The sequence below is a fragment of the Sander lucioperca genome, chromosome 5 (assembly GCF_008315115.2).
Source record: "Sander lucioperca isolate FBNREF2018 chromosome 5, SLUC_FBN_1.2, whole genome shotgun sequence".
NCBI classification, from domain to species: domain Eukaryota; kingdom Metazoa; phylum Chordata; class Actinopteri; order Perciformes; family Percidae; genus Sander; species Sander lucioperca.
The window spans coordinates 11,426,841-11,489,887 of record NC_050177.1 but is presented as its reverse complement, the minus strand read 5'-3'; the positions used below and the strand labels follow the sequence as shown (position 1 = coordinate 11,489,887).

Below are 63,047 nucleotides of genomic sequence, written 5' to 3'. Positions count from 1 at the left end.
TGTAGTGGCGTCTGCGAACTGCAGAAACTTGACGGACTTGTGACTGGAGGTGCAGCTGTTGGTGTACAGGGAGAAGAGCAGAGGGGAAAGGACACAGCCTTGAAGGGAACCAGTGATGATGGTCACAGAGTCATAGACGTGTTTCCCCAGCTTCATGTGCTGCTTCCTGTCAGACAGGAAGTCTGTGATCCACCTGCAGGTGGAGGCACATGGGGGGGGGAGTGTCAGACAGGGAGGTGATAGGTTCATGTTGTGAGTTGTATGTTTTGTTTTTGTTTTGTTATAAAAAAAAATAAAAGCGTTAATCATAAAAAAGCGTTACTAAATGTAACGTGAATATAATTTTAATACATTAACTCGTCGGTTAGTCTCACTTTGCTAGACCTTCCTCCACAGTGCTGCGAAGGAGGGTCTGGCTAGTCCACACAGCATTCCGGGACGGGAGAAAAACATGCTCTGGTTTATTGGCATTTCTTTAAACCAATCACAATCATCATGGGTGGTGCTAAGCACCTGGAAAAGCTGCAGTGCCGCTGCAAAATAGCCTCTGGAAGGAACTTGTTTTGGTGGACATGTGTACGTTCAAAAGTTGTTTTAGTCGTGCAACAGAAAACTCAGATTGGACAGATAGTCTAGTTAGCTGTCTGGATTTACCCTGCAGAGATCTGAGGAGCAGTTAACCATAGTCCTCATAAATCCACCGGAGTTTAAAATTCCATCACAAACAAAATGAAAGGTAATGGACATCCGCCTGAAAAGAGTGAAATCCGGCAAAATTTCTGACGGCAACGGAGCATTCCCGGAAGTGGAACGTCGTGGATATAGGCTACTCGTCGGTTAACAGATACATAAGACAATGGTGGTTCACAACTCACCTCCCACGATCCTACGCAACTTCACAACGGCATCAAAAAATGTCTGTGTTTCGATTGGGAGACCCCTATGGAGACCACTAATGCATCTTGGCCTGCTCTCCAATCATCACTTACAGAATTCAAATAACTTTTCAGCTTTGTTCACTGAGTTGTAACTCTAATGTCCACTAGATAACATTCAATCTCAATGGGGTTTAAGAAGAAGAAACATTATTTGTCACATAAAATCCTACATTACAATCAACATTCTATATATATATATATTGAATGTTATGTTTTACATATATATATTTTATATTTTTATTTAACTTTTTGTTAAAGGACAACACTCCATCCTTTATTACACAGGTTGGTCAAGGACCACAAAGTGTTTTAACCGGAGAAGCGCTTGATCTCAACTTTTTTTCTGGTCGTACCACAGTCTTATCCTTTTATATTTTAATTTTGATTGTCCTGTAATGTTCCATATCCCATTTCTTTAGGTTTAATATACATTTCAATGTTTATACTTACTTACGTATCTCTCATTTTGCATTCATGTATGCATTCATAATCATATTTATATTTGTCTCTTTTCATTGAATTACTTTATGCCTTTGAGAATTGTGCTTTCAACATGTTGGCAAAATCACTTCATAAAGTTTTTTCTACTTTTTATTATTAATATTAATATTAATATTAATCCAGTAATATACTAAAGTTATCATCTTTATCAACAGCAGCATCAACAGCTTTTCAGCAATTGCATAATTTTGCCAGGAGATGGCAACATTGTCCAAGCTATGGCTATGCTTCATAGTTTACAGAACAAAGATTGGTGTGCAATGGTGTGTGTGTGTATGTGTGTGTGTGTGTGTGTGTGTGTGTGTGTGTGTGTGTGTGTGTGTGTATGTGCCTGTATTAACTACTTGTATTAATCACATTGTGGTGACAAATATGTCTTCACAATGTTAACTATTAGATTAGCTTATCCATAGCATGCACTGTCAATCAAATTGTGGTGGTAAGGTGTTACAATTCACTCAGGTGTGTTCTTGTAAATAAGAGGGTTCATGGATAATACATATACTGAAACATGCCATTTTTTTGTCCTTTTCCATGTACCCCCTGGCAACTACAGTATAACTCTTGACGTACTACCCCTGGTTGGGAGTCACTGTTTCAGACAATAATTCACATCTAACTTTGTGGCAACAGTTTGGTGAAGACCCTTTATTTTTTTTAAATCACAAAATGATCCTGCATAAAGCCAGGTCCATGAACATGGGATATTGGTATGGAGGAACCTGACTGGCCTGCACAGAGCCCTGACATCAACCTCAAACAACTTTGGGTTGAACCAGAACATAGACTGTGAGCCAGGCCATGTTGCTTCACATCTTTGCCCAACCTCATTGCCCAACCTCACTGCCCAACCTCACTGCGCAACCTCACGCTTGTGGCAAAATAGGAGGAAATCCCTGCAGCCATGTTTCAAAATCTTATAGACAGTCTTCACAGAAGAGTGTTGTAGCTACAAATGAATGCCCATGTTTTGAAAAAAGCTGTTCAACAGACATAAAGGAATGTAATGTTTGGGTACCGCATAATCTTGGCCATGTCATGTCAACACATTCTCACTCCCAACTCGTCACTCATCGTGTTTTTAATAGTCTGGGTACCCTGGGTACTTTGGCATCATTTTTCAATGTGCAGGGTATTGTTCGGTTTAGGCAACCAAACTACTTGGTTAGGTTTAGGAAAAGATTGTGGTTTGGGTTAAAATAAGTACGTTATTTGATGTAATTTTAAAACAAGTCAACGTTAACTTTTGGTTTCACACAGGACAATGAAAGCGGCCTCCTGGGTGAAAGTCCTGTGTTTGTTTTGACCCACCCACCCTGAGGGTCACTGACCAAGCTGTCATATTTGATGAGTTGGGAGTGAGAACGAGTTGGTCATATAGATAGAATAGATAGACACGGAAAAAAGGAACAAGGGGAGAAGAGGCAAAAGCCCCAGAGTTGGGTCCTTTCTTTCTGTTGTTCTTTTGATTTTCTTGATGTGAGCTAACCACTCAGCCATTGTTCTGACCCACGTGATAAAGGGTGCTTTTTAATTGTGAGTACAGTATTCATTAGTATTAGCCATCCCTGTTTGCAATATCTGTTATTTCAGAATGGAAGTATAATTGTGTTGATCCTGAAAATATATTTTAATACCTATATAACTACCAATATTCACTTATTTTGACAGCTTGGTTTAAATCGTATGACTAAAACATTGTTAAATGTTTCATTAGGCCTACATACACGTTTGAGTTATTGTCAAAAGTAAACTGTACGGCCTATTTTAGGTTTGACATCTAACTGGATGCTTTCTGTCAACCATTCAGCACATCACATTAAGCGTTGATTCCAATTAACACATTTTAAAAACAAAGGCATAGAAAGTTAACAACCTAATTAGAAGAACAATGCATTATATACATTTGTTCCCAAAATCAACAAATCCCACACAAAACAACATACTTTTCCAGTATACTGCATGGAAAGTTTCACTCACAGAACAGAACTAATTTCCAAGCTGTGTATATGACCCTGACACGAATTTCACTGCCCAAAAGCCATCAGTCCCCACCCGGGTCTCGGTCATGGTACAACAGTAAATGTAGATAAAGATGAACAATAAATCAACCACACAAAACTAAAACCCAGAGATAAACATAAATGCACACCCAAAACATTAACATAACATTAATAAAACACACTTTAACTAGGACAGAAACGGTTTAGAACATATATTGTTTTTCCCATGAGCCTTTGCATCGCTTCAGCGCAGAACAGTTCATGTGACCCCACCCCTCCCATACAGAAACATAAGATCCTTAGTTGTATCTGCTTAATATGATCTGTGCACTGCATACTTAAGCTGATTATTACAAACAACTAATATGATTTAATAATGAATCTGTTTTTTAACAAAACATGAAAGAATAAGTAGTGACCACTAAAAAGTTTAATTACAACTAAATCTGTGTTTACAGGGATTGTCTTTCTTTCTTTTAGTTGTTGTTAGTCTGAAAGGCAGCATCATGGTCAAATGCTCCAGGGCACAGTCTTAACAAAAGCCTCAAGTTCTCCAAGGTGATCATGATGCAACAGCCCTGATGGCAGGAAGTTTCCAGTGTGAGCCTAGAGGACAGGTGTGGAGGCAGGCTGGAGACACTTTGAACTCTAGAGGGAGTTTGTTAGTTTGTTAGACCGCTTCTAAGTGGGAAGAGCCTGAGGTGTAAGTCGGTCAGGCCTGAGGCACCTGCACTTCACCACATGTGTTCCTACTAAATCAGCTCCCAAAAGGCCCTCTGGAGAGGTCTAAAGTGTTTCATAAACTAACAACCATCTAACAACAATTTGTTTTTAATTAAACAGAGCCTAAGAGGCAGATCAGCTGACTAATAAACATCTCTTTGACTGAAAAATAACAATAACACCAAATTAAATATCATATGGCCCAATGCTTTGCCAAATCAGGCATGTTGAATTGTTTATTTGGATCAGTTGCAAACGTGTAACTTTAATTCCCTTATCCAAATGCAGAGTTCCCTAAGAATAATGTGACATGTAGGGTCAAATAATAGAAAAATAAATGTACATGGGCCAAAATCATTTAACAGTTTTTTATGCATGTGAGGGATCATTGTGTAAAACACATATTACCATACACACATAATAGTAATATATTGTTTTCACATTTACAGATTCTATTTTTTACACAGTTAAATCTTACTGGCCAGATATATTTCAATATATATATATATATATATATATTAGGGCTGTCAGCATTAACGCGTTAATCGCGATGCGATTAAGGGCCGAGCATAATGCGTACATTTTTTTTAATCGCATTAATCGCATGTCGCCATTTATTAATTTATTTTCACTTCACTCAGTTTCGCGTCGTGCCTAACAGGCTACTATTTTGACACTTTGCCGCACTTTGCCATACTTCCTCATAACACATCCTGCTGCTGCAGGCTGCAGGCATGATGGAGAAAGACAGCAGCAAGACAATTCTGAATGGCGCTTTTTATTTTCCAACACTCCCAGACGGGTCGAAAGCCATATGCACATTGTGTAAAGCCGAATTAAAATATCACCGAAGCACGTCAAGCTTGAGCTACCACCTACGAGCTAAGCATAGTAGTACAGTTACTGTGACTCAGGTTGATGCTAGCGGGCTCAGGCAAAGCACTATTTTGGAGAGTGCTACTTGCCCACCTGCGGATGAAACCAAATCCCAAAAAATTACTACCGCTCTTGCAAAATGGTTGGCAACTAACTGCAGACCTGTCAGCATCGTAGAAGACTCTGGTCTTAAAAACTACGGTTGGCATGTTCTGACCCGTCTTATACATTGCCGTCGAGGGGGACAGTAGTTTCACGCGTACACAGCCTGTACGACACGGAGAAAGCAGCCAAATTGGAACTGCTGCAAAGTGATGCAAGGTGATCACTGGACGTCAGTGAGTAGTCAAAATTATTTAGGAGTTACTGCACACTATATTGATTTATTTATTTATTTATTTACTGTAAACAAAAGAAAAATGTGTGACTAGATTCACACATTTTTCTTTTGTTTACAGTAAATAAATAAATAAATAATAAACAAATATAAATCTTAAAATCAAGTTCATAAAGTCACTTTCTTTGCATTCATTTGATTCCCAATCAAGATACACTGGTAATAATTGATTTCCATTGTTAATATGTACTTAAAAACAGTTCTGCAATGCAAAATAATAGAATTTTAATCATGTGATAAAACATGCGATTAATCGCGATTAACTATAGAAATTCAGTGATTTATTGCGATTAAAAAAAATTAACCGTTTGACAGCCCTAAAAAACAATATATATATATATATATATATATATATATATATATATATATATATATATATATATATATATATATATATATTAGTGCTGTCAAAATAACGCGTTAATTTAAAATAACGGTATGTAACAATCTGCAGCTGCCGTCGGAGAAACAACACAGACGGTGCGTTCCATGAAACTGGTAAACTACAGCCTCGTGGTGCATTTGAAGTTATTGTAAATGTCCTTTTCCCATCTGGTGGTTGTTTTTGTCGTTCAACAGCAATTTACTAGTGAAATAAGTTATTGTTATTGTTATACATTATTATTAAATCATTTAATTTTGACCATATGGCCTTAGCAATAAACAAGCCGTTCTTTAATGTCACCAACTGTTGTTCAGTACCCTTTTTTTTTTCTTTTCTTTTTTTACTTTCTTAAAAAGTATCGGTTAATTATGTATGCGATTAATTTTGATTAATTAATCACAGAGTATGTAATTAATTAGATTACATTTTTTAATCGATTGTAGGAAGCAATTAGGTAGCAATTAAGAAGTCATTATTTCCTGGTACGTTGAATCATACGCTAACATTGACTGATACATTCTGAAATGTGTACTGCATAATTGTGAAAAAGTAGAATGAAAAAGAATGAAAATGAAAATGAAAAAGAGCAAGACAAAAGTGCAAATTTCAGATACATATATTGATACAGTACATATTATATAAATGGACAAATGTATTTGTTTAAGTTATTCAAGCATTTAACGTGGAGGTTCTTGACCTTGGGAACCAGACAGTATACAGTGACAACGATATAAACCCTTTGATAGATCATTTTATGAGCCAATTACATTTAAACATAGCTTCCGCATTACAGGTTTTGGATAATTGTGCACCATCCACAGACATTTCTTGTGCTTGACAGTTGAGTATCGGTGATGCATCAGGCATTTTCTTTGCCAAACTACAGTAATACTACAGTAGAACAACAAAAGGAGTTCTTAATAAATGAAGATAGATACTTAACAGCCTGATCATAATGGCAAAAAAAGCCTTGCCATCATATTATTTTAGGGTTTCAGAATGATTTTGGTATCCCTTTCCCCATTATATTCTTTTTTGTATTCTTCTCTGGTTTTAGTAAGATAATATAACATTTTGGAATAAAAATACAAAAGAGCAGTCCAAAACTGGAGGCCAGAATAGCAAATATCTCCACAGCAACACTGAACTTCCCAGGAGAGCTGACATACGCTGGGATAAAAGTGATCCATACTGCGCAGAATATCAGCATGCTAAAGGTGATAAATTTGGCTTCATTGAAGTTATCAGGCAGTTTTCGAGCCAGAAAAGCAAGAATGAAACATAACATGGCCAGAAGTCCTATGTACCCAAGTACAGCCCAAAAACCTACAGCTGAGCCCAGAGCGCATTCTAAGATGATTTTGTCCTTAGATTCATCAAAATTCTTAAATGGAAAAGGAGGAGAAATTGTTAACCAGAGGATACATATGATAACTTGTATGAGAGTGAAACCCACGACACTGAGTTTCTGCTGTGTAGGCCCAAACCATTTCATGACATTACTACCTGGAAGTGTGGCCCTGAAGGCCATCAACACCACTATAGTTTTCCCCAGAACACAAGAGATACAGAGGACAAAGGTGATGCCGAATGCTGTGTGTCGCAGCTTGCAGGACCACTCAGAGGGCCGGCCTATGAAGGTCAGAGAACACAGGAAACACAGAGTCAAAGAGAAGAGCAGCAGGAAGCTCAGCTCAGAGTTGTTGGCCCTGACAATAGGAGTTTTCCTGTATCTGAAGAAAATGAATGCCACAACAGCAGTGATGCATGTTCCAAATAAGGATGCTGCAGTGAGCAGCGCTCCCATAATCTCTTCATATGATAGAAACTCTGCCACCTTCTTCACACAAGCATCTCTTCTCTCATTTGACCAGAACTCAGGGTGGCATCGCACACAGGTGATGGAATCTGATAAAAAATAATATTAAAGCAGTTATTAGAGTTGCTCAATACATTTGTCTTTTGTTTTGTCTCTATGTTAAATGTTTGCAATGCATCAAAACAGACACTACATAATTACCAGATAATAAATAGCCTTATGACAGTTCTACATGTTCAGCATGGTATCATTATAGATGATTTGGATTTTACAAGATACAGTAAGGTATTACTTATTATTTTTGTTTGTTTTGTTTTACTTCTTAATAACTAACCATTATAAATATAGATATTCAAATATCAATTTTCAGGGCTGCTGCACAAACACATTTTCATCCACTCTCAATGCAATTATTGCAGTTTCAGAGAGAGAGATGTCAAAACCTCAGAAGCTGAGTCCAAAACTATCTGCATGCTCAGATACCACTGAATAAATACTGTAGGCCTTTCATGTAATTTGAGTGAGCTGACCGAATTACCTTTTTTATGACCTTTTACCAATATTACTACACCTGTAATGTTGCTCATTTCTCCCTCTGCACATCTTATACAGTCATAGCAGCAAACAGGCTTTCCTTTCTGGAGAACCTTGCGAGTTCCTGGAGGACATTTCTCACTGCAAACTGACAAAGGCACCTGCATGAACAAAACAACTATGAGAAAATATATAGGTATTCACAAGGTGTTGTCTTTGCAAACCTCTATTATTTATGTATTGCATGAAAACCAATCATTATGATACAATAATGATAACTAATAACTAATACAAATGTAGCAATTGACATAAACTGTTAACAATTACAGTGATCACATTGTAATTTACCTGTTGTGAGTTCTGTGCCCAAATGAAAGACTTATTTTGCAGATTCAGCTGTTTGTCTGCAGGTAAAGATGCATCATAAAGACCAACTGTGACAAAGTCCACAATGCCATGTTCTGTTGGCTGCCAGTTTATAATTTCATACTTTGCTGCTGGGTCTCCATTCTCATTAAAGTAAACTTCATCTCCTTCCTTAGTTTTGAACTTAAGCTTTTTTATGTGCTGTAAAATCTAAGAAGACATGTATCCATATGTATCATTATCTGACAAAGATGTAGGCCTATTGGCTCAATAGCATGATAAACAGATGACAATCATTTATCTTTCAGAAATTGAACAATTTTCCTTGTTAATGTGACTTACTTTAAAATCTATATGAAATGTTGGTGTTCAACTCACCGTAAATGGATCTAGCTGCACCTTGTTGTTACAGGTTTTGTTACAGCTGAGAATATTATGAAGTGCGTGGGCCACAGCATACACTCCTTTATAGACATTGTTAAAGATAGGCATGAGCGACATATCAGTGAAGCTGTTTTGCACTCCAGTCAGATCTTCATGGCCAGTACATTCTCTCTGATTCCCTACTAAAGACGTTGACTGTTTGAACTTACAGTTAAATAATGTCTCCCAAAACTCTGGAAACATTTCATTACTAGATGAATTGAGCGGCTTCACATCCAACATGAACTCTCTCATACCACTGACATGTGCTTTGGGGATGGACATGCCTATGGCACCATCTAGAATGTGATTAATATCCATGGCTGCAATTTGGAAATCAAAGATCCAACTCTCACTGCCTACCCACTGATACCCAGTCAGGTTATGGTCGGATAAGTGGTGTATTAGCACATCCATATCCTTATGGGAGAGGAAAGCGACAATGACCTTGGAAGTGGATGCCTTGATAATGTCAATGATCTTTTGTATTTTGTCTGGTGGATCTGTTCTAAAGAAAGATACAGAGTACTCCAGACAGATGCCCAGATGCTGGGCTGTTTCAGTGAATATAGCCATGCCATTGTTGCCATAATCATCATTTGTTCTAATAGCTCCAACCCAAGTCCAACCAAAGTGCCACACCAACTGGGCCAGAGCTCTGCTCTGGTAGTAATCACTGGGTATTGTCCTGAGAAAGGATGGGTACTTGGTTTTATCACTTAGACAAGCACAGGTAGCAAAGTGGCTGATCTAAAAGAAAAAAAGAAAGAAAGAGATTCTAAGATAGAATAGCAAAATATGAAACATTTGTACAGCAAATACAATTATTTTAAATCCCCTTTTGCTATGACCAGCTGAATTGAATAATAATAATAATAATAATATTTTTTCACAAATATAATTTCATTTTTTCCAATCTTACCCACCATTGGGATATGAAAGGGTCCAATGACAGTAGCTATAGCCATGCAAGGAGAGGAAGAGGTCTCTCCCATAATGGCCTGCAATTGGGCAGTTCTAGTACACGGTGCCTCGGAGAGTGCAGACAATATCTCATTACCATTAGCCAAGGCCAGTGCAACCCTCACACTTCTGGCAATTGAGGCACAGGAATCATAGATCTTATATCCCAAAGAGATACCAGGCAATAGTTCTGTGCTGTTATTAATCCCCTCTATGGCAAAGAGCATAGCCTGGGCAAACTGCCAACCTCTGAAATTCAAACTGGATGCAGACAGTTATAATAATAAATAATAGTTGAAATGTGTCAATTACATAGAAACAATAACATAGTAAATTAAAGTATTTGATCGTATTAAAAGAAAAAAAAAAAAGGAATATTTGTTACTTTAAAAGTTTGACTTTCTTCTTTATACATTTTAAATCTAAATAAATTCATAGTGTATAATTTACCTTGTGCATTCCAGTGGCAGGGGTTTGTGCCTGTAGGTGTCCTGTCTGTCTTTCCAGCTGGTGTGGAAAGAGAAGATTCCCCCCAACATAATGTCCCCATTCTTAAATAGCTGGGGGTTCTCAGGATCCCCTCTCTGCCTGCACACCGGCTCCTCAGCCTGAGAGAAAGATGCCACCAGCAACAGTTGTAAGAGTGCCCAACCCTGCTCTGGCCACCTCTGTGTGGATGGCATACTGTCTAGAGCTAAACCACTGGGTGGCATCACATGTACTGTAATGTAAATTCAAAACTTGCTCTGGTATTTGTACATTTTGAAGCAGCATGGGAAATAATGCTAGAACAGTGATGTTTTATGTCTGTAGGGGGGGAGGAGGTGTCCAAACAGCAAAAGGGTTTTGGGCCTTTGCAAACATGGCAGGTTAAAAATCAAATCTCGAACCTTCTCTCCACCAATGTTACAGGCATATTTCCAAGTTTCCTTTCAAAGCCATTGCCATATGCTCCAATGATATCTTGATCAATGGTTATACAGGACAGTGCTTTGGTACTGCTGGATCTCAGTGCAGCTTTTGACACTGTGGCCCATAAAATTCTAATTAACATACTTAGGCAGTGGGCTTGTATCTCTTGGTCAGCCCTGCAGTGGTTCTCCTTTTATCTTTCTGATGGAAGTTTGTCAGTTGCTGTTGGCAACTAAACCTCCTAATCTGATCTTATCTGTTTAGTGGTGTTCCCCAAGGTTCAGTCCTTGGTCAGATCCTGTTTGCCTTTCACATGCATCCCCTTAAACAGACAATATGACACTTTAAAGGTATCTACAGATGATATCCATCTATGTGTCATTTAAGCTTTAAAAAATGTAGCAAAATTGCCCATGCTTTGCCCTTCTCCATCCATCCACCAGATGCACTCAGACCATCCTGCCTGTCCCAGTCACCTGACTCTCACTTCTATCTGCTCACCTGTCTCCACTTTCCCTCATCAGCCCTCCAGTATATTTTCTGGCCAGTGCCTTGCTTTCCAGCCATATGTACCTGAAACTGAACCTGTACATGTTCCTGAAACTGTATCTGACTGTTCGTGCCTGCCTGCTTGTCTGCGTGTACCTCTTGCCTGCCCCATTCCTGTTCACCTTCTTCAGTTCCTTCTGTTTGAGCTAGCTACCCATGCCAGTACACTTTTGTATTTTAATTTTGTAACACAATCACTGAAGTCTTCATATCTCCTTGGACTATCTGCATTTAGGTCCTTACCTTGTTGCCTTGTACTCACTTGCGTGACAGGACAATCTGGCCAAAAATGGACTAAGAAGAATATATATATATATATATATATATATATATATATATATATATATATATATATATATATATATATATATATATATATATATATATATATATATATATTAGTTCTGTCAAACGATTAAAATATTTAGTCATTATTAATGTCATAGTTAACTCACAATTAATCGTAATTAATCACACATTTTTTTCTATTCTAAATGTCCCTTGATTTCTTTTTGTCCAATTATTTTTTCTCATTTTAATGCTCTTATCAACATGGAAAAGTGGATTGGCTTGGCTTTGACGAGGGAGCGGAGAATTCGCATCAGCTGTGTGCTTGGCCATCAAGTGGTATTTCAGACTGGACGTGCTGCGATGATAGCTCAGTTCACAACGACAAAACACACAGATCGCTTTGGTCTTGTCAATGGAACCATTTGGCAACTTTTTAAAAGTAAGCTTTCCATTCAGAATCTTATTGGCATCCATTTCGGCGTCTCGCGCTCGCCATCCACTCAAAACATTACGTTAGCCTACTACTCTTTGGCCGGCTCGCAAACCCAAACAAGTGTGTGCGGCGTGCCTGTTGTTTTGTTTCCGGTCTAACGTTAGTAGTTGTTGCAACAGCATGTGAAAAAAACTACAAAGTTTGCTATGCCAAAAAGAACGTTAATCTCGCGATAAAAAAATTTACGCCGTTAAAATGGGTTTGCGTTAACGCCGTTAATAACGCGTTCAACTGACAGCACTAATATATATTTTCCAAATTAGCTGAGGTTCTCCACAATCTTTCCATGAACCCCGTGGCAACTGCAGTAGTACCCTACAATGTACTAGTAGCTAGTACCCCTGGTAGCAATCACTTTCCTTTAGACAATAATATACTTCCAACTTTGTGGCATCAGTTTGGTGAAGGCCATTCCTTCTTTTAACATGACAATGTGGTCCAGGTCTATGATAATGGGAGGTTGGCATTGTTGAATATGAGTGGCCTGCACATAGTCCTGTTCTCAACCCCCTCAGAAAACGTTGGTTTCAACTTTTGGTTTGGTTGTAAAACAGAGCCAGGCCATATCGCCCAACATCAGTGACCAACCGTTCTAATAAATCTGACTGAATGGGAGGAAATCCCTGCAGTCAAGTCTTCACAGAAGAGTGTTGTAGCTACATAACGTGCCCATGGTGTTGGAGTGATATGTTCAACAGTTATACAGGAGTGTAAAGTTTTGGGTAAACATAACTTTGGCCATGTCATGCAGATAGATAGATAAATTGTGGTTTGGATTAAAATAAGTACGTTATTTTACGTTATTTTAAAATAAGTCAACGTTAACTTTTTGTTTCACACAGGACACTGAAAGCGGTCTCCTGGGTGAAAGTCCTGTGTTTGTTTTCATCCACCCTGAGGGCCACTGACCAAGCTGTCATATTTGATTAGTTGGAAGTGAGAACAAGTTGGTCATGTAGATAGAATAGATAGACACGGAAAAAAGGAACAAGGGGAGAAGAGGAAAGGCCACAGTGTCGGATCCTTTCTTTCAAAAAACAGTATATTTTATTTCAGAATGGAAGTAAAATTGTGTAGATCCAGAAAAGATATGTTATTACTAATAGTCACCTTCTTTGATCGCTTGGTTCAGATCACTTGACTAAAACATTGTAAAATGTTTCATAACATATATTTGCAAGTTATTATCAAAACTAAACTGTATTATCTATTTTAGGAATTGATCTGACATCTAATGGGTTGTTTTCTGTCAACCATTCAGCACATCACATGAAGAGTTGATTTCCATTGCCACATTTTAAAAACAAAGGCATAGAAACTTTTATTTAATGTCTTTCTTTCTTTAATGCATTATTGATTTTGTTAAGTTTAAAAGGCAGCATCATGGTCAAATGCTCCAGGGCACAGTCTTGAGGGGATCATGATGCAACAGCCCTGATGGGAAGTTTACAGTGTGGGCTGAGAAGACAGGTGTGGAGGCACATTGGAGACACTTTGAACTCTAGAGGGAGTTTTTTAGTTCGTTAGAGTGGGAAGAGTGGGAAGAGCCTGAGGATTAGGTCGGTATGCATGATGCACATGCACTTCACCACATGTGCTCCTACTAAATCAGCCCCCAAAAGACACAACCTCTGGAGAGGTCTAAAGTGTTTCATAAACTAACAAGAATCTAACAACAATTTGTTTTTAATTAAAGAGGTCCTAAGAGGTATACCAGCTGACTATTAAACATATCTTTGACTGAAAAATAACAATAACACCAAATTAAATGTCACATGGTAAATCAGGCGTGTTGAAATGTTTATTTTGATCCATAAGAATGGAGAATGTGACATGTAGAGTCAAAATAATAATAAGAAAAATAAATGTACACGTGCAAAAATCAGGTACCTTTATTTTACTGTATGGATGCGGTGGATGATTGTGTAAAACACATATTACCATACACACATAGTAGTAATATATTGTTTTCACATTTACAGATTTTATCATTTACACGGTTAAATCTCACTGGCCAGTACAGATATATTCGGGGAAACAAATCAGCTCGCATTAGTAAAATTAAGATGTCTGATCACTGTTTGTGTCTGTGTTTGCAATTGCATTGTTTCAAATGTCAATTGTCGGCCTTAAAATTACAGCAGTTTAAGCTGTATTTTAATGAGCCTCGGGAGTATACCTCATGTACTTTTGAGTTTGTATTACTGTACCATGCTTACACTTACTGCTTTAACAAAAATGCAAAAAACATAAAACACAAACATGTTGCTGTTACTTTTGCATGTTAGCATGCTTACATTTAGGGGTTCATCAGTGCCACTTGTTAGACATTTACATTTTTTTCCAACTGCTTACAAACGTTTTCAAAACTATGTCTCCTTTTTTCAAAACTCTACACACAATTCCCAAAACTGCACACCCAAAATGCAAAATGCCTCACATATCCTTCAAAATGAAACACTGCATTCAAAATACCATAAACACATCTCAAAATGAAGCATTTGCATCAAACGGCAAACACTTTTTTCATAATAGTAAATCTTTGGATATACCATGTACACACTGTTAATGTGTAAATCTACACCTCTCTTGTCTTTCATAGGCCTATATCTACATTTACAATGTTGTAGAGTGAAAGTAATCTGCTGAAAGTGGTTGAAAAGTGCACTGTAAAAAACAATGTAATGTTGTAATTGTCAAAACAGGTAATCTGACCTTTGACCTCTGTATAGGCCTATACTAAAGCAGTGATTGGTTAGTGTTCAGTTATGACATAATGTGTTTGCACATGTGAGGAGTGTGTGTGTGCCCTGGTAAATAAGTGTAGCATTTTGATTGGTTGTGTTTAGAAAAGGAAAGCAAGTCACTTCCTGTTAGATTTTTGTGTCTTAGGTAGAGAATTGTGTGTTGTGTTTTGAAAAAAGTGTTTTATGCAATTGAAAAAAAGGCTGAGAAATAGCTTATGGTTTTGGAGATTTGCTGTGTAATTTTGCAAAAATCGCAAAAATTGTGTGACATGAAAAGATTTTGTGTGTAAGCAGTTGAAAAAAACTGTAATATATTGTAATTGTGAAAACTGGAAAAGGACTGAGCATCAGCCAACAAAGTATAGAAATTTCTATAGCTCACTGAGATTCTCTGAATTAGTCTGTGTTGTTAAAATCTGTTCATCTTTATCTTAAATGAATTGTAGGGTTCTAGATACATAGAGTCACAGACTATGCCTAAAGAATTTTATTGTGTTTATCTTTAATTAAGAATTCATGAACTCTGATACATTGAATCATATGCTAACATTGACAAATACATTTTGAAATGTGTACTACACAACAATTTTGTTATGTACTGTAATATAAAACTACTATTGAATTCATTTTTTTTATGGCTGTGAAAAGCAAGAAAAAAAGAATGCATATTTCATGCAATATTTTAATTGTATTTCCGTTTTGTTGATACTGTACATATTGTACAAATGGAAAAAAATGTATTATTTAAGTACAAGCATTTAACATGTAGGTTCCTGACCTTGGGATCCAGACAGTAGGCCTATACAGTGACAAAAATATAAACCTTGAAAAGGTTGATCATTTTATGAGCCCATTACATGAGCTTTACATTAGCTTCCGCATTACAGGGTTTTTTTTTATTAAAGGGGTGATTGAATGCAAAACCGATTTTACCTTGTCATAGTTGAATAATGACAGTTTAGTGGGTAACTAGGACATATATAGAACCTCAAAATCCCATTGACACCTCTTTCCTCTGCAAATCTCACAATTTGAAACTGCCTCTGAAAACGGGCAAATCTCAGCGAGCATCCTCCTCATTTGGCTCTAGTCTCTATCTTTGTCACGCCCAAACATTTACATAGGCTACACCACTGACCTGAGGTCAGCGTAGTCTTCTGAATAGGTCGCGCAGATCTCAGAAATTGTATACATTGTTCATCTGCTATTTTACCACTAAATTCACTTCTGAGACTTTTTTATGCGAGAAATCAACTATGTAGAGGTCAAATATGGGCCGTTTTACGAAAATTGATGTCTAATTGCAAATTTTGTCCGACTGTGTGTCGGAGTTCAGCGGCCGGTGCTGCCTGTGTTGCTGCCTCGCCGTCCGGCCTGCCTTCCTTCACAGACCCCGGCCTGCTGTGAGGTAGATGGAGCTCCATCCGCTGGCAGCCCACGGCACTCCATACTCATGAAAAGTCACCGTTTTTTGGGTTAATGGACTACCAAACGCCGCTGCCCTGACAGAGCTCTAGGGCCTGCAGCTCCCCTCTTCCTGCTAAATGGCATGTGTGTGTGAGAGTGAGAGCGCAGTCAGCAAGCTTGTTACGCCAGCAATCTCTTACCACAGGTTCCAGTTAATCTTATAATGTGTGTAATTATAATGTGTTGAGTTATTTACAAACAATCGGGGAAATAAACGCCTCTTGTCCGCGAGTCTCATTGATAGAGCCTGTGGCTGGATGGAGCTCTATCAATGAGAGCAAGCTAGCCTCCTCTTAGAATTCCTCTGAAATTCCCAAAAATGCATTCAATTGAAATCGGACACCATTGTTAGCTTTAAAAGACCTTGGGGTAGATGTTATATAAGTGGCGTGACGAAATTCAAACTGTAAATATACTCTAATTACGCCGAAAATTAAGCTAACTAGCTGCGATCTGTACACATAGGATTGAAGGGACAGTCGCAGCTAACGAAAACCCTAATGTTCACAAAAATGCATTAAATTGAAATCGGACACCATTGTTAGCTTTATAAGACCTTGGGGTAAATGTTATATAAGTGGCGTGATGAAACTCAAACTGTAAATATACTCTAATTACGCCAAAAATTAAGCTAACTAGCTGCGATGTGTACACAAAGGATTGAAGGGACAGTAGCAGCTAACGAAACCCCTAGCTAATGTTAACAAAAATGCATTAAATTGAAATCGGACACTAGTGTTAGCTTTATAAGACCTTGGGTTAGATGTTATATAAGTGCCGTGATGAAATTCAAACTGTAAATATAGCTACTCTAGTTATGCCGGCAGCTGGCAGCCAGCCAGCTCCGCGAAGCTCCATGGAGCTCCACGGAGCCCCGAGTATTCCAGTAGTCCAGTACCCAGGGAAACGGTGACTTTCACTGGGTATGGAGGTTGCCGCTTTCTCGTCAGACTGTGTGGAGCTCCTAGCTAAAGTCCGACACGTCTTACCAAATTTGCAATTAGCCATCAATTTTCATAAAACGGCCCATATTTGAGCTTTATATAGTTGATTTCTCGCTTAAAAAAGTCTCAGAAGTGAATTTAATAACGAAATAGCCCGACAAACAATGTATAACTTTGCAGTGTCTGAAATATGAGACCTGCTGTCTTGTCTCCAATGTGTTTCTATGGGGTTCGCTCAAACCAATCAGCGCGCAGCTCATCTAAATATTCATGAGCATACCATATTTGGAAGAAAAGCTCTCTGGGCTCTTCAAATATATATATATATATATATATATATATATATATATATATATATATATATATATATATATATTCACAGGGTAGTTAAGGGCCTAATAAAATAGCATTCGGGCAATTTTCAGCCCAACCAATGTTACATACCCTATTAGGAGACCTTAAGGAACAGTGTAAAATACCCTATATAATCATTCTATCACCCCTTTAAAAACTGTGTGCCACCTGCAGACATTGCTTGTGCTTGACAGCCTCAATGGTGGGGAGTGGAGATCGGTGATGCATCAGGCATTTTTAATTAAGATAGATGTCTACTTGACAGTCTGCTTAACAAATGATTATAATGGCATAAAAAGCCTTTGCCGCCATATTATTTTAGGGTTTCATAATTATTTTGGTACCCCCTTCCCCATTATATTCTTTTTTGTATTCTTCTCTGGTTTCAGTAAGATAATATAACATTTTGGAATGAAAATACAAAAGAGCAGTCCAAAACTGGAGGCCAGAATAGCAAATATCTCTACAGCAACACTGAACTTCCCAGGAGAGCTGACATACGCTGGGATAAAAGTGATCCATACTGCGCAGAATATCAGCATGCTAAAGGTGATGAATTTGGCTTCATTAAAATTATCAGGCAGTTTCCGGGCCAGAAAAGCAAGAATGAAACATAACATGGCCAGAAGTCCTATGTACCCAAGTACAGCCCAAAAACCAACAGCTGAGCCCAGAGCACACTCTAAGATGATTTTGTCCTTGAATATCTTAAGATTCTTAAATGGAAAAGGAGGAGAAATTGTTAACCAGAGGATACATATGATAACTTGTATAACAGTGAAGCCCACAACACTGAGTTTCTGCTGTGCAGGCCCAAACCATTTCATGACATTACTACCTGGAAGTGTGGCCCTGAAGGCCATCAACACCACTATAGTTTTCCCCAGAACACAAGAGATACAGAGGACAAAGGTGATGCCGAATGCTGTGTGTCGCAGCATGCAGGACCACTCAGAGGGCCGGCCTATGAACGTCAGAGAACACAGGAAACACAGAGTGAGGGCGAAAAGAAGCAGGAAGCTCAGCTCAGAGTTGTTGGCCCTGACAATAGGAGTTTTCCTGTATCTGAAGAAAATGAATGCTACAACAGCAGTGATGCATGTTCCAACTAAGGATGCGGCAGTGAGCAGCGATCCCATAATCTCTTCATATGATAGAAACTCTGCCTCCTTCTTCACACAAGCGTCTCTTCTCTCATTTGACCAGAACTCAGGGTGACATCGCACACATGTGATAGAATCTGAAACAGCAGTTATTAGACTTTCTCAGTACATTTGTCTTTTGTTTTGTCTCAACCTTACATCTTTTCTTTGCATATAAGACTGATAAGATTGCATTGTTTCGTCATAAATGATTTGGATTTCATAAAGACTGGTGGCCCCAGAAATATTTCATAGTTCCATAGTTTTATGAGCCATAACTACATTTTAAGGAATTCTATAAAGTTGTAATATATAGGCTAGTTGAAAACTAGGAAAATATGAGATTTAAGGGGTCACAGACTTTGGTTTCTGATTTTACAGTTAATGTTAATAAACTGATGTGCATAATCTAATACTGGTACAGTTAACATTTTGAGTCCCACAACAATCCTGTTTTAATGTCTTATGTGTCTGTATATATACATGTTAGGTGATTAATTGTTCTTCAATAGGCTAGTTGTCATTTTCCTTAAAACAGACAAATATATAGCTTTATTTTGAATATTGCTTATTATGCAACTCTTGATGGGGGACCAGCGATTGTATAAGGATGGCCATGTATTTTGAGTGAGCTGACCCTTTAATGATCATTTTTATAACTTTCAACAGATAAATTACTGTACCTGTAATGTTGCTTATTTCTCCTTCTGCGCATGTTAAACAGTCATAGCAGCAGACAGGCTTTCCTTTCTGGAGAACCTTGCGAGTTCCTGGAGGACATTTCTCACTGCAAACTGACAAAGGCACCTGCATGAAAAAAAAAAAAAAACAATTATAAGGAAAATGTATGGGCATTCACTTTGACAAGGTGTTGGCTTTGCAAGCCAAGCATTATTATATAATAACTATAGCTAATAACTTATTGAAAGTTTTAATTTGAAATTTACAGTAATTAACAGTTACAGTGATACCATTGCAGCTTACCTGTTGTGAGTTCTGTGCCCAAATTACAGACTTATTTTGCAGATTCAGCTGTTTGTCTGCAGGTAAAGACGCATCATAAAGACCAACTGTGACAAAGTCCACAATACCATGTTCTGTTGGCTGCCAGTTTATAATTTCATACTTTGCTGCTGGGTCTCCATTCTCATTAAAGTAAACCTCATCTCCTTCCTTAGTTTTGAACTGAATCATTTTTATGTGCTGTAAAATCTAAGAAGATATGTATCCATATGTATTATTATCTGACAAACATGTTGTAGCCCTATTGGCTAACAGCATGATAGACTGACTGCAACTATTTTATTTCACATTTTAAAATGTTTTCCTTGTTAATGTAACTTACTGTAAAAACTATCATTTAAGTAGTTTGTTTTCAACTCACCGTAAATGGATCTAGCTGCACCTTGTTGTTACAGGTTTTGTTACAGCTGAGAATATTATGAAGTGCGTGGGCCACAGCATACACTCCTTTATAGACATTGTAAAAGATAGGCATGAGCGACATATCAATGAAGCTGTTTTGCACTCCAGTCAGATCTTCATGGCCAGTACATTCTCTCTGATTCCCTGCTGAAGATTTTGACTGTTTGAACTTACAGCTAAATAATGTCTCCCAAAACTCTGAAAACATTTCATTACTAGATGAATTAAGTGGCTTCACATCCAACATGAACTCTCTCATACCACTGACATGTGCTTTGGGGATGGACAGGCCTATGGCACCATCTAGAATGTGATTCTTATCCATCACTGCAGTGTGGGAATCAGAGATCCAGGCCTCAGTGCCTACCCACTGGTACCCAGTCAAGTTGTGGTTAGACATCTCAGATATTATTATATCAATATCCATGTGGGAGAGAAAAGTGACTATCACCTTGGAAGTGGAAGCCTTGATGATGTCAATTATCTTTTGTATTTTGTCAGGTGGATCTGTTCTAAAGAAAGATACAGAGTACTCCAGACAGATGCCCAGATGCTGGGCAGTTTCTGTGAATATAGCCATGCCATTATTGCCATAATCCTCATTTGATCTAATAGCTCCAACCCAAGTCCAACCAAAGTGCCACACCAACTGGGCCAGGGCTCTGCTCTGGTAGTAATCACTGGGTATTGTTCTGAGAAAGGATGGGTACTTGATTTTATCGCTCAGACAAGCACAGGTAGCAAAGTGACTGATCTAAAAGAAAGAAGAAATTATATCACAATATGAAGATAGAAAAGTAAAACGTTTTCACAGCACACTGTCATTCTTTTAAAATCCCTTTTTTTCTATGACCATGTGGAATAATTACAATACATATATTTGTACATATAAGCTTTTATTTTCTCCATTCTTACCCACCATTGGGATGTGAAAGGGTCCGATGACAGTAGCTACAGCCATGCAAGGAGAGGAAGAGGTCTCTCCCATAATGGCCTGCACTTGTGCAGGTCTGGTACATGGTGCCTCGAAGGGTGCAGATAATATCTGATTACCATTGGCCAAGGCCAGTGCAACCCTCACACTTCTGGCAATGGAGCCACAGACATCATAGATCTTATAGCCCAGAGAGATACCAGGCAGTATGTCTGTGCTGTTATTAATCTCCTCTATGGCAAAGAGCATAGCCTGGGCATACTGTAAATCTCTGAAATTGAAACTTGATGTGGACAGTTATAAATAGTTGGAATTGCAAAGAATATATTGTGAAACAGTAGCACAGCAAATAAAAAAATGAACACACAATAGGGACTATTTCTCATTGTTATACACAGCTTGATAACTTCTTTGTATCTGTACCCCATTCCACTTAAATATTTCAAATCTAAATAGATTTATATGTAAAACATTTACCTGGTGCATTCCAGTGGCAGGGGTTTGTGCCTGTAGGTGTCCTGTCTGTTTATCCAGCTGCTGTGGAAAGAGAAGATTCCCCCCAACATAATGTCCCCATTCTTAAATAGCTGGGGGTTCTCAGGATCTCCTCTCTGCCTGCACACCGGCTCCTCAGCCTGAGAGAAAGATGCCACCAGCAACAGCTGTAAGAGTGCCCAACCCTGCTCTGGCCACCTTTGTGTGGACGTCATACTGTCTAAGAAAGCTAAATCACTGGGTGGCATCACATTCATGTAAATCATAAGCTTTCACTGGTATTTATATATTTTTGCAGCATAACATATAATAATGGAACTATGATACAGTAGCAGGCGGGGCTAGAGGAAGGTGGTGCCCAAACAGAAAAAAATATTTTTTGGGCCTTAGCAGCCTGGTATCACCAAGTGGCATATGAATAGCACGCCAATTTCTGAAGTCATTTTGATTGTCATCACAAAAACTTTTTTATTTTCACGTGTTATTTCATGCCATTTAGTCGTGTGTGTCATCTCAAAACGTACAATATGTAATGTTCTGCCTTTAGGGTTCTCTCAATCAAAACAATGGATGTACAGACTTTTGATGACGTGAACATGAAGTTGCATGGGATTATGGGAGTTGTTGTCCTTATTGTTAAACACCATTGCCGAATAAAATGTATCTGTTCACGGACAAGTTTATCTACTAAAGTTGTATTCTCGTTTCGTACGAAAAAATGAATTAACACTAGTTCAGTTGTGGATTTATCGTTCTGGAATTATTGCGCAATGTCTCTGAAAAGACAGTTGCAGGCTGGATTTCAAAGCTTCGGAAATACGATCACACTGAGGACCTCTTTGGAAAGGCTCAAACAGTTGTTAGCTTTCATGCTAAACAATCAGAATGACGCTAGCTTGAAGTGATGCAGAGATATTGAACATTGCATAACTTAATTTATGGATTCATCATTATGGATTCTATTTCGTATAGGCTTCGCCCTTTGGCCGCCTACGTGACCGCGGCACGGAACAACATCGCTCTGCTGTCCTATGCTGTCTCCGCCATGACCGCCAAGCCTTTGGCTCTCCTCTGGAGCTAGCGACATCTGGCTGCACATGTCACAGTAGAACATCTGCCTGTACAGGTCACAGCTCCCAGCCAACAACAGACGTGAGCTCTTGGACGGCCCCATAGCCCCTGGTGAGTTGTTTGGACCACACCTTTAAGCAGCCACGAGCCAAGTAGTGGAAAGGATGCGGAAACGTTCGGCCAGCCTCGGTCACAACATTGGCACCAAGATGCCAGCTCGGGGCACATCCCTGCTGCGGCCGCACCTCCCCAAGCCCTGGCTCCTGCGTACCACCTTCTCCCCCTGCAGCGCTATCCCCTGCCAACCGTCAAACCGACACGGCCATAAGGCCCGGCGGGCAGCAGCCACCTGGTCCAATCCACCCCTGAGCCGCCTCACACGTCGGCTAGGAGAGTGAGTGACTTATGCGCGCTGTCGGTCTCACCGTCCTGCCTCTCTATTAGAGAGGACAGAAGCACGGCTACTTTACAGCCAAATCCCTCATTCATGCCGAAAGTCATAATGAACTCTTTTCGGACAAAAATTTCTTCCTTTGAGGGTTCTCCTGCTACCTCATAACAGAGAAGCGGAATAAGCGTCTCACTGAGTCTGCCCAGTGCGCACGTTATCTCAGTATGTTTAACGCACGGCAGACATCAGGTGGACACAGCAGCTGTTCGTTCACTATAGAGAACACTCACAAGGCGCAGCTCTTTCGAAACAGCGGCTGTGTGAGGTTATCACCCACGCCTATAGTGGACAGGGAGTGGCATCTGGGCACACTCCACAAGAACATTATCAGCACCCATAGCCCTCCTCAGAGGTATGACAGTGGCCGACATCTGTGCAGCGGCGTCGTGGGCATCTCTGTGCCTTTTTTCATCCGCTTTGATTGCGCAATGTGTTTCCATGATTCACTCAGTCTTATCCGCAGGATAACGGCAGGAGATGCGCTCTTAGATCTAGTATACCATCGTCTCCATCCTCCTGCACCTGCAGTGCCTGTGAGGAATGCACTTTGCATTAATTAATGATGATATTAATCTTTAATCATGGAGCACCTTCAAAATCCATGCGGCAGGGCCTCAGAACGTTAAGCAGGCCAGTCATGGAGATATCAGGTTTTTAAGAAAACAATATACATTTTGATACGTAAAAAACCTGTACAATGTGAGTAGGAAGAGGAGCTAGTCTATGCTATCTGTTTGTGGATTTTGGTGTCACAAGTGGCATTGACTACATCAGCTTCGCCCTAAACCCAATAGCAACAGCTCTTAGAGGACGAAGCCTATACGAAATAGAATGATAGTTACGTATTGTAACTCCAGACTCTATGAGTATAGGCATAGCCCTTCACTAACATTGGCTGAAGAAAAATGCTGATATTGGGAGCACATCTCTGGTTGCGCAGCTGTAATATACAGTAACTGCAACGTAAGAGAGGCCCATGCAGGGCACAAGGGAGCAAAAGAAATCTTTACAACAGCGCATGCCCAAGGGATAAACCCAATAGCAACAGCTTTTAGGGGGCTATGCCAATACTCATAGAATCTGGAGTTACAATACGTAACTATTGTTTGTTATATGAAGAAACTAGTTCCAGGCTGGATTAAAAAACTTCTGGATTACGATCACACGGAAGACCTCATTGAAACAGTGCATCTCTTTGCTTCTAAACAAAAAGTAAAGAAAGTCTCTAGCTGCATTGATACGGAGATATTAAACATGACACAAAACGTGTTTGTGTAGTAGTCCTCAGGGGCTTAAAAGTGGCGTGCTATTTATACGTCTTCCCATGAGGTCACGTTGACCTGAACATATTTCAAATATCTTAATTACCCACGACAAGGAGGTTTTGTTTTTGGTTTGGTTTTCCTTTTGTTTGTTGGTCTGTTTTTGTTTTTGTCAGCAGAAAAACAATTGGTACAATTTTAATAAAACTTTGTGTAAGGGTGTAGCATGGGCCCTGGAAGATCCCATTACATTTTGGAGCAGATTCAAATCTGGGATACACAAATAATTTTTCACTTTCATTAACATTGTAAGATGGGTAGTTGTGCTGCATTCTGGTGTCGGAATAATCACCATTCTATAGCTCATGCCTTGGCGGAGGTCTGTGCTCTTCAAGCGCCCTTCAGACTTTGAGTACAAGCGCAGTTATACTACAGTATAACAGATACACAGAGGACCAACTGGCTTGATCCTAACTAGCACTGTGTGTGGGAAGCTGCACGACTGGTGTGCATAAGCCAACAAAATATAGAAATGTGTGTAGCTAACGGACATTTTCTGAATGAGCCTCTCTCTCGTGTTAGAAGATCATAGGCCTACGAGTTTAAATTATGTTTAATTAAGAATGTATGATTTACTGATATGTTAAATCATACACTGAATCAATGATCCATTCTGAAATGATTAAGTCTCTGTAATGTGTACTGCTTTTCACTGTTTTTCTGTTTACTGTGTATGTATGTACGTTTTTTTTACTGTAATGTGTACTACTACGGAGTTAATGAATATTTTCTCATGGCTGTGAAAAGCAACACAAAAAGAGTGCACGTTTCATGCAATATTTTTATTTTATTTCTGTTTTGTTGATACATATAGTTTAAATGCAAAAATGTATTATTTTAAAATATTCATGTTGCAGTGGGAATAGATCCACAGAGGTACAAATATAAACAGTTGAAAAGGTTGAGCCCAGTACATTGGAAAACATTGCTGCATGACAGGTTTTGTTTGTATTTATCTGTATTTAATCAATTAAATCCATTTTCAAGTCATCTTAGTCACTGATGTACAGACATCATAAGGATATTTTTGTGAAGCCTTTACTTCATGAACAATTGACAGTGTGACCTGAAAAGTTTCCACAGAAATGAATATATCTTGAGTATAAACTAATTGTGGAATTAGAAAAAAATTATAAAATAAATCTGCTGTGATTAACAAATTAATCAAAGTGTTCTTGGAGTCACTTTACACAACATATGTTTCCTTGTATTGTTCTCAGGCTTTAATAAAATGATGTAGCACTTGGGCAAAAAAATACAAAAGAGCATTCCATAACTTGAAGCTAGAATGGCAAATATCTCCACAGCCACAGTGAACTTCCCAGGAGAGCTGGCATATGCTGGGATAAAGGTGATCCAGACTGCACAGAATATCAACATGCTAAAAGTGATAAATTTGGCTTCATTGAAATTATCAGGCAGCTTTCGAGCCAGAAAAGCCAGCACAAAACATAACATAGCTAAGAGCCCAATGTATCCTAACACAGCCCAGAACCCTAGAGGTGACCCCAGGGCACACTCAAGAATAATTGTCTCTTCATAATGTTTCATATTTCTGAAGGGAAATGGAGGGTTGCTTGTCAGCCAAAGTGTGCAAATTAAAACCTGTATAAGAGTGAAAGTCAGAACACTGAGTCTCTGCTGTGTAGGCCCAAACCATTTCATCACATTGCTGCCTGGAAGTGTCGCTTTAAAGGCCATTAATACAACTATTGTTCTTCCCAGAACACAAGAGATACAGAGGACAAAGGTGATGCCGAATGCTGTGTGTCGCAGCATGCAGGACCACTCCGAGGGCCGGCCTATGAAGGTCAGAGAACACAGGAAACACAGAGTCAAGGAGAAGAGCAGCAGGAAGCTCAGCTCAGAGTTGTTGGCCCTAACAATCGGAGTCTGTCTGTAGTGGAAAAATATCAGGGCAATAGTCATCGCCAGGCAAGCACCGAAGACAGAAAAGGTGACCAACAGTGTACCCATCAATTCCCTGTAGGTGAGGAATTCAATAGCTTTCAAGTCACAGTTATTCCTCTCTTCATTGGGCTTGTACTCGGGATGGCATTTGTCACATTTCACTGCATCTGAAAGCATAAATATGTTTAGGCTGTACAGCACACACATCTTCAGATAGACCAGTAAAGTGCTGGCAGTGATTTTGCCCAACAGAAACACGATGAGTGCTAGAGTAAAGGCTAGGAATCCTGCTGTCTCACTTGTACTATTGCTGAACTCCCCGTCAGCACAGGTAATGCAATCAAAACAGCAGATAGGCTTGCCCTTGACAAAAGCCCGACGGGTCCCTGGCAAACAGCTCTTACTGCAAACAGACCTTGGTACCTGCATCACAGTGACAGCATTAAAAAACACATTGATAATAACTTCCAGACTCATAATCATGTTAATATGGTAATTAACTCAGCAGTTTATGCATTGCTTTTGGACATATTTATTTAGTGATCACAAGATCGTTGTTGATTAATTGTTGATTATTCACAATAAAAAAGAAACAGTGTGAAGTCCAAAAACATTTAAAAATGTGGGCAGGTTGTCCACATTTACTTACTTCAAGAATGTCACCTGCCCAGATGGCTTGCACATCTGCTTTCATCTCAAACTGCCGACCCTCAGGCTGGGAGGCATCATAGAAACCAATAGTTTCAAAGACTATGTAACCTGCCTCATCAATTTGCCAGTTTACCAGTGCATAACGAGCCACAGGGTCACCAAACTCATTAAAGAACACATTTTCACCCATCTTAGTAGTGAAATTGACCTGTGTCAGGTAATGCAGCACCTGCAGAGAAACAGTGATGTTGTTATTTAACTACATCATCATTAACGTATAGTTTTGATATAGGCACAGCATTTTGTGTTTTAGGTTTACCTGCCATGATTGGACATTTTCTCTATCAGCACAAGTGTTGTTCTCAAAAGGCCCCTGTCCGTTTTTGCAGGTAAACAACACGTCCAATGCATGAGCGACAGCGTATGTGGCCTTGTAAACATTATTTAGCAAACTGGCATCTGAAACATCTGTGAAACGCGTGTTTGTGTTCCACAGAGACTCCTTCCCAGTGCAGGCTGCGACTGAAACCTGAGCTTGAGTCTCTGCTTGGGGAGTCAGGGTGCAGCCAAACACAGTCTCCCAAAGCTCCACCAGTCCTTGGTCTCCAGGTGTGGTGGAGGGCCTGCTGTTAGCCAGGAACTCCTGCAGTCCAGGGATATGAGCATTTAGTGCTGCAAAGCCCACTGCCCCCTGCACCACAGCGTAGTTTACTGGCGAGGCGATATAGCGATAAGTGATCCAGCCCTCACTGCCCACCCACTGCAGGCCTGTCACATTCTGAGCATGAAGCTCCTTAAAAAGTATGTCAAGGTCTGTGCCATCAGCAAATGCCACTATTACCTTAGAGGTGGATTTCTTTATCATGTCAACCACCTCTAAGAACCATTTCCTGGGATCAGTTCTGTATATAGCCACTGAGTACTCAACACACACACCTTCCCTTTCTGCTGCTTCCAAGAATGTGGCCATGCCACCATTCCCATAGTCACTATTAGTTCTGATAGCCCCTACCCAGGTCCAGCCAAAGTATTTCACAAGCTTTGCTAGGGCTTTGCTTTGGTAAAAGTCACTAGGTATGGTTCTGAAGAAAGAGGGATAGTCTCTTCTGTTGCTGAGACATGCACATGTGGCTGAATGACTGATCTGAAACACAAATACAACAGAGAAATAGCTAATTTTGAGATGCCTTCAAACCCTAATATGAATCAATAAAACATTTTCACATATTATATTAAACCTCATTCAACAACACCAATTCATTTTTGGCAGAGAGCATGCATGCCCCCAACACTCACCACAGGTATATGGAAGGGTCCCATGGTGCGTGCAATACCTATTGTAGAGGTGGATGTTGTTTCCCCTATGACAGCATGCACATTTGACAGTTTACTACAGCTGCCTTCACCGCTGTCATACCTATTCATTAGGTTAAGCGATGCACTGATGGACAAAGGGATACTGGGACAGGAGTCAAAGATCCTGTAACCCAGTGTCACTCCGGGCAGCAGATCTGAGCTGTTGTTGATCTCCTCTATGGCAAATATCATAGTGTACGCATACTGAAGCTCTCCTGGGTCCAGTCTGAAAAAAAGAGAGGGACCAAATTGTACAATTTGTGAAAAGTAAAAAGAAATGTGAAACATACAATGATTTACACTTAAAACATGAATAAACAACATATTTTGTAATATTTAAATTGTAAATTTCCATGTTTTCTTTTCTTACCCTTCACACTGGATTGTTCCTGGGTTGACTTGGAGAGCTGGACTGACACTGACTGGGTTCTGATGAAAGGAGAAAATTCCTCCAATGTTGATGTCTCCCTCTTTAGAAAACTGAGAGACTTCTTTTCTCCCATATGTTTGACACATAGGCTTCCCTCCTCTGACAGTCAGAAGGGAAAGAAGTAGCATATCTGCTATCAGCAGCATAGTCGTTAACCTCAGTATTTACCACCCAAGGTCCAAAGATAAAACCTCTCAACTCTGAGCATTTTATAGGAAGTTTCTTCTAACTAGTACAAGCCACGGGGGCCTGGATGCAATGTAAATATTGTGTTTCTGTCCACCAATGGCACAACTTGTGGTGTGACTGACAGATGGATGGGCCTATTAGAGGGCCTACAACATTTGTATGACATATTTGTTTTTCTGCATTCATGGGGATATCTGAACTGTTGTTGTGTATTGAATATTCTATTTCAGTTAAGAATTTAAAATCTGAGCTAAATGAGAATAAAAAATGATTTAGGACATTGAGCCAACGTATGAAGGACATAATTTTCTCCTCAAAATAGAAAAAAAAACTATCCCAGTCCTAGTGTTACATTTAACAAGGAGCTGAATTTTAATCACACAAAACAAACTGAGAACTTTCACTTTAGAATTTCAGCTTCAGGGATAACACTGAAATTGTTTATTGCATTAAAAAGAAATTACTGCAAATATGGCCAGGCCCTCAGTGCGATAAGTGGGCACATTGTTTCCATTCAGCAAAGACCTACATGTAAACAAGCAAATGAGGCAGAAAATATCTTTAAGGCATTTATTGGACTTCTCTGGTCATGGTCTGCAAAGTCATATTTAACCCAAAGCTTTTAATAAGTTATGACTAAAATAGCAATTCAGACATTTAAGTGTTACCATTCTATATACTCGTTTATAGTGATTTTGATTAGTTTCTCCCCATCATATGTTTTTTAGTATTTTTCTCTGGTTTTAACAGTAAAATATAACATTTCGGCGCAAATATACAGAAGAGCAACCCAAAGCTAGAGGCCAGAATGGCAAATATCTCCACAGCTACAGTGAACTTCCCAGGAGAGCTGACATACGCTGGGATAAAAGTGACCCAAACTGCACAGAATATCAGCATGCTGAAGGTGATGAACTTAGCTTCATTGAAATTATCAGGCAGCTTTCGAGCCAGAAAAGCAAGGATGAAGCATAGCACAGCCAGGAGTCCTATGTACCCCAGCACAGCCCAGAACCCTATAGGTGAACCTAAATCACATTCTAGAATAATCCTTTCAGTGGCATGAGCTGTATTTTTGTAGGGAAATGGCGGGGCAAGAGTCAACCACAGCAAACAGACTAACACCTGCAGTAAAGTACAGCTAAGAACACTTGTTCTCTGAAACGGCGCAGAACACTGAGGAACTGTGTTTGCTGGCCTTTTCGCCTTAAAGGCAATCACCACTGCTATGGTTTTAGCCAAGATACAAGACATGCACAAGGCAAAGGTGATGCCGAATGCCGTGTGTCGCAGCATGCAGGACCACTCAGAGGGCCGGCCTATGAACGTCAGAGAACACAGGAAACACAGAGTCAAGGAGAAGAGCAGCAGGAAGCTCAGCTCAAAGTTACTGGCTTTGACAAGAGGTGTGTGACGAAACCAAAAGAAGACACATGACACCACCAGTGTTAAACTTGCTCCAAACAATGAGAAAGCAGTGAGCAGGACGCCCATGGTTTCTCCATAAGATAGGAACTCGATCACCTTTGGAACACATTGGCTGTGGTCTTCATTTGACCAGTACTCCAGTTGACACCGTGAGCACTCGGCAGAATCTGAATGGGAAACATGAAACACTGAAATGTGTTCATGCTGTATTTAGTGAAATATATATGAGATATACTGGGAAGTATTGTGTATATAGCATAATAAATTGCAGATAGGAAAGCTTCTACTCACTGCTGAAGTTGCTTATCTCCCCAGCAGCACAGGCGATACAGGAGAAACAGCAGATGGGTTTGCCTTTAATCACAGCCTGCCGGAAACCTGGCAGACAACTTTCACTGCAGACAGACTGTGGCCTCTGTAACAACATCACAACTCATCAGTTACTTAAAGTTTATTGCCCCTGTAAACCAAATCTGTAATATCATTGGTTCGATTTAATCAGCAAACTCTAGTTTAAGCTTCCTAGATCAGAAGAGAAACTTCTGGCACTTTGCACGTCAGTTTGCAAAACAAAGTCTACTTATATTTGTGTGTATTTTTTTTTTTTTTTTTTTTACTTTTATATAGTATGACTTCCTCAACAATGCAAAATGGACCTACTTCTAATTATGGAAATGGCTCAGGGAACAGTTATTACTTTAAAAATCAAGCTCCACTGTGAGTATTTAATACATAACAAGTTTGATACCTCCAGGGATTCGGCAGCCCATGTAGTGTTTATTCCGATCATGGTAAACTGCTTTCCATTTGGTAGTGAGGCGTCGTAGCTCCCTATAGCCACAAACACAATATCTCCTGCTTGGTTTCTCTGCCAGTTCACCAGCTCATACGTCGCTGTAGGGTCTCCATTTTCATCAAAGTACACTCTTTCTCCTGACTGAAGAGTGAAATTCACATCTTGGAGGTGTTTCACAACCTACCAACAGAGAACAGTGTTGTATAACTTAAAGTACAGGGAATTGTTAATTATTTCAAATTATTCACATAATTCATGAAGGCGATCTCTGACCTGTTTTGACTCTAAAGCATCTTTCCAGATACACGGGTGATTCACCGCTTCGCCACTTTGTCCACATTTTAACATGTTATGCATGGCATAAGCCACAGCATACACAGCCTTATACACATTGTTAGATATCCTTAGCTCTGACACATCTGTGAAAGGATTTTTGATGTCCTGTAGTCTCTCACTGCCAGAGCACTGGGTCTGACCATGCGGACTGGATTGCAAACTGCAACCAAATGTGGCTTCCCAGAACTCTCGCAGCAGATTATTATAAGGGTCTTGACTTGGGTTAACCTGCAAAAGAAACTCTCGCAGGCCTGTGATCTTTGATTTTCTGATGGTGAAGCCCAGAGACCCTGTCAGAATTCTTGAGTACCCTTTAGTGGCCAGATGACCTGCTGTAATCCAGGACTCACTGCCCACCCACTGCAGCCCAGTCAAGTTCTGCTTCAGAGCTTCCTCAAGCAGAATTTCCATCTCGCCCTGGGCCAGGAACGCAACTAATACCCTGGCACTGCCGCTTTGGATAACTCTGACTACCCTGGTAACCTGCTCACTTGGATCAGTCCTTGAGATGGCCTCTGAGTACTCAATACAAACCCCTTCCTGACTCGCAGCTGTGATAAATGTTGCCATGCCATTGTTACCATAATCATTGTCACTTCTAACTGCCCCAACCCATGTCCAGCCAAAGTGCTTTACCAGTTTTGCCAAGGCTCTGCTCTGATGGTAGTCACTAGGGATGGTTCTGAAGAAGGAGGGGTACTCCTTTTTGTTACTCAGACAAGCACAAGTGGCAAAGTGGCTGATCTAACAGAAAATAAAAAGAGGGAAACAAAAAACATTTCAAATTTAAGTGTATAAGTATTAAGTGACAAAAAGTAAGGGAAAATCTTTGTCTCAACATGTGTCTTTAGAGTCAATCTGCTGCATCTGTGCAAACCCTGGAAACCTTAATCACAACCTGAGCACAGACATGAAATTAACCAAAATACTAATCAGTTTATTTTATATAATGCAATATTATCTATAATATAATATATATATATATATATATATATATATATATATATATATATATATATATATATATATATGTTGATCATTAGACTGATCTAGATAAGCCTTTTGGAAAAAGGAACATGGTGAAATCAGTCAAAAACGAACACAAATATTACAAATATTTACCACTGGTATTTGGAAAATCCCTGAAATTTGTAGCATCGCAATGGCTGAGGAGGACTCAGAGGCTCCGACGATCGCATGAACAGATAAATGGCTGGAGCAGGTTTTTTCCAAAGTCCTTTCTGGCCCATTTATTAGACCCATCACTGCACGTGTTGAAGGCAGATTTGAACCACAGCCGTCAAATATCTTATAACCAATTGAAATATTGGGCAGCAGGGAGCTGCTATTGTTGATCTCCTCAATGGCAAACATCATTGTTTGGGCAAAACGAAATTCCCTAAAATTTATCCTGAAAAGAGTAAGAACAATTTTCCGACTTTATGTGACTTTTTTTCTGTCAAGAAACCAACAAATGAGAAAACAAGACAACAAACAGTACCTGGAGCATTTGAGAGGTTCTGGAGCATCTGTGAAGGTGAGCGGAGGACTTGATATTTGGCTATGGATGGAGAAAACTCCTCCAATAGTGATATCTCCTTCCTTAGATAACAGAGGAAACTCTGGGCTCCCCAGTATCTCACAGAGTGCAGTGTCTTCCTCTGCTCCAAAGGCTCCCACAAGAAGCACAAACAGTAACATTACATAGAGGCAGTCAAACATCTGGCACAAACATGTACATACAGACCTGTACTCTGTGATGTTTGATTATATTGCTGACCAAAACAATGTATCTCCTTTCATGGGCAGAGCTTTATACTCCTGCAGATGATGACGATTGAGGTCCTCTTAGCGAATCACTGTATAATGATGTCAGATCGCTTTGCTTTTTTTTTTCATTTGCGATGGTATATTCTGTTTTTAAGACCATTATGTCATTATTACTGTAATTTGTAAATTAAATTGTAGGAGGATGTGATGAGGGGGAACACATAATTTAAACCCACTTCAGTTGCAAACTGAGGATATCAAGAAGCTATTTGCCAAATCAATGAAAAGGGAAAAACGGGAAGTCAATTTAGAGTCAACAATTAACAATTATAAACACCAGCATGTCTTTGGACTATGGGAGGAAGCCAGAGAACACACCCTAACACAGGGAGAACATGCAATCTCTACATAGGGCCCAAGCCAGCCAGCGGGTTCCAACCCTGAATTGTGTTGTTGTGAGGTGTCACTGCACCACCTCAGACGAATAAGTGAACCAAAATGTGAGGTTGTGCATAAGGTTTCAGACCCACATACCAAAAATGAGTACACAAGAGTGTATTGCCCTGACACTAGTCTGGCTTTGCCAGACCATACTCCACAGCATTGCGGAGGAGGGTCTGGTTAGTCCACATAGCAATCCAGGATGCTGGAAAACGTGCTCTGGTTTATTGGCATTTCTTTAAACCATCGTTCAATCACAATCGTCATGGGCGGCGCTAAGCTCTGCAAGGAGCTGCTGCAAAATTAGCCTCAGGAAGGAACTTGTTTTGGTGAGCGGCCAGATTCCAAACTCTATAATCTCTCATGATAAATACTCAATTGCAATATTGTATTATGTATTGTGTTAGGATATCTTTAGAAAATGTAATAACACCAAAATGTACATTTTAACGAGTTTAATTATACATTTGACTGATTTGAGTAGTAATACGTGTTTCAATAATTAATTTCAATCAATTTCATACATATGTTTCAAAATATGGTGTGGAAATTCATTCAACTTAACTCATAACAGCCAAATAACCATTCAAAGTATCTTATTTGAACATTTAGCTATAACCTAACCTAACCTGGCACTGCCTCCGTTTTGGTGTCTGCTGCAGTGCGCAGCGCTGCTCAGACCGTGCGCCGCTGCCCTTTTTCCCTCCATAAACTCCGCTCTCAGCTCCTCTGCCAGTTGCTGCGTGAACTTCCTCCAGACAATTTTACTGCTGGTGCACTCCTTGGAGAGGATGTGTGCAATGATTCCAGCCAGTTTGAGGATGTATGAAGTTATATGAACATGTAGACAGCCACGGCCAACTACGTGTACCGCGCCTTTCACAGAGCGAGCTCCCGGTGTTTGCCTTCTGATTCAGAACAGAGTCCATCCACGCTGTAGTAGCCCACGTTACCGAGTCTGGCTTTGCCTTCGGCATCGGTGATGCCCACACTTGTTACTCGAGACTGCTAGTGACGTTTCTCTGACAGAGACTATGATAGTTACTAAGCAACCAAGATGCAACTTCAAGCGCGCGAAAGATTAAAAACAATACCGCGAAAATCCGAGCGGTCAATATGACCGTGTATGGCCGAAATAGGTAAAAGTGACTGTATTTTCTTTGCCTTTTGTGTAATGTATATAAAAACAATTTTAAATGAAAATACAGTCTACAGTCTCTTTTAGGAAAAGTCAGGTACCAGCAGGATTGTATTTTTTTATTCAGCAAAGTTATTACACATAAATTTCAAAATGGTCAAAATTATCGTCATGGCCGTTCTAGTGTTAAAGGTGCTGTAGGTAGGATTGCGAAGATCCAGGACTTAGCCAAATAATTTGAACATCCCTCCCCCCTTTCTGCTAAAGCCCAAAACAGTCTCCTAAGCCCCTCCCCCCACAAGGGAGAATGAATGCGTGTGCATGAGCAGTGATTGACATGATATTAGACCAACACATTCTCACTTCCATCTCGTAAAATACGGATGCTTGGTCAGGTGCCTTTGTCGTTGTTATTGACGCTAATACTCAATTGACGCTAAAAGTCTCCTTTAGCGTCATATAACGCGCTTTAACTAAACGTGCTTGGTCGGGACTATTGCCGTGACTATTGGACTATTGACCCTTTTGACACAGTTAGGTTAAGGAAAAGCTTGTGGGTGGGCTTACGTTTCCGTGACTCGCGGGAACGAGAAGGTTGAGTTTAGGAAAAGATCGTGGGTGGGCTTACGCTTCCGTAAGGACCGCTTGTGTACAATACAATAGCCAGACCATACTCGGACTCGGACCGGTTAAAGAAGAAAATGGCTTCCGTGACATGCGGCAATAACGGGACGGTTAAAGACACACGTGGGACACGAACCCTGGTCTCCTGGGTGAAAGTCCTGTGTTTGACCCATCCACCACCCCGACCAACCTCCCTACGCGGAAGTTCCCCCTTATATAGTACTTGCTAAACCCCGTGTACATGCTGCTCACCCCAGTACATTCTACAAATCGCTTTTTTCGTCGCTTCAGCCGCTGACAGCCGCTGAAAGCCACTGTCCAAACGTCTGTATTTTATGAGTTAGAACTGGTTGGTTAGACACCCCCCCTGGCCCTGATTAGTGCATCTGAACAGGGAGCTGTGGATTTTTGCAAATCACACTACAGGCTGTAGTTAAATTACCTTCTTCATGTAGTTCTACTCAAACATAGGGTCTGTTTCAGCAAATATGACAGAAAGTTAGTTTTATACGTCTTACCTACTGCACCTTTAACTCCCAACCTGATTCAATTTCATTTAATTATCTACTGTATATTTTGGGGTACTAAAGACAGAACAGTCTGTGTGGGAGAGGCTATAGAGTCAAGTTCAGGTTCTTTTCAAGTTGTATTTTTTATAATGACAAAGCCTTTTTACTCACGTTTCATATGTGCATATTGTACTTGAGTGACAGTGTCCATGGTGAAGGATTGCACTGTATACACGGAAGCCCCGTTTTGACTTGGTTATAAAATCTGAGTGATTGGATCACAAGCGGACAGCTCTAAGTAGAGGTGTGAATGCACTCAGGAGGCATTGAGGATGGATTGAGATCCGATCACTCAGACCACAATCAGAGATGTTCTGGGCCACATGTGGCCACATATGTCTCTACTGTGCAGGCCCTAATTGTGCTAATTAAAATAATGAGACAGGAAGTCATGATAGTTTTTAAAGTTTTTATTTATTTATATGAAATTCAAATATTATTAGTATTTTTTTACATCTGTATTGTAGCAGCCGATATAGATTAAATCAATGATCTAAAATAAGTAAGAGTTTAACATACAGTAAACAATGTTGAATTGCCTTTATCAAAAATAGTGTTGCTTTGTAGCTTTTGTGTAGATTTTGATACAAACAAAGGAAAGCTGAATAATACATATAAATGAATAGTGTGCTCAGGTCAATGAAAAAATCAAAGACAAGCCACAAGGTCATTGAGAATTAATTAGATCCCATTTTCCCCATCAGATGTTTTTTTTGTGTTCAGTTTAGGTTTGAATACAATAATGAAGCATTTTGTTGCAAATATAGAGAGAAGTAGCCCATAACTGGAGGCCAGAATAGCAAATATCTCCACAGCCACAGTGAACGTCCCAGGAGAGCTGACATATGCTGGGATAAATGTGATCCAGACTGCACAGAATATCAGCATGCTGAAGGTGATGAGCTTGGCCTCATTAAAATTATCAGGTAAATTTCTAGCCAAAAAGGAAAGTACAAAACATAGAACAGCAAGGAGCCCTATGTATCTTAACACAACCCAGAACCCTACAGGTGATCCCAGGGCACACTCAAGAATTATTTTGTCCTTATTGTGTTTCATATTTTTGAAAGGAAAAGGAGGGTTGATTATCAGCCAAAGTATGCAAATTATAACCTGTATAAGAGTGAAAGTCAGAACAGTGAGTCTCTGCTGTGCAGGCCCAAACCATTTCATGACATTACTACCTGGAAGTGTGGCCCTGAAGGCCATTAACACCACTAAAGTTTTCCCCAGAACACAAGAGATACAGAGGACAAAGGTGATGCCGAATGCTGTGTGTCGCAGCATGCAGGACCACTCAGACGGCCGGCCTATGAAGGTCAGAGAACACAGGAAACACAGAGTCAAGGAGAAGAGCAGCAGGAAGCTCAGCTCAGAGTTGTTGGCCTTTACCAAGGGAGAGTCCTTATTGAACAAGAATATAGTGGCCACAGTTAATGTAAGAAGCGCACCAAATAAAGTGAAAAACACAAGTATTATACCCATAACCTCAGTGAAGTAGAGGAACTCAACATTTTTCAGTACACATGCATCTCTGTTTTGATTGGACCAATACTCCTCAGGACACTTTTTGCAGTCATTAGAATCTGTAATAGAAATATCGTCACTATTATTGTAATTTTATCACTTACATGCTAAAAACGTAAATAAGAGACTGTACAATAGTGGATTTTAACATGAAACACAGAGTGTGGAAAGTAAACAATATATGCAATTTGTCATAGTTAAGGTCAGCCGTACATATACCTGTGCTGTTGCTGATTTCTCCCTCTGCACATGGTATACAGTCATAGCAGCAGACTGGCTTTCCTTTCTGAAGGACTTTATACGTTCCAGGATGACAGCTCTCACTGCACACTGACACAGGTAACTTTGAATTAAAAAAGATAACAGATATTATGTTTTTAATAATCATTCAATATGAAATATTGTCAAACTACCTGTCAAAGCCCTGCATTACATCAATGTAGATTTTACTGTGAATTATGATATTTGCCTTCTCTCGAGGCCAAATTATGGCTTCACTCTTGAGGACAAACTTCTGTCCAGGGGGTAGGGAGGCATAATAATAGCCAACAGGTTTAAACTGGACTGAGTCATCTGATCCACGCTGCCAGTTCACCACCTCATACCGAGCAACAGCTGCTCCAGTGCTGTCAAACCACACCTGGTCCCCGTTCTTAATGGTAAAATTCATCTGCTTCAAAGACTCTACTACATAAAAAGCAGTAAGACAATAAGTCAATATAGAATTGACCAGAGCTAAGAAATAAACAGTTTAGTAATCTGTTCTATTTCGTATAGGCTTCGCCCTCTAAGTCACGCTATTGGGTTTATCCCTTCGCGCATGCGCAGTCGTGAAGATTTTCTTTCCCCTAGCGTACCGCTCGGGCTTCAACTACGTCCGCAAATACTGTATATAAACAGAGCGGACCCGTAGCTCTGCTCCCACTTTTTCTTCAGCAAAGCAGTTATGAAGAAGGTTATGAAGACCTCCGGCTCCAGCGGCATCCGCTCCTGCCCCTCCTGCGAGACCGGCTACATCTTTTTGCCGGATCTCCACCCCCGCTGCGAGACCTGCCTCGGTGCTTCTCACGCCGGCAAGGCTCTCACCTCCGACGCCTCCTGCCCTTTTTGCGCCCGCCCACCAATGTGCGGCCCAGGGCTTGGCGGCGCAAAACAACATCGCCTTGCTAGCCTCCGCCGTCTCCGTCATGGCCACCAACCCAGAGGCTCTTCCTCCAGAGCTAGCCACGGAGATTGGCAAAGCGATGACCGCTATCCTCACCCTCACCACGGCGACCACGGTGGTGTTGTCGAGGATCCAGGCGTGGCAGACTGTGGCCCAGCGAAATATCTAGCTCCACATGTCACAGCTACCCACGGAGGTCAGACGTCAGCTTCTGTACGGCCCCATAGCTCCCGATGGGCTATTTGGGCCTCGCTTACAGACAGCCACGTCCCACCTCCACCAGGCGACCGAGGAGGCTGAGAAGCTACGGCAGCTTGGCTCCTGGAAAGTGGCTCCCCATCAGCAGCGCCACCGCTCCTCCAACCGCCATAAGAGGAAACGCCCCACAGCCTCTGCTGCGGCTGTGCCTTCCCAGGCTTCGACCGCCGCTCCTCCGCCTGCCCCCCCACAGCGGCAGCCAGCCCCTGACCGGCAGGTTTCACGGGGCCGAAGGACCATGAAGGCGGCTCCCACCTGGTCAAACCCGCCCCCGGAGCCACCCAGCAAGCAGCGGCGACGGTGGCAATGACGGGGCGCGGGGAACGTTTGTCCCTCCACGGTTGGAAACCGGAAACACAACGGCCCTTTTAAGGGCCACTTCAGTCTTTCTAAAGAGCAGTTTCCATCCAACCGATTAGGGGACGGGACGGGCTCTGCGCTTCTTGCTAGCTATGTCTGTAAACAACACACAGACATGCGCGCGCCCGCTCTCAGAGCACAGAGCGGCATGGATCAGGCTGACACACATGGACTCGTGGATGTCAAAACTGATATCACAGGGCTACACTCTCCAGTTCGCCTCCCCCCCGCCTCGTTTTGCAGGTGTGTTGGAGACAACCATGTCATCCCGGGCAGAATCAGACGCCATGACGTCAGAACTACGGGAACTGCTGTCAAAAGGAGCAATTACTCACTGGCCCCCCGCACTTTTTCCAAGTGTATGGAGATGGTGCTTCAGCCGTTACAGAAAAAAGGCGTCAGAGTCCTGTTTTAGGATTTGCTCATCCTTGCTCCCTCTCGGGAAACGGCAGCGCTGCACACTGTGGCAGTTCTGCAGCACCTGCAGACACTGGGTTTAGCCATAAACTGGCAGAAAAGCTCATTGGTTCCCACACAATCGATAGTTTATCTGGGCGTAGTGCTAAACTCGATTGTTATGAGGGCCAGGCTGTCAACACCAAGGCAAGACGCGCTGCTCTCTCTCCTGTCGCGCACCACGCCACCTGCAAAGGTGTCAGCGCTGTCCGTCATGCGCCTTCTGGGCATGATGTCCGCGGGCTACATGGTGGTCCCCCTGGGGCTTCTCCACATGAGAAAAATCCAGAGGTGGTTCCTCCGTCAGCGTCTCGACCCCATACGTCACAAGTGGCGAATGCTGATCATTCCTCCTTACCTACAGTCGGACCTGTCATACTGGGGGAACCCCCGGACCTTGTCAGCTGGCGTTCCCCTGGGCAAGGTGACGTCATACGTGACAGTATACACGGACGCGTCCCTCACTGGCTGGGGAGGAATGTGCGAATCACAGGTGGTGGGAGGAGAATGGCCACTCTCCCACACATAAATTGTCTGGAGCTGTCCACGGTGCTGAAAGTTTTGAAACACTTTGCCCCGGTGGTAGCAGGGAGACATGTCGTCGTACAGACAGACAATGTTACTGCAGCAGCGTTCATAAATCGCCATGGCGGCGTACGTTCGGCCCGGCTATTGGAAATAGCCAGGAGCCTTCTGCTGTGGGCACACAGTCACCTGCTGTCCCTCAAGGCTGTTTACATCCCCGGGATACTAAACCGGGCAGCAGACCTAATGTCGAGGGGAGGGCCCTCTCACAATGAGTGGAAATTGAATCCCACTATTGTTCAGAAGCTGTGGAGCAGGTTCGGGAAAGCGGAGGTGGATCTGTTCGCCTCACGGGAAAACACACAGTGCACTCTGTGGTTTATCCTTGAGCACACGGGACAATCCACCCCTCGGCGTGGACGCTTTCTCCCACCACCCCTGGCCCAGAACCCTCCTATGCGCTTTTCCCTCTGTCCCTCTGATTCCTCGTCTCCTGGAACGCATCCAGGAGGAGAATCTGTCGGTCATCTTGGTGGCACCGGAGCGCATGAGGGAGAGGGAAACAGACCCCATATCGTGTCCCCTGTCTCTCGTGTTGACTTATCTCCAAACATTGGTGGATAACGACTTGGCTCCGTCCACAGTCAAATCCTACGCAGCAGCCATTTCATCCTGCCACGAAGGCTATGGAGAGAGGACGTTTTTTTTGCACCCTCTAGTAAAACGTTTTTTGAAAAGGGTCAGACGACAGAAACCTGCCGTGTGCTCTCTCACTACCCAATGGGTTCTGGCCCTGGTGCTTCGAGCTCTGGGGAAGCCTCCTTTCAAGCCCTTGGCACAAGCCTCTCTCAGGTTGCTGTCTCTAAAAACGGCGCTTCTCCTTGCCTTGACGTCAGCCAGGAGGGTCAGTTTCGCCGTCCTGTCTCTCCATTAGAGGGGACGAGAGCGCAGCCACCCTACAGCCTAACCCCTCTTTCACATCGAAAATTTTAACAAATTCCTTTCGGTCGAGGTTTTTTTTCCCTCCAGGGTTTTTTCCCCCCGCCTCATAACAACAACGCGGAGGAGGTTTTCCACCAATTGTGCCTGGTGCAATTGTATCACAGTACGTTTTATGCACGGCGGGCACAGCAGCTGTTTGTACACTATAGGGAACACTCCCAAGGAGCGGCCCTGTCAAAACAGCGTCTGTCTCACTGGCTGTGCGAGGCTATCTCCCAGGCCTATAACACACTCGGTTCTATCCTCTCTCAGCGACGGATGATGCCCCGTCGTATGTGTGTTCTGTCTGCTGCCGGGTGCCGGGAGGAGAGTGGTGTCCCACATATATGTGCACGTATATGTATATATATATATGCCTAGGCCTATATATTATATACATGTATATATATTTTGTCACTATCATGCACGCCTACAATCACGGATTATGCGCCCTGCATGTGTGTTTTCCTGCTTCCTCACCCCACCTGCATTGAGTGCTGGGTGTAACGTGGTGTCCTCGTTATTACCGATCCTGATACATCCTCTCTCACTACCATGCACGCCTACAATCATGATATGTGCCGCTGCATGTGTAGGCTACTACCTGCCCCCCCACACACACACACTCTGGGTGGCTGGGAGGAACACGGGCGTCCCGTAATTATCAATCATGTACTACCCTCACCAATCATGCATGCCTGCACTCACGGCTTGGGCTTACAGCCAGCAAGGCCGAGTCATTACCATGGCAGGCTCCGCTATCAAGATAACGGCTTATCTGATACAGTCTCCTGTCAGTGCATGAGAGAGAGACAGAGAGGGAAAAAAAGTTTAGTCTATGTTCCACTTGTGGGCTCTGGGTCGCAGCTGGCAAAGTTATCTTCTGTAGTTATGGCTGATACTGGTATGTAATATGTCTATTTCATTCATAAAATTACTTTACAATGCACAATGTGGTTGTTCATCAGCAGCCATCATTAAATTACGTCCCACTTCCATTTAGCGCGGACGTGTTATTCCTTTTAGTCCGTGATTGTGTTGGCCTAATATTTTCTTTTCCCTTGTCCACCTGTACTTGTGTAAAGCGTCCTTGGGTTTCATGAAATGCGCTATATTAATTTAAGTTATTATTACGTTAACAGACTCTTAACGCTTTTGGCTCGTGACACAGTGACAGTAATAACATTACCCGCTTTAGCTAACAATACATCCAAGCTAAGTTACCGTATGCAACACTTGAAATGCGACGATGCATCTGTAACGAATTCTCTCAGCAAAACATTCATCACAACTACATGACCTCCTGGTAACACTAACTAAGTAATACAGTGGGTAATACAGCACCGTAAAGAAAAGACCTTTACGACAGCAAGTGTGGTAAAAACACTACAGCTGAAATCAACACAAACTGAAAGTTACATATAGCCACTTTAAAGGCAGTTTTTGAATGTGCTTATACATTTATTTGTTGTGATGCACAATGTGATGCATTCTTATATATACACAATATGTACAGTTTATACAAACATTTATTAAAATGATTATCCCACCTAGGAGCTCATTTGAAAACATGTACCTGTATATATTCGTTTTAAAACTGTGTTGAACAGGTCATACAGGTTGGGAGGAGCATAGACTTCCACTCATAAAAAGAATTATGCTTTTTTGTGCAATCTGTGCTTTAATCGTACAAAATGAGTTTAAAGGTTGCGCTCCATAACATTTATTACCCACAACACCTTTGTCAATGCAATTTTAAGGCAGTAAATGGATATTGATGTATGATACAATTCTAAACAGTGATCAGACAACTTAAACATCTTACTGATATGGGCTGATTTTTTTCTTCATTCTGTCATTTTCCTCCCTTTTTTCCAAATATATCTTTTCAAGCCAGAAAGATTAACTGTGTAAATAATATAAGCTGTAAATATAAAAACAATATACTTGTGTGTTTACACAATGATAATCCTCATCCATAAATTACTGTTAAATCATTTTGCACATTCACATTTCATTTTCTATAATTTTACCCTACATGTCACATTATTCTTAGGGAACTCTGCATTTGGATAAGGGAATTAAAGTTACACTTTTGACAATAAACAATTAAACACACCTGATTAAGCAAGGCATTGGACCATATGATATTTAATTTGGTGTTATTGTATATTTTTCAGTCAAAGGGATGTTTATTAGTCAGCTGATGTGCCTCTTAGGCTCCTCTTTAATTAAAAAGAAATTGCTGTTTGTGTGCTAGATGCTTGTTAGTTTATGAAGCACTTCTCTCCAGAGGTTATTTCTTTTGGGAGCTGATTTAGTAGGAACACATGTGGTGAAGTGCAGATGCCTCAGGCCTGACCGACCTACACCTCAGGCTCTTCCCACTCACAAGCGGTCTAACAAACTAACAACTCCCTCTAGAGTTCAAAGTGTCTCCAGCCTGCCTCCACACCTGTCCTTTCAGCTCACACTGGAAATTTCCCACCGTCAGGGCTGTTGCATCATGATCCCTTTAAGATCTCTAATGGAGAACTTGGGGCCTTTGTCAAGACTGTGCCCTGGAGCATTTGGCCATGATATTGCCTTTTAAACTTAACAAACTTTAATATTGAATTAAAGAAAGAAAGACATTGAATATAAGTTTCACGCCTTTGTTTTTAAAATGTGGGAAGGGTATTCAACACTTAATGTGATGTGCTAAATAAACTGAGCACAAAAAGTAAGGACATTTGTGTTTGGTAGATTATTTCTCTGTGGTAACATTGCTTTTTGGCAATAAATCTTATACCCTTGGAAAACCTGTTTAGTTCCCTTTCAAATGGTGCTCCATTTGTAAGGAACATGCATTTGTGGGATGAGCAGCAGCAGAAAAAATTGGCAAATCTTCTCTGCCATTGCCAAACAGGTTATTTTGCTGTTGCTATTGACACTTGTTTTGAGCTTCTGGTACCCCCAGTTGCTGCCAATCAAGTGTCGGATTTAGAGATGAGATTCTGCAACCAGTGGCAATCCCATATCTCCACAGTCTGGGACCGCACTCTATCCTCCAAGATGACAACGCTCGCCCCCCCAGGGCGGGGTTTATCAGAGACTACCTCCAGAATGTGGGAGTGGAGAGGATGGAATGGCCTGCCAACAGTCCTGACCTCAACCCCATTGAACACTTGTGTGATCATGCCATCCCACAGCAGTGTGTGACCAGGTTGGTGACCAGCATGAGGAGGAGGTGCCAGGCTGTTGTGGCTGTGTATGGTTCTTCCACACGCTACTGAGGCTCCTGTTTGTGAAATGAATAAATTGTTAAATTGCCAATATGTCTTGTTTCTTCAAACTTCAATCATCCAATCCACCAAACACTAAATGAGTCAATGGCAAAATAAGCTGTTTGGCATTGGCAGAGAAGATTTGGCAAATTTTTCATGGGCGCAACCCACATACTCAGTGCTGCTGCTCACCCACAAATGCATGTTCCTTACAAATGGGGCACCATTTGAAAGGGAACTAAACAGGCTTTCCAACGGTATAAGATTTATTGCCAAAAAGCATTGTTACCACAGAGAAATAATCTACCAAACACAAATTTCCTTACTTTTTGTGCTAAGTTGACAGGACAGCCAGTCTAGATAGACCATTAAGTTTAGTTTTGCCAATAACTTTACAATGAATAAGAGTTAAAAAATATGTTAGGGACTGTTCGTTATTTATTTCAGGGGCCACCGGAGGACTTTTGGGATCTTTAGTCAAAATAGACCTGACCCTCCCTTCACCAGCAATACATTTTGGATGACCCTCCAAAATGATTAGTAAAAAAGGGATGACCCTCCCCAACAATTTATTGAATCCTTTTGTAATGGTTTGCACTTGGCAAAGATGTACAGATGCCCATTATTTTTTTACAGCCATGACATACGCGACTAAACCTCTGCATTCTCATCTTACGCATCACACTCCTCTGTTATGGTGGCCATTTCAGTAGATTTACTCACTAACATTGTGGAAACACAATAAGCATGGAAACTAAATGCACACTTCCTGCATTACTGCATTACTTCAAATACTAAGTTACTCCTCCAGTAAACTAGTATTAATATGAAATAAAACAATAAAACATTGAGACCATTCAGCAGAGCACACAGGGTAATAAGAAATTCAACACTGGTTGCTATGGACTCATCACTAGGCTTCCTCAGTCATTGTATATTTTAGCATAGGTAAAGCTGAACATTATCCAAAACTCCATTTCTCAGACGAGCGTCAATTTGAGAGCTTGCATGCTACCTACCACTCCTTCCTTTTCAAATGCCTTGAAAAGACGTTTGTCGTTTCAACCCAGTCTCACGGCAGTTCGTGAAATGGTCACGTTATTGATTCGTGTTCACAGGGACGTTTTTTCGTGGTGGCCAGCACAAAAATGTAAAGTAATGTATTTCAATGGGAAGCATATTTCGTAATCACAGCACGAAAACGGTAGGGAGTAGTATGAAAAACCGAAAATCCACGTAGGGAGGTTGGTCGGGGTGGTGGATGGGTCAAACAACACAGGACTTTCACCTGGGAGACTGGGGATCGCGTCCCGCGTTTTGTTTCCCCGTTGTCTTCCTAATCACAACCGTCCCGTTATTGTCGTGCGTCCCCTGCGGCCATCTCACGGCGTGTGAGGCGTCCTTTCACCGTTGTGTTTTTCCGAAACCCAACCTCTGAATAGATGGTTCCCATTTTGTGCAGCCTGGAGACCTCCCGTCTCATGCCCTCCCGGCTGGTGTATTCCGCAGCGTGATCTTTGACTTTTTGAAATAAAAGCTTGCGTCTGGTCCGCTATGTTTTTGTACGGTGTTTTGGATGTTTTTTTAACTAAACAGTACAGCAATCATGCTAATGAATACAATTATTTTTTCAGCAGATGTCTTAGTTTTGTGTTTGGGAAATCCCACAGTCTCTAAAGCTACAGCTCAAATTTCCTGGCTGACCAAACAAGGAGAGACCCATCTGCTAGCGATAGGGGCCGAGACTGAGAGAGCTACATGGAGCTACATGGATAAATATGCACCACAACAACAAGCTACTTTGAAATTTTGCTGTTCCCTAGACAAAAAAATTGGATGACCCTCCCATCAACAAAGAATAAAAAGACATGATCCTCCCCTATTTTCCAGGGGAGGGTCCATTCCATAAATACTGAACGGTCCCTTATTGCAGCCTTTGCTTGTTCTCCCCATTTTCTGGTTTTCTATTGAACAGTGTATTAGCACATAGATATTATCTATCTGTCTATCTATCTATCTGAGATGGCCAAAATGACGTGGTTATCCAAACATTACACCCCTGTATCACTGCTGAACATATCACTCCAAAACCATGGGCATAATATGCAGCTACAACATTCTTCTGTGAAGACTGTCCACATGATTTCTAAACTTTGCTGCAGGGATTTTCTCCCATTCAACCACATATTTAATAGAAAAGTTGGGCACTGATGTTGGGTGATCTGGTCTTACAGTCTGTGTTACAGTTCAACCAAATTGAAAATTTAAACCAAGGTTTTCTGATGGGGTTGAGGCCAGGGCTCTGTGCAGTGTTGGGAGTAACGCGTTACAAAAGTAACGCAATTACAGTAATGTATTCCTTTTTTCTGTAACGCAGTAATATAACGCATTACTAATTAAATTTCGGTAATATTATAGTCGTTACAATCTCAGTAATGCGAGTTACAACGCATTTTAACGCAACATTTAGTGGTGCATTGGTTTTTTTAAGAATTCACCAACACCGCGACACATTTCTTCACAGGAAAAAAAAAAAAGCCGTATTATTTTCCTGTCGCTGTATTCGATGGTTGAGATGACTGCAGAGACAAATACATTTGCGAGATGGATATTATTTTCAGGAGTTATTACGCTGCGTTGAAGTGAGCTGTCCTGTTTCTGTTCCCGTGGTCAGAGCCAGAACCAGAGACGGTACGGACAGCCTGTATGTCCTAACAGGTGACGGTACCTCAGCGGCTGACAGATATAAACATGTCGGGAATTAATGTTGAGGCTTGCTACACGTAAATATCATTGCATTTTATCAGCCGTGGAGAGTAACTATGCCTGTAGTGGAATGGCTTCGAATGACGACCAAAAACGCTTGTCTTTTACTGTGACCATTTACTGCTCAATATGTTGCAGTTTTACAAACAAGAAAGTGAACAACTTCAGCCTGACAGACATGTTGCTTCTCAGTAAGCTAGCAAGAGTAGGCTACACAACAGACAACTTCCGTGTAGCTTACTTCAAAATAAAAGCACTTCCTGTGACGCTTCGCAGTAAAACTAAATTACTGTTAAATAAGGTTGTGTAGGCTACCTTTTCACAAATCAGCTGTAAATCAAGTACTGTAAATAATGTTAATAGTGAGTTTTAATCACACTATCATTGAACATTTCCTTTAGAGTGTTTTAACCTAAACATGAATTTCTTATTAAAGTGCTATAAACAAACATTTTACAACAATGCCATACTTTTGAGTATTTTCATTTTCTCCTACTTGCCTATTATATGTTTTACTTATCTATTTTGTATAGCTTTAGTTACTTTGCATATTTATATTAATTATACAAAATATGAATAATCTATGATGTATTAAAGTGGATAAAGACGAGACTTTATTGATCCGGTGGTGAAATTCACAAGCTAGCTGCCAAATCAAACTTCCCCTGTTATTTTGGTGAAAGTAACTCAAAAGTAATGCAAAAGTAGTGTAACGCATTACAATTCAGAGACAGTAATATTGTAATATAACTAATTACTCTCAAATGACAGTAACTAGTAATCTATAATGTATTACATTTTGGAAGTAACTTGCCCAACACTGGCTCTGTGCAGGCAAGTCAGATTCTTCCATACTAACTGCCAATACGTGTGATTTCTTGCGGAAATAGGGGACGGCCTGCTGCACTTGAAGCCGGCCACAGAGCTCCATGTGATGTCACCAAATCAGCGGCACTTGGTAGCGGTAACAGATACGGTTTCAAGAACAGGGACAGGTATAGGTTCAGGTACAAATGGCTGGAAAGTGAGGCACTGGCCCGGAAATATACTGGAGGGCTGATGAGGGAAAGTGGAGACAGGTGAGCAGGTATAAGTGTGAGTCAGGTGACTGGGACAGGTGGTAGAGTCTGAGTGCTTCTTGTGAATGGATGGAGAATGAAACCAAAAAAGACAAACGGGGCTAGAGAACAGAGAGTCACTGAGGCACAGGGAACAGAGAGCATAGAGGGCACTCAGGGGAAACAGAGGGCCGTAGAGGCCCGGGGGAAAACTGGGGGGCCACTCGGGGAAGGGAACAGGAAGGCCCCAGGACAGGGACAGAGAGGCCTCGGCAACAGGGGACAGAGAGGCCTCGGCAACCGGGAACCATGGGCACTTGGGGCAGCATTGAAGGCAGAACCCTTCAGGCGGCGAAGGCTGAATCCTTCAGACGGCCGAACAGGTCGGCGAAGGTAGAGCCCCTCTGAAGGACGTCCGTGAAGGCGAAACCCCTCTGGAGGGCGACGGCGAAGGCAGAATCCTTCTGGAGGCCGGCGGCGAAGGCGAAACCCCTCAGGAGACCGTCCGCGAAGGCGAAACCCCTCAGGAGACCGTCCGCGAAGGCGAAACCCCTCAGGAGGCTGGTGGCGAAGGCGTAACCCCTCAGGAGGCCGGCGGCGAAGGCAGCATCAGGCAACGGGTCAGCTGGGCTGGAGACAGGCAAAGGTTCAGCTGGGCTGGAGACAGGCAACGGGTCAGCCGGGCTGGAGACAGGCAACGGGTCAGCCGGGCTGGAGACAGGCAACGGGTCTGCTGGGCTGGAGCCTGGCGACGGGTCAGCTGGGCTGGAGCCTGGCGACGGGTCAGCTGGGCTGGAGTCAGATGGCCAGGCAACCGGGGCAGAGGTTGACTGGGGTGCCCACAGGACACGAGGGGCAGGAGTGGGCCTGACCGCCGACAGAGCACGAGGGGCAGGAGTGGGTCTGACCGTTGACAGGACACGAGGGGCAGGAGTCGGCCTGACCGCCGACAGGACACGAGGGGCAGGAGTCGGCCTGACTGCCACAGGCAAAGTCTCATGGGGGCAGAACAAAGGCAAAGTCACTAGGGAGGTCTCTGGGACGCCGGAGACCGGCAAGGCCTCAGGGACAGTCTCTGGGGCGCTGGTGACTGGCGAAGTCACTGGCTTACCCATAGACGAACCCTCTGGGAGAGCGGTCGACGTAGACTCTGGGAGGTCTGTCGATGTAGACTCTAGCAGAGCGGTCATCGGAGACTCTGGACGACTGGAAGACTAGCAGAGCGGTCATCGGAGACTCTGGACGACTGGAAGACTCTAGCAGAGCAGTCATCGGAGACTCTGGACGACTGGAAGACTAGCAGAGCAGTCATCGGAGACTCTGGACGACTGGAAGACTCTAGCAGAGCAGTCATCGGAGACTCTGGACGACTGGAAGACTCTAGCAGAGCGGTCATCGGAGACTCTGGACGACTGGAAGACTCTAGCAGAGCGGTCATCGGAGACTCTGGACGACTGGAAGACTCTTGAAGAGCTGTCATCGGAGACTCTTGACGGCTGCACGTCAGCGGAGATTCTGGAAGACTGCACGTCAGCGGAGGTTCTGGAAGGCTGCACGTCAGCGGAGGTTCTGGAAGGCTGCACGTCAGCGGAGGTTCTGGAAGGCTGCACGTCAGCGGAGGTTCTGGAAGGCTGCACGTCAGCGGAGGTTCTGGAAGGCTGCACGTCAGCGAAGGTTCTGGAAGGCTGCACGTCAGCGGAGGTTCTGGAAGGCTGCACATCAGCTCAGGAACAATGGTGAACTCGGACTCGGGAACACTGGTAGCCTCAGGAACAGTAACTCTGGTCCGCACGGACTCAGGACTGCTGGACAGCACGAGCTCAGGTCCGCTGAACAGCACGGGCTCGGAACCGCTGGTCAGCACGGGCTCAGGTCCACTGCACAGTACCGGCTCAGGTCCGCTGCACAGCACACGCTCAGGTCCGACAAGAGGTTGATGCAGAGCATGGCGCTGGGAGCCAGGTTTTCCCCTCATCCATCTTCGGCCTCCACGAGTCCCAGAAAACACAGCCAGGCGGGTCCCCTCAAAGGACTGCTTGCTGTTGGGGGTGCCCGCCAGACAGGCAGCAGTAGCGCAAACAGAAAAAAGTTCCGAGGAGGCAGGCTGGGTCAGGAACAGAGAGCCAGTAGCTAGGAAGCTAGTAGGCCGTGAAACAGGCAGGCTGGTTTTCTGCTGCACATGAGGCTCGGAAAGGCAGTCAGGCTTGAAGACAGAGAGGCGAGTTGGCTGCTGAAACTCTGGAAGACTGACAGGCTTGGAGACTGAAAAGCTAAACTCTCTCTCAGTAGCCTGCCAGCGAGCCTCCATGATGTGCCTAGCAAGGGCAGGATCCTCCTCATACAGGCCACGAAAAAATTCAATCATGAATTCACCATCAGAATCCAACGGGTGAATGAGAGGCTCAAAAACTGCTGGGTCCATTACTGTCGGATCATTCTGTCACGGTTTGTCAGGAATGGCTTGGACCCAAATGCAGTTTAAAGGATTTATTTAACAAAAATTAAGTACATACCAAGAAATCCAGAAAAAACAGGCAAAAACTAATTCCAGAACAGAAGAACAGGATCTCAAAAAACTGGAACTCAGAGACGAAGAGTAGACTCCAGACACAAACAAACTCACAGAACACAGCAACAGAATAAAATGATCCAACACCAGACAAAGACAAGACAGAAACTAAATAAACCAGATAACGAGGACTAACACGGGACAGGTGACATTAGGCTGGGCAAACAGGTGAAACACATTAGGCCAATCACAAGGGAGGGAAAACTAAAGACAGGAAGTAACCTAGAAAAGACAAGGGAGACAAGACGGACTTCAAAATAAAACAGGAAACCAAGCAAAACAGAGAAACAAGACTACACAATAAAACAGAACCAAATACCAAAACCCTGACACTGATTGGTTGAAGCCTGACAAGATGGATTTTCGTGTGATATGTGACCCTGCGATTCTTTCGCGATATCGCCAGAATCTAGCTGCAGTGCAAAGTAAGTCAAAAGCTGCACTGAGATCCAACAGTACCAAAACAGAACACTCTCCTGTGTATCCATGCATTAAGATATCATTGGAGCCTATGGCTTTGGCTATTAAAGCCAACTTGGAAACGGGCCTGTCATTTTGGTGGAGAGAAGGTTCAAGACTAGATAAGGACTGTGGTAAGAACTAACCCTTTGGACATGGGACAACGCTCAACCAGGTGAGCTATCCAGGTGCCCCCAAGATTTGATTTTTAATAATTTTTTTTAATAAGCAGGGACACAGCCATAATTAGAGAAAATTAAACTAAAATGGAGGAAGCTTTCATACCTGCTGTGTTTGCTTAAATCCAAAACCCTTTTGCTATATGGGCACCTCCTTCATTTAGCAACACCTTGTAATTCTACAGAGATGAAACATCACTGTTCTATTATTATTATTTCCCATGCTGCTTCAAAATGTATAAATACCAGTGCAAGTTTTGGATTTACATTTCGGTACATGTGATGCCACCCAGTGGTTTAGCTCTAGACAGTATGCCATCCACACAAAAATGGCCAGAGCAGGGTTGGGCACTCTTACAACTGTTGCTGGTGGCATCTTTCTCTCAGGCTGAGGAGCCGGTGTGCAGGCAGAGAGGGGATCCTGAGAACCCCCAGCTATTTAAGAATGGGGACATTATGTTGGGGGGAATCTTCTCTTTCCACACCAGCTGGAACGATAGAGAGGACACCTACCACAAAAACCACTGCCACTGGAATGCACCAGGTAAATTATATCGTATGAATTTAGATTTAAAATGTATAAATGATAAAGTCAAACTTTTAAAATAAGAATTAATATTCCTAAAAATCCCTGTTGTAGCTATTAAACAAATAGTTTAATTTACTATGTTATTGTTTCTATTTCATGGGCAAATTCCAACTATTTATAACTGTTGAAGTTTGAATTTCAGGGATTTCCAGTTTGCCCAGGCTATGCTCTTTGCCATAGAGGAGATTAATAACAGCACAGAACTACTGCCTGGTATCTCTCTGGGCTATAAGATCTATGATGCTTGTGGCTCCATTGCCAGAAGTGTGAGGGTTGCACTGGCCTTGACTAATGGTAATGAGGTGTTATCTGCACTCACCGAGGCACCATGTACCAGACCTGCACAAGTGCAGGCCATTATGGGAGAAACCTCTTCCTCTCCTTGCATAGCTATATCTACTGTAATCGGACCTTTTCATATCCCAATGGTGGGTAAGAATGGAATTGGAATCAATTATTTCATCTGGTCATGGCAAAATAAGGTTTTCAAATCGTTTTATATTTTGCATCTTTATCTTAGGGTATTTTTTCTTTTTTCCTTTTAGATCAGCCACTTTGCTACTTGTGCTTGTCTCAGTGATAACACCAAGTACCCATCCTTTCTCAGAACAATACCCAGTGATTACTACCAGAGCAGAGGTCTGGCCCAGTTGGTGTGGCACTTTGGTTGGACTTGGGTTGGAGCTATTAGAACAACTGATGATTATGGCAACAATGGCATGGCCACTTTCACAGAAACCGCCCAGAAGCTGGGTATCTGTCTGGAGTACTCTGTATCTTTCTTTAGAACAGATCCATCCATCCATCCATCTTCTTCCGCTTATCCGGTAACGGGTCGCGGGGGTAGCAGCTCCAGCAGGGGACCCCAAACTTCCCTTTTCCGAGCCACATTAACCAGCTCCGACTGGGGGATCCCGAGGCGTTCCCAGGCCAGGTTGGAGATATAATCCCTCCACCTAGTCCTGGGTCTTCCCCGAGGCCTCCTCCCAGCTGGACGTGCCTGGAACACCTCCCTAGGGAGGCGCCCAGGGGGCATCCTTACCAGATGCCCGAACCACCTCAACTGGCTCCTTTCGACGCGAAGGAGCAGCGGCTCTACTCCGAGCTCCTCACGGATGACTGAGCTTCTCACCCTATCTCTAAGGGAGACGCCAGCCACCCTCCTGAGGAAACCCATTTCGGCCGCTTGTACCCTGGATCTCATTCTTTCGGTCATGACCCAACCTTCATGACCATAGGTGAGGGTAGGAACGAAAACTGACCGGTAGATTGAGAGCTTTACCTTCTGGCTCAGCTCTCTTTTCGTCACAACGGTGCGATAGATTGAGTGTAATACCGCACCCGCTGCGCCGATTCTCCGACCAATCTCCCGCTCCATTGTCCCCTCACTCGCGAACAATACCCCAAGGTACTTGAACTCCTTCACTTGGGGTAAAGACTCATTCCCTACCTGGAGAAGGCACTCCATCGGTTTCCTGCTGAGAACCATGGCCTCAGATTTAGAGGTGCTGATCCTCATCCCAGCCGCTTCACACTCGGCTGCGAACCGATCCAGTGAGTGCTGAAGGTCACAGGCCGACGATGCCATCAGGACCACATCATCCGCAAAAAGCAGCGATGAGATCCCCAGCTCACCAAACTGCAACCCCTCTCCACCCCGACTACGCCTCGATAGCCTGTCCATAAATATTACAAACAGGATTGGTGACAAAGCGCAGCCCTGGCGGAGGCCAACTCTCACCTGAAACGAGTCCGACTTACTGCCGAGAACCCGGACACAGCTCTCGCTTTGGTCGTACAGAGATTGGATGGCCCTGAGAAGGGACCCCCTCACCCCATACTCCCGCAGCACCTCCCACAGTATCTCCCGGGGGACCCGGTCATACGCCTTCTCCAGATCCACAAAGCACATGTAGACCGGTTGGGCATACTCCCAGGCTCCCTCCAGGATCCTTGCGAGAGTAAAGATCTGGTCCGTTGTTCCACGACCAGGACAGAATCCGCATTGTTCCTCTTCAACCTGAGGTTCGACTATCGACCGAACCCTCCTTTCCAGCACCTTGGAGTAGACTTTACCGGGGAGGCTGAGAAGTGTGATACCCCTGTAATTGGCACACACCCTCTGGTCCCCCTTTTTGAAAAGGGGAACCACCACCCCGGTCTGCCACTCCTTAGGCACCGTCCCCGACTTCCACGCAATGTTGAAGAGGCGTGTCAACCAAGACAACCCCTCCACACCCAGAGCTTTAAGCATTTCTGGACGGATCTCATCAATCCCTGGGGCTTTGCCACTGTGGAGTTGTTTAACTACCTCAGCAACTTCTACCAGGGAAATTGACAACAATCCCCCATCATGCTCCAGCTCTGCCTCTACCATAGAGGGCGTATTAGTCGGATTTAGGAGTTCCTCAAAGTGCTCCTTCCACCGCCCTATTACCTCCTCAGTTGAGGTCAACAGCGTCCCATCCTTACTGTACACAGCTTGGATGGTTCCCCGCTTCCCCCTCCTGAGGTGGCGAACGGTTTTCCAGAAGCACCTTGGTGCCGACCGAAAGTCCTTCTCCATGTCTTCTCCGATCTTCTCCCACACCCGCTGCTTTGCCTCTTTCACGGCAGAGGCTGCAGCCCTTCGGTACCTTGCAACTGCCTCCGGAGTCCTCTGGGATAACATATCCCGGAAAGACTCCTTCTTCAGTCGGACGGCTTCCCTGACCACTGGTGTCCACCACGGTGTTCGTGGGTTACCGCCCCTTGAGGCACCTAAGACCCTAAGACCACAGCTCCCCGCCGCAGCTTCAGCAATGGAAACTTTGAACATTGTCCACTCAGGTTCAATGCCCCCAGCCTCCACAGGGATGCACGAAAAGCTCCGCCGGAGGTGTGAGTTGAAAGTCTGTCGGACAGGGGCCTCCTCCAGACGTTCCCAATTTACCCGCACTACCCGTTTGGGCTTACCAGGTCTGTCCAGAGTCTTCCCACACCCTCTGACCCAACTCACCACCAGATGGTGATCAGTTGACAGTTCTGCCCCTCTCTTCACCCGAGTATCCAAAACATACAGCCTCAGATCAGATGAAACGATTATAAAATCGATCATTGACCTTTGGCCTAGGGTGCTCTGGTACCAAGTACACTTATGAGCATCCCTATGTTTGAGCATGGTGTTCGTTATAGACAATCCATGACTAGCACAGAAGTCCAACAACAAACAACCACTCTGGTTTAGATCAGGGAGGCCGTTCCTCCCAATCACGCCTCTCCATGTGTCTCCATCATTTCCCACGTGCGCGTTGAAGTCCCCCAGCAGAACTATGGAGTCCCCCACTGGAGCCCCATACAGGACTCCATTCAAGGTCTCCAAGAAAGCCGAATACTCCGAGCTCTTGTTTGGTGCATACGCACAAACAACAGTCAGAGTTTTCCCCCCCACAACCCGCAGGCGTAGGGAGGCGACCCTCTCGTCCACCGGGGTAAACTCCAACGTAGCGGCGCTCAGCCGGGGGCTTGTGAGTATCCCCACACCCGCCCGGCGCCTCACACCCTGGGCAACTCCGGAGAAGAAAAGAGTCCAACCCCTATCCAGGAGTATGGTTCCAGAACCGAGACTGTGCATAGAGGTAAGCCCCACCAGATCCAACTGGTAGCGCTCCACCTCCCGCACAAGTTCCGGCTCCTTCCCCCACAGAGAGGTGACGTTCCACGTCCCCAGAGCCAGCGTCTGCTGCCCGGGTCTGATCCGTCGAGGCCCCTGACCTTCACTGCCACCCATGTGGCAGCGCACCCGACCCCAGCGGTTCCTCCCACAGGTGGTGGGCCCATGGGTTGGAGAGAGAGGTGCCACGTAGCTTTTTCGGGCTGTGCCCGGCCGGGCTCCGTGGCAAACTCGGCCACCAGGCGCTCGTTGACGGGCCCTCCATCTGGGCCTGGCTCCAGACGGGGGCCCCGGGCTTCCTCCGGGCAGGGTCACTCCATCTCTACCTCGTTTTTTCATAGGGTTTTTGAACCATTCTTTGTCTGGCCCCTCCCCTGAGACCACTTTGCCTTGGGAGACCCTACCAGGAGCACAAAGCTCCAGACAACACAGCCCTCAGGTTCATAGGGACACACAAACCTCTCCACCACGATAAGGTGATGGTTCCAGGAGAGGTCAGAACAGATCCACCAGACAAAATACAAACAATAATTGAAATTATTAAGACTTCTACTTCCATGGTCATTGTCACTTTCCTCTCCCTCATGGATATTGATTTGTTAATTCAAGAGTTGTCTCACCACAACCTGACTGGGTACCAGTGGGTAGGCAGTGAAGGCTGGATCTTTGTTTCCCAAATTGCAACCATGGATAGGCATCACATTCTAGATGGTGCCATAGGCCTGTCTATCCCCAAAGCACATGTCAGTGGCATGAGAGACTTTATGTTGGATGTGAAGCTGCTCAATTCATCTAGTAATGAAATGTTTCCAGAGTTTTGGGAGACATTATTTAGCTGTAAGTTCAAACAGTCAACATCTTCAGCAGGGAATCACAGAGAATGTACTGGCCATGAAGATCTGACTGGAGTGCAAAACAGCTTCACAGATATGTCGCTCATGCCAAGGAGTGTATGCTGTGGCCCACGCGCTTCATAATATTCTCAGCTGTAACAAAACTTAAATTGTATTTTTTAACAGTATCTCACATTAACAAGGCAATTTGTTTTAATTAAAAAAAATAATTGCTGTCAGTCTATCATGCTGTTGGGCCAATAGGCCTACAACATGTTGGTCAGATAATGATACATATGGATGCAAATCTTCTTAGATTTTACATCACATAAAAAATATTAAGTTCATAACAAAGGAAGGAGATGAGGTTTACTTTGATGAGAATGGAGACCCAGCAGCAAAGTATGAAATTATAAACTGGCAGCCAACAGAACATGGCATTGTGGACTTTGTCACAGTTGGTCTTTATGATGCATCTTTACCTGCAGACAAACAGCTGAATCTGCAAAATAAGTCTTTAATTTGGGCACAGAACTCACAACAGGTAAGCTGCAATGGTATTACTGTAACTGTTGACTACAGTCTATTTGAAATTTTATTATTGTATAATTTTGTTTGTTCGTTTTTGTTATTGTATCATAGTGTTTCATTTTCATGTATCAAAAACAAAAAGAACAGCTTTGTAAAGGTGAATGCCCATACATTCTTTTCATGGTTTCTTTTTGTCATGCAGGTGCCTTTGTCAGTTTGCAGTGAGAAATGTCCTCCAGGAACTCGCAAGGTTCTCCAGAAAGGAAAGCCTGTCTGCTGCTATGACTTTTCAAGATGTGCAGAGGGAGAAATAAGTAACATTGTCTTAAAATGTACATGTTCACATTGTTTTTAAGAAATTGTCCTGTAATGTGATTTTAAAAGTATTAAGGGAGTTCATGCAGGGCTGATATACGTAGTACGTATGTAGTCTTAAAAGCAAACACAAAATCTATATAATTTCATCATTAATCAATGCTTTTAAAATTAGACAAATGATGCAATGATGACTGATACACAGAATAATAATGAAAATGGTAATTTAAGGGTCAGATCACAAAAAATAACAAAAAGGCCTAAAGTATGTGCTCACCTCCTCCCAAATGTGTCTAAGAATGCTGGTAGTTTTGAGCTCAACTTCTGAAGGTTTGACATCTCTCTCTCTCTCTCTCTCTCTCTCTCTCTCTCTCTCTCTCTCTCTCTCTCTCTGTCTCTCTCTCTCTCTACCTCTCTCTCTCTCTCTCTCTATCACTCTCTACCTCTCTCTCTCTCTCTCTCTCTCTCTCTCTCTCTCTCTCTCTCTCTCTCTCTCTAAAACTGCAATAAATCCGTTGAGAGTGAATGAAATTGTATTTGTGCAACAGCACTAAAAAAATAACATTTGAAAAATGCAGCATGATACCTTCTAAGAAATATATATAATGCTTATTACAATAAAAGAAAACAAACAAAAACATTTAAATAAAACCTATTTATACTATATGTTGTACTATAAGATCCAAATGATTCATGATGATACCAGGTAGCTGTCATATGGTTATCCATTTATTGTCCGGTATTGTCAGTCTTGTATGCATAGAAAATATTGAGACAAAACTAAATACAAATGTACTGAGCAAGTCTAATAACTGCTTTAATATTATTTTTTCAGATTCTATCACTTGTGTGCGATGTCACCCTGAGTTCTGGTCAAATGAGAGAAGAGATGCTTGTGTGAAGAAGGAGGCAGAGTTTCTATCATATGAAGAGATTATGGGAGCGCTGCTCACTGCTGCATCGTTATTTGGAACATGCATCACTGCTGTTGTGGCATTCATTTTCTTCAGATACAGGAAAACTCCTATTGTCAGGGCCAACAACTCTGAGCTGAGCTTCCTGCTGCTCTTCTCCTTGACTCTGTGTTTCCTGTGTTCTCTGACCTTCATAGGCCGGCCCTCTGAGTGGTCCTGCATGCTGCGACACACAGCATTCGGCATCACCTTTGTCCTCTGTATCTCTTGTGTTCTGGGGAAAACTATAGTGGTGTTGATGGCCTTCAAGGCCACACTTCCAGGTAGTAATGTCATGAAATGGTTTGGGCCTGCACAGCAGAAACTCAGTGTTCTGGGTTTCACTCTTATACAAGTTATCATATGTATCCTCTGGTTAACAATGTCTCCTCCTTTTCCATTTAAGAATTTTAAGGAACTCAAGGAGTGTGCTTTGGGCTCAGCTGTAGGTTTTTGGGCTGTACTTGGGTACATAGGACTTCTGGCCATGTTATGTTTCATTCTTGCTTTTCTGGCTCAAAAACTGCCTGATAACTTCAATGAAGCTAAATTTATCACCTTTAGCATGCTGATATTCTGCGCAGTATGGATCACTTTTATCCCAGCGTATGTCAGCTCTCCTGGGAAGTTCAGTGTTGCTGTGGAGATATTTGCTATTCTGGCCTCCAGGTTCAGTCCTTGGTCAGATCCTGTTTGCCTTTCACATGCATCCCCTTAAACAGACAATATGACACTTTAAAGGTATCTACAGATGATATCCATCTATGTGTCATTTAAGTTTTAAAAAATGTAGCAAAATTGCCCATGCATTGCCCTTCTCCATCCATCCACCAGATGCACTCAGACCATCCTGCCTGTCCCAGTCACCTGACTCTCACTTTTATCTGCTCACCTGTCTCCACTTTCCCTTATCAGCCCTCCAGTATATTTTCTGGCCAGTGCCTTGCTTTCCAGCCATATGTACCTGAAACTGAACCTGTACATGTTCCTGAAACTGTATCTGACTGTTCGTGCCTGCCTGCCTGTCTGCGTGTACCTCTTGCCTGCTCCATTCTTGTTCCCCTTCCTCAGTTCCTTCAGTTTGAGCTAGCTACCCATGCCAGTACACTTTTGTATTTTAATTTTGTAACACAATCACTGAAGTCTTCATATCTCCCTGGACTATCTGCATGTAGGTCCTTCCCTTGTTGCCTTGTACTCACTTGCGTGACAGGACAATCTGGCCAAAATGGACTAAGCAGACAGTCACCAACCTTGCCTGCCATTTTCTTAGCATGAGTTTAGAATTACCAAGGAACTTTTTCTAAATGTTGACCAAGGCTTCTTGAAGTCCCTCGCTGCTTCTGGAAACACTAACTCTAAATTTGTGGTATTTATCAGGTGGCAGTGTTTTGCAGTGTTTTTCTTCTGAACCCATCACTGCAGCCTCCTCTGCACCTTAGTTAGGTGATATCCAGCCTGCAACCAGGGCTGCTAGCCTCCAGCCTGCATGAAGATCTGGCAGGACATTGGCGGGGATGGCAGAGGGTTTTTTTTTTTTTGGGGTTTTTTCCCTTTATTCCCGCTGCAAAGCCTACATGGGGTGAAAGCTCTTACTGGGTGAGCTAGAGGTCTGGTTTCACCTTGCCATTTTCGGGGTAGCTGCGTGGAGTCCCCTTAAAGCAGGTTTGGACCATGCCATCATCGCAGACCCCCAGTCAGATTATTAGTAGACCCTCTATACAGACGGCCAATTAGATCATCAGTCTGCCATCTCCACTGATGGCCAGCCAGATCGTCAGTCGGCCGTCTCTGTCTACACCCAACCAGATCATCAGTCGCCCATCTCAGCTGACACCCAGCCAGATCTTACAGATCATCAGTCGTGTTTCTCCTACTCTTTAGTCTCTAGGCTGCTCGCATGAGGTTTTCTTCTGTGCCGATCTACACTGTCCAGGCCACTCGTCTCTTTGGTGCTTTTCAAATATTACATTTGTGCTTTTTATGGGAGCCTTATCCAAATATATATTTATATATATATATTAGTGCTGTCAAACGATTAAAATATTTAATCATTATTAATGTCATAGTTAACTCATAATTAATCGCAATTAATCACACATTTTTATCTATTCTAAATGTCCCTAGATTTCTTTTTGTCCAATTATTTTTTCTCATTTTAATGCTCTTATCAACATGGAAAAGTGGATTGGCTTGGCTTTGACGAGGGAGCGGAGAATTCACATCAGCTATGTGCTTGGCCATCAAGTAGTATTTCAGACTGGACGTGCTGCGATGATAGCTCAGTTCACAATGACAAAACACACAGATCGCTTTGGTCTTGTCAATGGAACCATTTGGCAACTTTTTAAAAGTAAGCTTTCCATTCAGAATCTTATTGCCATCCATTTCGGCATCTCGCGCTCGCCATCCACTCAAAACATTACGTTAGCCTACTACTCTCGCTCGCAAGCCCAAACAAGTGTATGCGGTGTGCCTGTTGTTTTGTTTCCGGTCTAGCTAGATCCGGTGTGGTGTTGTAGTTTTTCTAACGTTAGTAGTTGTTGCAACAGCACGTGAAAAAAACTACAAAGTTTGCTATGCCAAAAAGAACGTTAATCTCGCGATAAAAAAAATGATGCCGTTAAAATGGGTTTGCGTTAACGCCGTTAATTACGCATTTAACTGACAGCACTAATATATATTTTCCAAATTAGCTGAGGTTCTCCACAATCTTTCCATGAACCCCGTGGCAACTGCAGTACCCTACAATGTACTAGTAACTAGTACCCCTGGTAGCAATCACTTTCCTTTAGACAATAATATACTTCCAACTTTGTGGCATCAGTTTGGTGAAGGCCATTCCTTCTTTTAACATGACAATGTGGTCCAGGTCTATGATAATGGGAGGTTGGCATTGTTGAATATGAGTGGCCTGCACATAGTCCTGGTTTCAACCCCCTCAGAAAACGTTGGTTTCAACTTTTGGTTTGGTTGTAAAACAGAGCCAGGCCATATCGCCCAACATCAGTGACCAACCGTTCTAATAAATCTGACTGAATGGGAGGAAATCCCTGCAGTCAAGTCTTCACAGAAGAGTGTTGTAGCTACATAACGTGCCCATGGTGTTGGAGTGATATGTTCAACAGTTATACAGGAGTGTAAAGTTTTGGGTAAACATAACTTTGGCCATGTCATGCAGATGGATAGATAAATTGTGGTTTGGATTAAAATAAGTACGTTATTTTACGTTATTTTAAAATAAGTCAACGTTAACTTTTTGTTTCACACAGGACACTGAAAGCGGTCTCCTGGGTGAAAGTCCTGTTTGTTTTCATCCACCCTGAGGGCCACTGACCAAGCTGTCATATTTGATTAGTTGGGATTGAGAACGAGTTGGTCATGTAGATAGAATAGATAGACACGGAAGAAAGGAACAAGGGGAGAAGAGGAAAGGCCACAGTGTTGGGTCCTTTCTTTCAAAAAACAGTATATTTTATTTCCGAATGGAAGTAAAATTGTGTAGATCCAGAAAATATATCTTATTACTAATAGTCACCTTCTTTGATCGCTTGGTTCAAATCACATGACTAAAACATTGTAAAATGTTTCATAACATATATTTGCAAGTTATTGTCAAAACTAAACTGTATTATCTATTTTAGGAATTGATCTGACATCTAATGGGGTGTTTTCTGTCAACCATTCAGCACATCACATGAAGAGTTGATTTCCATTGCCACATTTTAAAAACAAAGGCATAGAAACTTTTATTTAATGTCTTTCTTTCTTTAATGCATTATTGAAGTTTGTTAAGTTTAAAAGGCAGCATCATGGTCAAATGCTCCAGGGCACAGTCTTGAGGGGATCATGATGCAACAGCCCTGATGGGAAGTTTACAGTGTGAGCTGAGAAGACAGGTGTGGAGGCACATTGGAGACACTTTGAACTCTGAGGAATTGTATGCACAATGTCTGACTGATTTGTAATGCTGAAATAGCCCTTACATAGTTGCATGCAGTATGGACGCCATTGTAAAGCTACTCAAGATGGGCTTTCCTCATGGTCAATCCGTGGTTGATCACATGACGAATAAGAGTGGCTATGATCTCATCAGAGATGGCTCTCCTTCCTCTTCTTCCCTCCTCCTCCTCCTCCTCCTCGTTGTTGTCCCCTGTCTGTCCCTCCTCCTCCCCTTGCTCTCTGTCTATTGTTGGCATCCATTGTTCAAAACAGGTAATCTGACCTTTGACCTCTGTATAGGCCTATACTAAAGCAGTGATTGGTTAGTATTCAGTTATTACATAATGTGTTTGCACATGTGAGGAGTGTGTGTGTGCCCTGGTAAATAAGTGTAGCATTTTGATTGGTTGTGTTTAGAAAAGGAAAGCAAGTCACTTCCTGTTAGATTTTTGTGTCTTAGGTAGAGAATTGTGTGTAGTGTTTTGAAAAAAGTGTTTTA

General features: G+C 42.5%; 4 protein-coding genes and 2 pseudogenes across 4 annotated transcripts; 1 reads left to right on the top strand and 5 right to left on the bottom strand.

Moving 5' to 3' along the window:
• Positions 1-6,817: 6,817 nt before the first annotated feature.
• Positions 6,818-10,611, bottom strand: LOC116050785 (extracellular calcium-sensing receptor-like). Its single transcript, XM_031300999.2, has 6 exons — positions 10,379-10,611; positions 9,892-10,189; positions 8,921-9,715; positions 8,525-8,752; positions 8,214-8,337; positions 6,818-7,731 (listed from the first exon to the last, which is right to left on the bottom strand). Exons 1-6 carry the CDS (start codon positions 10,609-10,611, stop codon positions 6,818-6,820), a joined length of 2,592 nt encoding a protein of 863 aa, XP_031156859.2.
• A 7,355-nt stretch (positions 10,612-17,966) lies between these two features.
• Positions 17,967-21,829, bottom strand: LOC116050787 (extracellular calcium-sensing receptor-like). The gene is made up of 6 exons (XM_031301001.2): positions 21,664-21,829; positions 21,172-21,469; positions 20,212-21,006; positions 19,812-20,039; positions 19,511-19,634; positions 17,967-18,925 (listed from the first exon to the last, which is right to left on the bottom strand). Exons 1-6 carry the CDS (start codon positions 21,750-21,752, stop codon positions 18,018-18,020), a joined length of 2,442 nt encoding a protein of 813 aa, XP_031156861.1. The 5' UTR covers positions 21,753-21,829; the 3' UTR covers positions 17,967-18,017.
• Positions 21,830-25,689: 3,860 nt separating this feature from the next.
• LOC116050789 (extracellular calcium-sensing receptor-like) lies at positions 25,690-28,650 on the bottom strand. The gene is made up of 5 exons (XM_031301002.1): positions 28,384-28,650; positions 27,407-28,231; positions 27,086-27,316; positions 26,736-26,859; positions 25,690-26,603 (listed from the first exon to the last, which is right to left on the bottom strand). The coding sequence occupies exons 1-5, from the start codon at positions 28,633-28,635 to the stop codon at positions 25,690-25,692; spliced, it is 2,346 nt and encodes a 781-aa protein (XP_031156862.1). The 5' UTR covers positions 28,636-28,650.
• A 1,111-nt stretch (positions 28,651-29,761) lies between these two features.
• LOC116050851 (extracellular calcium-sensing receptor-like) lies at positions 29,762-33,344 on the bottom strand. Its single transcript, XM_031301077.1, has 6 exons — positions 33,124-33,344; positions 32,745-33,033; positions 31,560-32,366; positions 31,239-31,466; positions 30,782-30,905; positions 29,762-30,657 (listed from the first exon to the last, which is right to left on the bottom strand). The coding sequence occupies exons 1-6, from the start codon at positions 33,342-33,344 to the stop codon at positions 29,762-29,764; spliced, it is 2,565 nt and encodes an 854-aa protein (XP_031156937.1).
• Positions 33,345-36,841: 3,497 nt separating this feature from the next.
• LOC116050799 lies at positions 36,842-50,948 on the bottom strand (annotated as a pseudogene).
• Positions 50,949-52,045: 1,097 nt separating this feature from the next.
• On the top strand, positions 52,046-59,477 carry LOC116050797 (annotated as a pseudogene).
• The last annotated feature ends 3,570 nt before the right edge of the window (positions 59,478-63,047 follow it).

What these genes read in the sequence shown, in the direction of transcription:
- LOC116050785 (XM_031300999.2), bottom strand. Translation starts at nt 10,611, where the DNA reads ATGCCATCCACACAGAGGTGGCCAGAGCAGGGTTGGGCACTCTTACAA. An exon ending in CTGCCACTGGAATGCACAAG is followed by an intron (nt 10,190 to 10,378) that starts GTAAATTATACA and finishes GTCTGCATCCAG; the next exon opens with TTTGAATTTCAGAGGTTGGC. An exon ending in GACCCTTTCATATCCCAATG is followed by an intron (nt 9,716 to 9,891) that starts GTGGGTAAGATT and finishes TTTTTCTTTTAG; the next exon opens with ATCAGCCACTTTGCTACCTG.
- LOC116050787 (XM_031301001.2), bottom strand. Translation starts at nt 21,752, where the DNA reads ATGTTGGGGGGAATCTTCTCTTTCCACAGCAGCTGGATAAACAGACAG. An exon ending in GACCCTTTCACATCCCAATG is followed by an intron (nt 21,007 to 21,171) that starts GTGGGTAAGAAT and finishes TCTTTCTTTTAG; the next exon opens with ATCAGTCACTTTGCTACCTG. An exon ending in AGAAATAAGCAACATTACAG is followed by an intron (nt 18,926 to 19,510) that starts GTACAGTAATTT and finishes CTGCTGTTTCAG; the next exon opens with ATTCTATCACATGTGTGCGA.
- LOC116050789 (XM_031301002.1), bottom strand. Translation starts at nt 28,635, where the DNA reads ATGATATTTGCCATAGAGGAGATCAACAACAGCTCAGATCTGCTGCCC. An exon ending in AAAATGTCCAATCATGGCAG is followed by an intron (nt 27,317 to 27,406) that starts GTAAACCTAAAA and finishes GTTTCTCTGCAG; the next exon opens with GTGCTGCATTACCTGACACA. An exon ending in GGGCAGGTGACATTCTTGAA is followed by an intron (nt 26,860 to 27,085) that starts GTAAGTAAATGT and finishes ACTGTGATGCAG; the next exon opens with GTACCAAGGTCTGTTTGCAG.
- LOC116050851 (XM_031301077.1), bottom strand. Translation starts at nt 33,344, where the DNA reads ATGTTTGACTGCCTCTATGTAATGTTACTGTTTGTGCTTCTTGTGGGA. An exon ending in ATGCTTTAGAGTCAAAACAG is followed by an intron (nt 31,467 to 31,559) that starts GTCAGAGATCGC and finishes CTCTGTTGGTAG; the next exon opens with GTTGTGAAACACCTCCAAGA. An exon ending in GGGCTGCCGAATCCCTGGAG is followed by an intron (nt 30,906 to 31,238) that starts GTATCAAACTTG and finishes ATGTTGTTACAG; the next exon opens with AGGCCACAGTCTGTCTGCAG.